Genomic DNA, 72,089 nt, shown 5'->3' with positions numbered 1-72,089 from the left:
AGTCGGACTGGTGACCTGTTAGTCCCGGGGGTCTTGGCAGCGTATCGGTTGGCTCCTCACGCCTCAATGGGATTTTCGCCTTTTTATTGAATGTATGGGAGCCGGAGCCCCCGGTGCACGTCCAACTGGACGTGGGGTCCCTCCAGGAAGGGGTCAGCGGTGTCGGTCCCTTTGAAGGTCGCACTTGACCGGCTGCGCGAGACACGGCAGGCCGCTGCTGAGAATTCCGCCAGCCGGCAGGCGGCTAATGAGCGGCTGCCCAAACACCAGGCAGCGGGCCTCCCGTGGGTAGCGGGCCAGAAAGCATGGCTGCATTGTCCCCAGGTCCCGGTTGGCACATCTGCCAAATTGCACCGCCCTTGGCAGGGTCCCGTTGAGGTCGTGGAAGCCCACGTCCGGATTCGGTTCGGACGCCGGTGGTGGATAGTGCACCCGTCCCGGCTCAAACATTATGTTCCATCTACCCTGGGGGATCCACCCCCAACTCCGGGGCGGCCAGCGGGTGATGCGTCCGTCGTGCCTATCCGGCCGGGTCCTGTTGACGGGGGTGGCGTTCGCCCTGTTTGTGTGCCCCTAGGGCCCTTCCAAGTAGCGCCGGCGAAGACCCCTCGGCCACCGGAGGCTACGGCGGTGGGCCTGTTGCCTGCTGACAGTCCACCTGCACTGGCGGTGGACGCCACACAGGGAAGCGGGCCGGCAGCGCATACCCGCTCGAGGGGAATGCGGCTCCGGTGATGGCCTTGGTGGCCGTTTGTAGGGGCCCCAGCCCCCGGCGCCCGCTCGGCACTGCCGGCCGGAAGAAGCCGTCTGACTTTTCTTCCCGTTCGTTCTGTTGTTGTGACTGTGGTGCCTGGGATGCCGTGCTGCCCTAAGGTTGGGGTTCTTCTAGCAGCCGGTTTTACCTTTGGGCACATGCACTCTTAGTTGTTCGGCCTTCTATGGGGGGGTTGGGCCCCGCTGGCGTGGTGGTTGCAGCCGGGTCGGCTGGTTTTTTTTCACAGGGGGGGGGGTAATGTAGAGTAGTAGAATGGGGAAGTGGCGTCACGTGTGCTGTCCAGTGCGATGACGTGACGTCATGCACTCGGGGCAGCAGAATGACGTCACGGCTACTCAAGGATAAAGGGGGGACCCCTTGACGTGAGCGGGGTCGTGGCTGGAGGGTAGAGTCGGAGAAGGGTGGAACGGGGAGCCAGGGGCAAGAGGGTAGGGATAGGGGAGAGCAGAGTGCCAGGCTAGACGTGGCTGTGGTCCTCGGTCGGCCGTGTTGGCTGATCCCACGGCCGGCGCAGAGGAGACGGCACAGGGCAGCCGGCTGTGTCGGGACCTAGCCCGGGACCCCTAACCCCTGGGAAGTGGTTCACCCCTGTGTGTTGTTAAGGTTTGTAATAAACCTTTGGCGGAAGCACTTAACTTACCTCAGCCTCCGAGTGAGTCATTGGGAACATCTCAACATATATATACTAGCGGGAAGTACCCGGCGTTGCCTGGGCGAAAAATATATTTAAAAACTTATTTTTCGATTTAAAGCTTTCGTGACTGCAATGATTCATCTTCTTTGGTTCTTTCGGTAAAGTCACGTAGAATGATAATAAAATAATAAATTGATAAAATAAAATAACACAATAATATTCTCACGACGTTTCGGCCACAACACAAGCGGCCTTCATCAGGTGAAGGGGGCGAGACTGTCTGGTAGGACAGCGCTGGAGTGAAAGAGCCACGTTCAGATAGGGGGCGAGACTGTCTGGTAGGACAGCGCTGGAGTGAAAGAGCCACGTTCAGATACGGCCTTTGAGGCTTAAAGGCCGTATCTGAACGTGGCTCTTTCACTCCAGCGCTGTCCTACCAGACAGTCTCGCCCCCTTCACCTGATGAAGGCCGCTTGTGTTGTGGCCGAAACGTCGTGAGAATATTATTGTGTTATTTTATTTTATCAATTTATTATTTTATTATCATTCTACGTGACTTTACCGAAAGAACCAAAGAAGGTTAAAAACTTATCTTAAAAACATTACATATACATATACAGATACTAAGCTATTGTGAAAGCCCGGTGGGCCTTTTGTCCATTTCTCCACCAACAAAATTATAAGAGGCTGGCAGAAATCCAAAAAGTTATAGAAAGTGGGGGGTAAATAATTGATCTAAAAATTTTCCAAAAATTGTTGACCACCCCCCCCCCCCCTCAAAAAATATCTTTACCCCTGCGTAGGTATATATACCTACACACCCTACATACAACAGTTAGTAGTATCTATTGACTCTGTAGTTGTATCTACTGACTGTACAGTAGTATCTACTGAGCCAGTAGCTACTGACTGTATAGTAGTATTTACTGACTGTAGTAGCTACTACTGGCTCTACTGTAGTATCTACCAACTTTATAGTCGTAACTACTAACTATATAGTAGTATCTGCTGACTCTATAGTAGTATCCCCTGACTATAGTGGTAACTACTAATTCTATAGCAGTATCTACTGACTCTATAGCAGTAGTTACTGACCGTAGTAGTATCTACTGACTGTAGCAGTATTTACTGACCATAGTGGTAGATACTGTTTGAGTATCTACTAACTCTATATAGCAGTATCTACTATCACTACAGCAGTGCATACCGACTGTGGTGGTACCTGCTATCCCTACAGCAGTGCATACTGATTGTGGTGGTCTCTGCTATCACTACAGCAGTGCATACCGACTGTGGTGGTACCTGTGATCACTACAACAGTGCATACCGACTGTGGTGTGACCTGCTTTCACTACAGCAGTGCATACTGTGGTGGTACCTGCTATAATTTCAGCAGTGCATACCGACTGTGGTGGTACCTGCATCACTACAGTAGTATATTCTGACTCGATAGCAGTATTTATTAGTATCTACCAACCCTATAGTAGTAAGTGCACACATTGGGATGGGGGGGGGGGGGAGAAGAGGACATGACACTTAGAAGAATTTACCTCAGCATTGTGTATTTTTTGCATTTTTAACGTGAAAGAAAATGTTTCTGCCCTCCCAACGAACGCATGTGCGTTACTCGGGGGAACCCCCGGTCAGCGTTGTGGCGCATGCGCAAATGCGTGCTTTGGCGTGCGCTCAGCGGCATAAGGAAATAAATAAAAATAAATAAATAGTACTTATCGTGTGGTACCTGGCTACTAAATGGTTAATTAAACTACTTTAAAGATGCAAAATCAGAATAGCACTGGCTGACCACCGGGCTTATCGTGTGGTACCTGGATACTTTTATTAAACGTAAACCCCACGGTTTGCGAGCCAAATCTTTCGCAAATTTCGTCCACACACAGACAGACAAAGAATGCCTTTTATAGGTAAGATAGAGTATTCCCACGTTATTTACGAACTTGCTATCCGCGATTTTTGCTATCTGCAAATTGCATCGGGAACTCTACACGATGGTATGGAGAGAGAATGCGATGACAAAGTGATGAGATGGCAAGTGTTGAGAAAGCAAGCGATGAGAGATGAAGCGATGAGAGATGAAGCGATGAGAGATAAAGCGATGAGATATAGTGATAAGATAAGGAAATATGTTATTACAATAATTGTCACATTTAATAGCATATGTATTACATTTTTAAGGTCATTCTTTAAAACTGTATTCTTGGTTCTTTCGGTACAGTCACATAGATAGAAATCAAAAATAATAATAACATTAAAATTAATGATTTGAATAATACAAATAAAAAATAATAAAAGCAAAAAAACCCACAATAAAAATAGTAAAATACAACAAAAAAATTGAAAATAATAAAAGCAAAAAAACCCAATTGCTGCAATCCTCAAAAGCGCTAAGACACCTATTAGCAACATAGCAAGGATGAGCGCCTTGAGCTTTCTCAACTAAAAAGAGATGAAAGTCATCCTCTCAGGCGACAAGAGCAATGCCACTTTCATCATGGACAAAACCACATACAATAACTATATTCAGGACCTACTTAATGATGGTAGCTATACCAAAATTAACAGAAATCCTAAGAATCGCCTGGTTACAAAAACCAACATCATCACTGATTCGACATCTTTAATAAAACCAACCAAGCAGCTTTCCTTAAAACCCTCTGCTGCCAGACCACCTAGATTTTATGGATTACCAAAAATCCATAAAGGTACACCACTCCGTCCTATCGTCTCCACCATTAGCTCACCCACCTACAAACTGGCCCAATTTCTGTCTGAGACCTTGCAACCATTCACTGGTAAGACCTCCTCAGCTGTACTTAACTCAGCTCACTTGACATCTTCAATGAAGGACATCTCACTATCTCCAGGTGATTTGCTTGTCAGTTTCGATGTGGCCTCTTTGTTTACTAAAATTCCTGTGCCTGACACCATTGCAATCATTGAAGATTTGGTTCAACAAGGACTGAATGCTGATGTACTGGCCCTGGTTAGCCACTGGCTCACCAACACCTGGAATGGAACTTTCTACAAATAAGTTGAAGGTACCCCAATGGGTTCTCCCTTATCTCCAGTTGTACCCAATGTTTTCATGGAGAAATTTGAGACAGATGCCATCCAGGCATCCACCCTACATCCTTCCTTGTGGAAGAGGTACGTAGACATCATCTGGCCACATGGCCTACCAGCTCTGGACCAATTCTTCAACCACATCAATTCCATACACACAGCCATTAAATTCACCATGGAGGTGGAAAAGGATGGCAAGTTACCATTCTTGAATGTTTAGATCAAAAAGAGACCTCATGGCTCAATGGGACACTGTATACAGGAAAGCCACCCATACGGATGCCTAACTAAAACCTGATTCCCACCACCATCCAACCCAGAAGAATTCCCGCATCAAAACTCTATACCATAGGGCTCGTTGTATTTCTGACCATCACCACCTAGCCAGTGAATTGGAGCACGGACACAAAGCCCTCAAGAAGAATGGATATTCAGAGTACACAATCCGTAAAGCTATCACCTCAACCGTTGGGAAAGAACCATTTGAGGACCCAATCAAAACCATCACCTTGCCATACATAGCAGGGGTCACCAAAAATATTTCCAAAATCATGAACAAACACAAGATCCAGGTACGATTCAACACAGTACAGAAAATTCTTGATTTGATCCCATCTGTGAAGGATGTGATCCCTGACATGCAAAACCCCAGTGTCTACAAACTAAGCTGTGTCTGTGGCAGCAGTTACATTGGGGAAATTAAGCGACATGTCTCAGACTGGGTTCGTGAACATAAGGCAGATCTGAAACATGGTAGGACCAATACCTCAGCCGTGGCTGATCATTATTTTAACGTGGTGGGCACACACGAAATTGATTTTACCAAGACGAAGGTACTCTGCAAACCCACTGGCTTCACAAAGATTTGTTCATGAGGCCATCTAGATATATAAACACAGACATCATTTCAACCGAGAATATGGGTACAAACTGAGCAATCATTGGAAGGATGTTATTCACCAGTTTAGGTCATAACTGGCTGTGATGTTCCCTTCCTACCTACCTATGTTAGCAGTTATTTTCGACTGAGTTACATTCACTAACACAGCCACCGTTAGCTATGTTAGTAAATGGCGGCTTGCTATCCTTTTCCACCTTCATGTGGTGATGGCTCTTTCCGAGCTCTCTCCGAGCTTACATTTACAAGCACATTTCTTACATTGACATGCTAATCTCTCACAATACAATGGCCACCCCCACAGCTTCGTTTCTGAGTTACATTCACTAACACAGCCACCGTGAGCTGTGTGAGTAAATGGCGGCTTGCCATCTTTTCCACCTCCATGTGGCGATGGCTCTTTCCTAGCTCTCTCCTAGCTTACCTTTAAAAGCATCGCTAAACCTTTATAAACAGCTCGTTGATTGGGGTAGACCTACTGAAGGTTACGGAGACCTCTCCTACATTAACATTAGCTGCCCCGCTCATCTGTAAACCTTTGTAGAGGTGTTAACTACGCGCTGTTGCGTAACCTGCATTGCCACCAGGGCAGTGCAGCATTACCCCTGCGTACAACGGTTGGGGTCAGTCAGGTGAAACGGATCGTAGCCAGGGTTTGGTACGAACCAATCAGACGGTTCCATGTGGGAATGTGTGATTGGTTCTACCTGGCCACGAAGGAGTATAAGACAGGTGACCCAACGGACCTCGGGGAGTTCTCTCTCTACACGAAGACAGAAGACTGGGCTGGAGCCTAGCCAGGACCCTGGCCCAGCCTTACAGCCCTTCTAAGTGCTAAGGTTCGGCATACCCAGTGGTCAGGACCCACCGGGCCAGCGGTGGGTCAGATAGCCTCCCCTAGGTCCTAGCCGGAGGACTAGGATAGCGGTAGACGTGTGAGTTCCGCCAAGTCCGGAGGCTGTACCTCCTTAGGTATCAAGGAGGTTAGCGGTAGACGTGTGAGTCCCGCCAAGTCCGGAGGCTGTACCTCCCTCGGGTATCGGGTGAGGGGACCGAATATCCCTGTGTGTGTTAAGCATTGTATAAGGAAATAATACAATAAACAGAGTGTGCCTCCTAAGAAGTCTGCTCGTCCTTACAACACTACACCTTTATAAACAGCCTGCCTCAGCAGCTTTCCCCCTCTTTTTTCACTTGAAGACAATTGCTTGTGTTGCGATCGAAACATCATGATATTGTTATTATTATTTTTTCTATCTATGTGGCTTTACCGAAAGACGCAAAGAATATGAATTCCTGGAGTCACGAATGCTTTAAGTCAAGAAAAAAATAGTAAAATAAAATAAAAACAAATAAATTGATAATAATAAAGCAATAAACCCACAACGTTTCGATCGCAACACAAGCGGTCTTCATCAGCCGGAAAGAAAGAGGGGGCAAGCCTCCAAATGCAACTGCTTCTAAGGGTTCCAAAGTGAGTGGGCGGTGGAAAAATCTGCGCAAGCAAAACGAGCTGTGCAAGCAACACACTAATGCAGGAGCAATACAAAGGGGGAGTCAGGAGGAGGTGAGCTTGTGCAGCACAAACAGCATGGGTGGGGCAGTCAGTCAGCTTGTATATGTTTAGTTTACTGTCCATTCCCCCCCACCTCCAATTACCATGGTTGGCTACATACGGCGCGAAAGAAGTTCAACATGTGTACGTACGCAAGTCGTCTGTGGCAGATATTAATGATTAATTTGGCCTAAAAAATCCTTTTCAGGCGGGGACAGCGGCAAGCGCTGCCCTGATCTTGCTCAACAGCGCTTCGTGCAACCCCAGGCTGTGCAGTTGCTTCAGCAGGCCTCTTCAGAAACTGATAAACCCGTTGGAGAGTATGCCCAACGAAAAGTTGACAATAACGAAGGTGGTCATGAACGTGAAGGCGAAGTAAATCAGAGGCCTGAGGACGCGGTTGGCCGCGTACAGTTTACCGTTGCCCGGCTGACCCAGGAACAGGGAGAACCTGCTGCTCCAGGCACGTGGTGAACGTGCGTAGTTCCATAGCGAGCTGCCAAACAGCAGCCTGGCGAGCTGGCCGAAGCCGCAGAAGATGACGAGCACGATGACGGCGAAGCCTTGGATGTGGTTCCACGCCTCCGAGAAGGCGCCGACGAGCACCTTGAATTGCCTGAGGGACTTCATGTGGCCTAGCACCTTGATGGTGCTGACAAACACGAGGGTCGCCAGCAGTTCCGAGACCTGCCGGTCCCACGTGACTAGTTCCTGAAAGTTGACAAACTTGTCTATAAAAGAAGAGGGAAGGGGTCCATTGAGATTTTGAACTCTGAACAATGTCTATTGAGATTGAGTAATCGTGCCGGCAATCTGTAAATTATAGCACTTACAATAATGGGGAATATATAACTCCAGCTCCACTTTCGATGAACAAATCAACTGATCATTAAACGTACCGGTCCAGAGAGACCCGCCCGTGGCAGTTTGTGAAGAACTTACGTGGATCCGTTCTGAACTTCTCAAGCGTGCGCGTGGCCACGCTCATCTTGATGAAGTAAGTGACCACGGAGGCTGCACCCAGCGCGATGCTCAGCAGCTCCGCGATGTTCCAAAAGCTTTTGAAGTACGCCACGCCAAGTTCAGACAAGCGCAGGGCCTCCGTGGCAGCAATGATCACCAGCAGGATGGCAAAGACGATGTAAACTACGCCGGTCAGGGTTTCCAATTTGCCCAAAAAGCTCTCTATCCTAAACACGTGGATGTATGCATGCCCATGCGCACCACCTGCAAAACAGTGAACAACATACGTCAATTTAACACGTCGGCTTTCGCGACCAATATTACCCATAAGAGGTTACTGGGTTAGCTCACGTAGAAATAAATTGTAATTTATATGCATACATTAACACCCCCCAACCCCCCAGCCTTTCGCACCTGATTGGCTCACAAGTGACAACATCACATTTATCCCTCTATTTAAGACCAAACCAAGAGGATTTATCCACAACTCTGGCTGTCGCCTGATTCTGGTTGTAATTACCAGTGAAACGTTGTCCTCGAATTGTAAATGTTGTGGATTTACTCTCCAACACAACCGGTGTGCTGTACTAGTCACGTGACAAACCTTACTAATTGGCTGTGAGTGGTGGCAGGTTTAACGACACATTTACATTTACACAATCTAACCCAAAAACCTCTCATGGATAACATATGTGAAGTAAATACACATTCTTGTGCTGTCATAATAATAATGTTCTGAAGAATGCAGATACTGCCGTGGTGGTGTTAATGGTCAACCCACTGGACTTGCGATGCAGAGGTCACCGGTTCTATTTCACCGCACGGCAGATGAAACAATGGTGCAAGTTTCTTAAAGGGTGCCGCGGTGGCAAGATGTTAACTATCTTGCCGAGTATGCAGGAGGCTATGGGTTAGATCCTGATCCTGATGCCTTTCTGTATATTTGGAATTAGATTTTTCAATGGGTTCTCCGGTTTTTCCCTCCACATTTAGAATCAACATGCGCTTTGAGTATTTGGCTGCTGCTATACATTTACACACGATACGCCACTTTGTTGAGCTATCATTTATGGCCAGGCTGCTTCTGAAAAAGAGTTACGTAGCGAACCTAAAAAATCCGGGACAGTCATCTCTGCTTGACGTCCTATTGACTAATGCCCCTCACAATTTCACACTTACTGGTATTCTGGGTAATAACCTTAGTGATCACTTCTTCATATTTGGGGTGAGATAATCAGCCAGACCAAACCCCCCCCCCTAAATTGGTTGATAAGCACTCCATGAGACACTTCACCATACAGGCATTTACTAATTCTAGATTTGAAGCTTTCGTGACTGCAAGGATCCATACTCTTTGGTTCTATTCAGTAAAGTCACGTAGGTAAAAATAAAACAACAAAAAATCACGACGTTTCGGCCACAACACAAGTGGCCTTAATCAGATGAAGGGACCAGACTGTCCAGAGGACAGCGTTGGAGTGAAAACAACCAAGCCCAGGTCGCGTCCTTTAAACTGTGTGGGAGGAAACAAAAGCGCCTTGACAAAGCAGACGTTGCGAGAGCTGAAATAGCCACTATTCTTAAGAATGCTAAGAAACCCATTAGCAACATCAGCAAAAATGAACGCTATGAACTCGCGAATTTAAAAAACAGAAATGATATAGTCATCCTCTCAGCCGACAAAGGCAACGCTACTGTAATTATGGATAAAGATTCATACAACAACAAAATCCAGAACCTGCTCAACGATGGAAGTTACTCAAAAATTAAAAATGACCCTACTAATAGCCTAACGATAAAAACCAACAAGATCATCACAAGTTCGACCTCCCTAATCGAACCAACTAAACGTCCCTCCCTAAAACCTTCTGCTGCAAGACCCCCTAGATTCTATGGTCTTCCCAAGATTCATAAAGAAGGCACCCCACTACAACCCATCGTATCCACGATCAACTCCCCTACCTACAGGCTAGCCCATTTTCTGTCAGATACCTTGCTGCCTTTCACTGGCAAGACCACCTCAGCAGTACTTAACTCAGCCCAATTGGTCTCTATGGTCAAAGACGTTGTACTGTCCCCTGACGATATCCTTTGTCAGCTTCGATGTGGTATCTCTGTTCACCAAGGTCCCAGTACCTGATACCATTGAAATAATTGAAAATTTGGTCCAACATGGACTTGACCCCGATACACCTGCGCTGGTTAGGCACTGCCTCACGAATACCTACTTTACTTGGAATGGCACCTTCTACAAGCAAAATGAGGGTACCCCCATGGGTTCCCCCTTGTCACCAGTGATAGTCAATGTTTTCATAGAGAAATATGAATCAGACGCCATCCAGACTTCCACCCTCAGACCTTCCCTGTGGAAGAGATATGTAGACGACACTCTCGTTATTTGGCCACATGGCCTCCCAGCTTTGAACCTTTTCCTAGACCACATCAATTCCAGACACCCCACCATCAAATTCACCATGGAAGTGGAGAAAGATGGCAAGCTGCCATTCGTGGATGTTCTGTTTGAGAGAAGGACTGATGGCTCATTGGGACATTCTGTCTACAGGAAACCCACCCACACAGATTCCTACTTGAAACCTGATTCCCACCACCACCCGACTCAAAATAATTCTATCATCACAACGTTATACCACAGGGCTCATTGCATTTTGGACCAACACCACCTGACCAGTGAATTAAAACATGTACATCTGGCCCTCAAGAGGAACGGATACTCTGACTGTACCATCCGCCAAGCTGTTTCTCCCTCCATACAGAAACCACCACTTGATACTCCGATCAAAACCATCACACTACCATATATAGCAGGCGTTACTAAAAAGATCTCCAAAATTCTAAACAAACACAAGATCCTGGTCCGGTTCAATACAGTACACAAAATCCGTGACCTGATCCCATCCATGAAGGATGTCATTCCTGACTTACAGTACCTGGGGTTTACAAATTCAGCTGCATTTGTGGTGACTGCTATATAGGGGAGACGAAACGACATGTCTCTGACCGAATTCGCGAGCACAAATCAGATTTGAAACACGGCAGAACAAATTCTTCTGCCGTAGCTGATCACTGTTATAACGCTGTGGGTGATCACGATATAGTTTTCTCCGATACCAAGGTTCTCTGCAAACCCACGGGTTTTTATCAGAGATTTGTCCACGAGGCAATTCAGATTTACAAACACAGACACACTTTCAACCGAGAGGATGGTTTCAAATTAAGCAATCATTGGAAAGATGTTCTAAATCAAACCAAACATTAAACTAATTTTCAATGGTACAGTATATTTTTTCAAGTAGTGGTATCCCAAACTTTCACAGCTGTTTATAATCCCTTCAAACCAACATTATGTAAACTCCCCCCCCCCCCCCCCCGCGCCTGGTCCATCATGTACCTCCTATGTACATCATGCTCATTTTTATGCTAATTCCTTTGTCAAGGCACTTTTGTTTCCTCCCACACAGCTTAAAGGACACGACCTGGGCTTGGCTGTTTTCACTCCAACGCTGTCCTCTGGACAGTCCGGTCCCTTCACCTGATGAAGGCCACTTGTGTTGTGGCCAAAACGCCGTGATATTTTGATGTTTTATTTTTACCTACGTGACTTCACCGAATAGAACCAAAGAGTAGGCATTTACTAATGATGTGCTTCACTCGGATACTGACAAGGTCTGTGATATCCCCAACCTGACTACGGCTTGGGAGACCTTCAGGTACACGTTTCTACAAATTCTTAACAAACATGCTCCGTTGGTTAGATTTAAAATTAAAGGCAACTGCCCACCATGGTTTGATCCTTTGATTACTAAGCTCATGAAAACTCGGGACAAGGCTTGGGCATGTGCTCAGAAAAGTAATTTGGTCAATGACTGGCTAGAATACAGGATTTTAAGGAATAGATGCGTCAAAAAAATATGGCATGCAAAAAATGCTTACTTTTCCTCCACTCTCCTGGAATCACATGGCAATGCCAGGATCTTCTGGAAAACAATCAAATGTATCGAAAAGGCATCTAACACAGATAATCTGCCCGTTGCGCTTAACCGAAATGGGGACTATTTTTCAGAGCCCCAAAAAAGTCGACAATTTTAACCTTCATTTTTCTGAAGCTGGTCACCTTTTTGATGTATTGGGAGTCACCCCTGCTCATGCAATTTCCTACACCCCTGTCAAAACATTAAACAAATTTAGTTTCAAGCCTATCCACGAAAGTAATGTTCTGAAACAACTGTCCTACCTCAAAGGGTCCTCCTCTACTGGAGCGGACAGTATTTCCATCTTTGCTCTGCTATTGTTGGTCACCTAACATACAAACCAATAGCCTATATTTTCAACCTGTCCATCAAAGAAGCATCAGTACCTCTAGAATGGAAACATTCCTATGTTCGTCCACTTCACAAAGGGGGCCCGTTGATCAAAAATTTTGAAAAATTATTGAACTACCAAATTAGCAGTTTCCTTCCCGACATTAATCTATTACTACGAAACCAATCTGGGTTCCGAAAAAATCTACAGCACCACATCTGCTGCATTAGATTCTCTGAATCACATTTACAGTAGCCTTGATAATAAGCAGTACTGCGCCAGTCTTTTTATTGACTTGTCCAAAGCCTTTGATAGTCGACCACAACACCCTGCTTAGTAAACTAAGTTGCCTCCGTTTCTCCAAACACGCAATAGAATGATAAAAAAATTAACCTCTCTTCTCGTACCCAAACTGTATTCAAAGATGGTTGGAGGTCAAATAGTGTTAAGATAACAAAAGGGGTTCCATAGGGTTCCATAGGGTTCCACCCTCGGCCCCCTCTTGTTCTCTCTTTATGTCAATGACTTGGGCACTAACCTGGATCATTCCAGGGTAAATCTGTTTGCAGATGACACGATACTGATTACTGCTGGCCGCTCTCCGTATGATGTGATTGCTAAGCTCCAAGGTGATTTCAACAAACTACATCAGCTAGTTGCTCTTAAACTAGTCCTGAATACCTCCAAAACCAAGGTGCTATGCTTCTCACCAGGACTAAAGCAGGAAGTAATTTTTCCCCAATTATATTCCTTAAATAATTATCAAATACAGCAAGTCAAGATCTATAAGTAGCTTGGGGTCATCTTTGATTTAAAACTGAATTTTCAAGATCACATTGATTATATTGGTAAAAAGACAAAATTAAAAAAATGTTTTTTTGCATCGACACAAGCACTGCTTCCCCTCTATGTTCTGCTTGGAATTGATCAAAGCTACCATACTGCCTCTACTTGATTACTGTGACATCGTATATAAATCAGCCCCTAGTACTATACTGAAGCTTCACTCAATTTATCACTCGGCCTTAAGATTTGCATTGAAGTGCCCATATAGGACCCACCACTATGATCTCTACATTGGGTCAAACTCAACATCTCTTAATGATCGACAGCTTGTGCATCTTATTTATTCACGATGTACTTACAACAAAAGCAGCAGACTACCTGCTGGATCTCCTCACTGTTTCGAAGAACAAATGTGACCTGTGGTCTTCGCTCATTTACCAGCTTCAGATTCCTTATTGCCATACAAATACTGGAGGGCCTTTTCTATTGATGCCCCCAGGGTCTGGAATGCTATCACCAATAAACTGCAACTTGGATCACTACCTGTGAGATCTTCACTCAAAACTGCGCTAGGGGAGTTGTACACCACTAGCTGCCACTGCTATTCAGAATGGCCTGAAATCAAATGTATCGTTCCAGATGACCGCTGCAAAGTATGATCTTGAGTTTTTATAATAGTGTGCTGATCTTTAAAGGTGTATTGAAACATTTTGATACTGCTGCTACTCCAGCTGTTATGGAGTGACTCATGCAGCTAACTATGGCTGCAAAGTTTGGTCATACATGTTATTTAGATCGTTTATTGTTAAATTTGAATCACAGTTCCTATGATCACTGTTAAATTTTTTATAGCTTTATTTTGGTGATTTCGAAAACATTTTGGTTTAACCATATTTGTTTGTTGTAGTACAGTTAGACTGATGACTTTCATATAAATTGTCTTATGGTTGTTATTGTTTGACTTGCATCCCACTGAGATTTTTGCACACAGCATTGATATACGGTGTTTTTCTGGAAGACTTTTCTGTTTTTTCCTGGATTTTTCTGTTGCGCGTAGTCACTTTAAGATGATTCAAGAGCCGAATGGCTCACCGGGCTAAACCTAATAAATGAACTGAACTGATGTGGAAATGTATCGCAGCCAAATACTTCAAACGCACGGTGATTATAAATGTGAAGGGAATGACTGGACGCCACCGACGTTAGCTGTGACCTGGAATCGAACGCCGCAGTGGCGGGATGTTAACTCCCTCGCCTGGTATGCAGGTCGCGGGTTCGATCCAGGTACGACCCACTGAGCTATGCAGCTCTTTGTCAGAAAGCGACCCGGCTATCACAAATTATAGCTCAATGAAGTGGTTTATGATTGCGTGGCAATTTATAGCAGACAAATGATTCTCAATGTGGAGGGAAAAACCGGTGGACCTGGAGAAAAATACACGTGATCACAGGGAGAGAGACATACACAAACTCCAAATATACAGCAGGCGTCAGGGTCGGGATCCAACCCACGACCTCCGGCATTCCAAATTAGGTAGTTAATATCGGTGGATAGAGATATTAACTACCTCACCTGGTATGCAGGCGTTAGGGTCGGAAAAGAATCCATGACCTCCTGTATACCCAGGCGAGGTAGTTAACATATCCTAACCACCGTGATGATGATGAAATGAGACATGCAGACTCCAAATATACAGCAGGCATCGTCAGCATCGGGATCGAACTCACGACCTCCTGCATACCCAGGTGAGGTAGTTAACATCTCCTTGGCACCGTGGCGCCCCTGTTCAAGCTCCCCCCACATGCATGTCCGTGTACTCTCTGATAAGTTCAACTGTTACCTCAACCTACGGGGTTTGTTGGGTGAGGCCGCTTGCGGTACACTTCGCTCTGCTGGCGGCGGTACCTCTCGGCCTCCTTCGAGTTCATGTCGAGGCTATCGGGGGAGTAGTCGGCGTCGAGTAGTCGGCGTCGAGGGAGACGGCGGCCACGGAGGTGCGGTCGCTCGCCGTACCCATGAGGTCCCCGACGACGCCGACCAGGGCTTGCGGCCGGAGATGGGGAGAGGGGGGCTTCGGGGGAGGGGATGGGGAGAGTGGGGGGTGAGGGGTGTAGGGGCAATAGCTGCTCAGAAGATGAATGTGGAAAACTAGGAATCAAGTTAATAAATACAATAATTATGCACACAGGAGAGATGCTCTCATCCGCCACCATATCATCCAATGACTCCTGTCATCTTCAGGGGCTGTAGGGTTTGTCAGAAACTAGCAACTATTTTTTTTGTTTCCAATTTTAATTTTATTTTACCAGGTAAGGCCCCACTGAGCTTCGTGGCTCTTTCAGAAGTGAGCTGGCCACAAATAGCAGCTCAACAAAGTGGCTTATCACTTGCATTGCCAAATACTCTAAGCGCATGATTTTGATTCTAAATGTAGAGGGAAAAAACGCAGAACCTGGAGAAAAATCCACACCACCACGGGGAGAGAGAGACACGCAAACTCCAAACATACAACAGGCATCAGGTTCAGGATCAAACCCACGGCCTCCTGCATACCAGGTGAGTGAGTTAACATCTCGCCACCGTGGCACCCACTGTGGCACCCAATTAGCACGGTTGGCTACGCATGGTACAAAAGAAGTTCAATGTACATACATACTGCCCATAGACTAACACGACTCATCGACTCAGCACTGCCCATAGACTCAACACTGCACCTCCGATTAGTACAGTTGGTTACGTACGGTGCGAAAGAAGTTAAACGTACATACTACGTGGAGAGTATTCCTTGGATTTGAACTGCGTGTGACGGTCAAGTCCTCATGCACTCACAGCACAATGCACAGCACGGCCCACAGGTGGCGTTCACCTCCTAAGTTTAGGCTGATCTGGTAATCATGGCGGAGAATACAGTACAGCATATGATCGCGACAGCATTGGTGGTAGCATCTCTATGGCAGGCGTTCACATCCAGCAGTGGACTGACCATGGCTGCTGCTGATGAAGCGGCGTTAGCCTCAAATGAGCACCTGGTACGGTGTGTAAACATCGTCACTAGGGAGACAAAGGTGGCCAAGCATGTGCGGAGGAGGCTCGTGAAGGATGCTACTGAACAGTTGGAGGCAGTTGCCCTCCAACAAAAGCAGGGGGCAGAGGAGCGGCGCTCACAACAACAAGCGGAGCGTCGGACGGCTAAAGCAATGCAGGTTGGCACAGGTGGTGCATCTACTAGTCATTTCAGTCATTCAACCCATGGCACCTGGGTCTGATCCGTGACCTCCTGAAAAGCGAAGCATCGACACTTCATGTGGCCTCAAAGTACAACAAGGGTGGTACAAACGCCCTGTTGATGTCACCGCCACTTCGTGGCAAATGGTGGTTGTTGTGTGTGCATGCCAACGAAATCACTTGTGTCAGCGCTGGCTCCGCTTGCCTGTTTGACTGCGCGATGTCGAAGGATTCCACGAGAGGTCACAGACAGCCGGAGAGGTCACAGACAGCCGGAGGGGTCACAAACAGCCAGAGGGGTCACAGGCAGCCAGAAGAGGTCACAGCCAGTGGGGTCACAGCCGGAGAGGTCACAGACAGCCGGAAGAGGTCGCAGACAGCCGGGAGAGGTCACAGACAGCCGGGAGAGGTCACAGACAGCCGGGAGAGGTCACATACAGCCGGAGAGGTCACAGACAGCCGGAGAGGTCACAGACAGCCATTGGCCATTGGGTCACAACTACGTGCTGGGTGTCCCTGGCAACAAAACGACCGGCGCCAGGTGGAACGCCTTTCAGAGCTAAAGACATTTCCCAGACTTGGGAGCGATTCCCGGTTTGTCCTCGCTAAACTGCCTTGCGCCACGTACATTCAGGATCAATCCTTTATCACTGGTTCACGATACTTTATACCTTGATATGCCCTGCAGAGAGTGTTTGTCCCATGTCAAGTAAACTGAGAATGTAACCTGAATAGATGGAGTACGCCAAATTATGGGAGGATCCGAATTTAATGATGAAACTAATTATATTTGGTGGTGCTGTTGCATTGGCAGTGGTGTACAAATCACAAAAAAACAACACGTTCGTCAATAAGTGTGACCTTAACAGGAAACGTAACAAATAAGTGACATTTTGGGCAATGGCCTGTCTTCATGACATGAACACTACGAAGAAGGGGCAGTGCCCATCAACTAACTCACAGGCAGCTGCTTCGATCCAAACCCAAGACCTCAGCGTTGCCATTTCAGTGCTCTGACCTCTGACCCACTTTGCGCACAAGGCACAGCGCATTATGACTTTGGGAGGGGTCAGTAGAAGGGATGACTGGTTGACTTAGTCATGTGATGCTTCCCAGGATCATCCACTGTGCGAGGGAGTAAAGGCCCGACACTGGTAGGGGTCACCGGAACGAGTTTGTCTGAGCACGCCAGTGATCCAGCTGCACAGCACAGCCACGAAAAAAATACACAGAGCCAACTTTAAGGTGTGTTATTAAATGACGGCTTGCCACTGCGTCGTCCGGGCCCAAGCCGAGCTTGGCCCCTGCCAAGCTTACATTTACATGCAAATTTCCGAGCCCTAGCCGAGCTTGGCCCTCCCCGAGCTTACAAATTTCTGTCTCCGACTCGCTCTCTACTACTCGCTAACATTAGCTGCCCCGCCCATCTCTAAACCTTTATAAACTGCCTGCCGCAGCAGATTTCCCTCTTTTTCACCTCAAGACGATTGCTTGTGTTGCGATCGAAACGTCGTGATTTTGATTTATGTTATTTTCTATCTACGTAGCTTTACCGAAAGACCCAAAGAATATGATTTTTATTTGTTTAGCTAATGCTGTCACACGCGAATTCTACACAGAGCACCAGATAAACAAAAATAATTAAATGTATGTCGATTTCGATTTAAAGCTTTCGTGACTGCAATGATTCATCTTCTTTGGTTCTTTCGGTAAAGTCACGTAGAATGAGAATAAAATTGATATTATTGTGTTATTTTATTTTATCAATTTATTATTTTATTCTCATTCTACGTGACTTTACCGAAAGAACCAAAGAAGATGTATGTCGATGTTATATTGTGAGTGGACGTGAGCCCACGTAGCCACAGAGCCATGTGACAGCGTCCCTCCTCCTCCAGCACGTGCAGAGCAACAACCAGTCCGCTCGGCATGCCCTGACGGACTTCACAGCCGGAGACGATGTGCGCCAAGATTTACTGCTCCCCACATTCACACAGTGGGCTGTCATGTCGACCCCAATGAAATATTGAAACAAATATTTATCCAGAAAAACATAAAATTAGGTTTTCAAGAAAATTTCATTCAGGCCCTACTGCCAATGATTGGCAAATTACTGTTGTAATAATTTGGTGGACACATCTGGAGACTTTATATTTTAAATAAAAAAGCCAAATAATCATTATTTTATCCAAGTCAAACGGCTCAATTCATGAAGTTGTGTTGGGCATCATTCCACAACTTATGGGTGGAATTAAAGTCAATTTCACATCGTGGTCAGAATAAAAAAGCATGTTTTTGCACCGACTTACACATTGTGCCAATTCTCCTGTAACAATTGTGGAATGAACGTAAGTGGATGGGGTTTGGGGTGTAGCCAATGACGGTGAAACGATTACCCAATTATTCCAAAACGTTCTGCTCTTGTGCGTAGCTGCGTCAATAACAACTTGGGTCAGTGGCTTGCGCAGGGAGCACTGAGAGGCCTTGGTGAGGCATTCAGAACAAATCCACGTGCGTGTTCAGTGCCTCCATCATTTGTACGTCAACATTTAGACATTTGGTGCTCTCAACATTTTCACAAAGTGTCAGAATGGATGCTCACGCACACGAGGATTACAGCGTTCAGGAAGACAAGAGAAGAATATGACGAAGTTGATGACAATGATTTAATTGATGATCATGGTAAACGGATGCTGCTTCTGCTCATGTTACTGTTAATACTGATACTGCTACACTATAATCGACGATAACAGTAACAGCAGTAACAGCATCCGAAAATCGAAATGGATGATCATCATAATAAACGTAATTATCTGGGTTATAAGCACAAAAAAATATATTCGTGCTCAATGAGCAATGAAACAGTGCTCATCTCCTGTTTACAGCCCAGAGCCAGTGGTGTAAATTCTACATTCCATGGTGGGGTGTCTCTCCACAGGAAAACAGCCATTACCTACCCAAGCAAGTGGTACGCTTTTCTCAGTAGGAGGCTATGTTGCTATTTTCCAACTGATTTCTTCCATTTGGGTAATTTTTTTTAAGTCAGCACACGCGGCCTACTACTCTTATTTGAATATAATCACCGGATTTTTTTACGTCCACTGTGATGCAGACGGCACGTTGAATCTCATATTATTATCATATTAACCGGGGCAGCCGCTGGCCTCGAACCGCGAGGTTCTGCAGCAATTGGTAAACGTGCCTCCGCTCAGGCCTGTCACTGCCTCAAATCTGCTTAATAATAATTATTTCATGAAGCGCTTGTCATTTCGAAATATCTCAAAGCAGTTAAAAAGTACACACGAGCGCAGATACAATCCAATTGAAATACAGTACAAGCCGATGACAAAAATTACTATACTGGCAATGTAGAAAAAATCAAGAACTATAAGACAATATCATTTTTGAGTACCGTATATACAAAAACCAGGGGGGTAGTTGTCCACGGTAGAGGTGTGCTGATTGCAGTGGAATAATACTGTGTGAAAGCTACCTGTAAGCGAACTCCTTGACGCACAATTGGCTTTCTCACTGGCTCCTTGCTGGGCGAACCAGCATGCAGGTGGAGACTCAAATTTAGGCCTGGGGGTTGACAAAGCCTATCAACCAACCAAGGAGGATAGGCTTTGTCAATCCCCAGGCCTAAATTTGAACCCAAGAACTCAAAGTCATGAGCCGAGTGATTTACAATTGCATTATCCGGCCACAGTACAGGTGAGTGTAAATCTGTGTAGAGGCTGAATATTCAGACGACGCCGTGAGGCAAGGAAAATCTTCAATGCTTAATTCCCAAAGCCAGGCAGACAACGCACGACCACTTCCACCACAGCTCTAACTTCCAACAACAACAACCGCTGTTTTCTTGTGCCAGGCTAGGTACACTTTGAGGCCAAGTGAAATGTAGAAGGCTCGCTGCTGGAAGGGGGTCACGGGACAGACCCAGGTGCCATGAGTTGACTAACAAAGAATATTGGCAGGTCGACCACCTGTTTTAATTTTTCCAGGTAAGGGCTACTGAGCTATATAGCTCTTTTTCAGAAGCAACCTGGCCGCAAATGACAGCCTAACGAAGTATATTATTACGTGGAAATGGATTTAGGCCAGATACTCTAAATTCTTGTTTCTAAATGTGGAGGACAAACCAGAGGACCCGGGATGAAAAAGATCCACACGACCACGGGGAGAGTAACATGCAAACTACAAACATACTTCTAGATTTAAAGCTTTCGTGACTGCAAGGATCCATACTCTTTGGTTCTATTCGGTAAAGTCACGTAGGTAAAAAAATAAAACAACAAAAATCACGACGTTTCGGCCACAACACTGGCGTCAGGGTCGGGATGGAACCCACGACTCTGCTTCACCTCTGCTTCATGGCTCTGTTCTATTGCGAAAGCCAATGTCAAGGACTGCTGGCCACGACAAGAGGTCTTCAGGGGAGAATTCCGATCGTTTTGCTGTTGTTTGTTGTTGTAACTTTCTGATCCACTCCAACTGGACAATTGTTAAAAATAGCTTGATAGCTCATCGTATTCCTCCACTATAAATAAAGATTCCGATTCTGAGCTTCGTACAGAAGGCTGGGGTAAGTGTAGCAAGTGCGCGCCTACCGAGGCCGAGGTGGCACACGTGCAGTTCGCGTGGTCCGCACCACGCCCGGCCGTCTTTGTCTCCCCAGTGTTGATGCTTACACACTGCACTGGGTACTCAGGTGAGGCGGAGTCGACCTTGGGGGAGGCCCAGGACAGGTTCAGATATTCGCCGTCACTGCTATTGGCCGTGAGCGTTACTGAACTTGGCTGGCCGAACACAACGTAGCTGGAGGAGCAAGTTGCCACGGGGTCCTACAGCAAAGTAGAATAAGCGGCCTCCTCACCCGAGGCCCCCACAGCCGCCCCCCTCGCTCACCCTTCCACAGCCCGGCCCCACTCACCCCCAGCGGGGCCCTCTCACAGCCCCTCCACCCAACACACACGCGGGGGTCTACGACTGGCCCGTGCCTTTGTACACTATGTTCAACTTCTTTCACACCGTACATGGTGGACACTGTGCGCGTGTGCTGCAAGCTGTGAGTGGTGGAGGTACCTCACTCCGCCTCATCATCTGAGGCGTCTCAGCCCCCGTGGGTCGCGGTCACCCACAAGCACTGTCACGACTTCTCGGCCTGGGGGACCACGTGGGCGCCACAAAACCACGTGGGCTCCAGGAGTGTTACGTCATCGACCAGAGAATACAGGAAGCTCAATACGAAGTGGGCGTCGCTAGAGTGACGTCACTTCATTAGCAAACGGTTGTCACTACAGACGCTTCTTCGTGGGAGGAGGACGCACTCTCTGTGCGCTGGAGCATCGCATTCGTGGTCACACTTTGTCACCATCGCAAATAAACAACGTTAACACGTATTCTTAGTTTTTTCGGTAAAGTTTTACCGAAAAAACTAAGAATATGAATTACTGCAGTCACGAAAGCTTTAAATCAAAATTTAACGTTAACACGGTCAATTTACTTGGAAAACCTCGTTGACAAACATCAGTGAGGTTGAACACGTCATTAACATAGTTACCAACGTTTTTGGCAAACGTGCGCATCCCCGACGTCTCTTTCTACCGTCAAGGCGATATCTTCCGTGAGTACATCCACACGTGCGCTGTAACAGGATAACATTAATCTGAGACAAAATTAATGATAAATTATGTTAATCCTTAGGGAAGCCAATCGGCATCAATGGGAAGGCTAACAGCCAAAACATTTAGATGCACAAATCGTCTTTATATATAAAAGGGAAATTTGTGAATGTGTGTCTGTTCTAAATGTTTAGCATACTTCCAAACATGCAACAAACTTGAAATTTGGCATGTGGGTAGCTTCCAGACTGTACAAAATGGAAAAAGTAATAAAATTTACGTTTGTATTTTGGGGGGGGAGGGGGCGCAATAATGGATATAATTTGCACGGCAAGTGAGCGGTGACGTCATATCTGTGATGTCACCCGCATGCGACAGCGTCACGCAGTGTGCCTGCTGACGTCACGCATTGTGCCTGCTGACGTCACGCATTGTGCCTGCTGACGTCACGCATCCCCTCCCCCACCCTCCGCATAGGCCGTGTATTAATCCAAGACAAGAATCCAAGTCCCGGGTGAAGCCGGGTAGTTAAAGCTAGTTGATCTATAAAGCGAGTGACAGGAATAACTTGGCCGATTAAAACAGATGCTTCAGCTTGATCAAATAGATGTCAGAGTCAATCACTGCTCGAATATGTCGACACTAATAAAAAATATTCTTGGTTCTTTCGGTAAAGTCACGTAGAAGGGAAACAATAAAATAATAAAAATATAAAACAATAAAATTCTCACGACGTTTCGACTGCATCACAAGCAATCATCATCAGGTGTGAAAACCACAGCAAGAAAATTTGAAAAACACTGGCGGTTTTTTTTTAACGTTAGCATCACGGAGAGCGAATTGACAGTTTGTTCAGATGGACGAGTCCATCTATGTTCGGAAAAGAGGGGGGAGATGAAAATAATGGATGCGGTCTGAAAGCCACCGTAAGCGTGAACAATCAATTAAGACCCGAAATGGTTTATCAAATCCTTCCAATGATTGCTAAGCCAGAATCCATCTTCTCGGTTGAAATTGTCTGTGTTTGTATATGTGGATAGCCTCATGAACGAATCTTTCATGGTAGCCAGATGGCTTGCAAAGAACCTCTGTCTTGGAGAAGTCAATGTCATGTGCGCCTACTGAATTATAACAGTGATCTGCCACGGCCGAGGTGTTGATCCTACCGTGTTTTAGGTCTGCTTTGTGTTCACGAATGCGGTCCGAGACATGTCGTTTGGTTTCTCCAATGTAATTACTACCACAGAGGCAACTTAGTTTGTAGACGCCAGGGTACTATATGTCCGGAATCACATATTTTACAGACGGAACCAGATCACGGATTTTATGTAATGTGTTGAATCAGACCTGGATCTTGTGTTTATTCAAGATTTTGGAAATATTTTTTGTGATCCCCGCAATGTAGGGTAAAGTGATGGTTTTGAAAGGCTCCTCAAGAGGGTCCTTCTTCATGGTTGGAGCGATAGCTTTGCGGATTGTGTAGTCGGAGTAACCATTATCCTTAAGAGCTTAGTTTACTGGCTATGTGTTCCTGGTCGGATATGCATTGGGCTCTATGGTGCAGAGTCTTGATGAGGGAATTCTTCTGGTGGTGGGAATACGGTTTTAGGTAAGCCTCCGTATGGGTAGCTTTCCTGTAGACAGAGCGGCTCATTGAACCATCAGGTCTCTTTTTTATTAGGACATCCATAAAAAGAGACCTGATGGTTCAATGAGCCACTCTGTCTACAGTGGAGCAGAGAGCAGTCTAACAAAAACATCTGATCGCAAATCAAATAACAACACCAATAGCAGTATATTTGCAGAGTGAATTATGCTGCCAATCCGTTCTTAGAAATATTCTCCTCAAATATCCTGTTTAATGTACCTCGTGTTGACACAGATGAACAGCCAGGCAGGTGCCTGGTCTGTGTTAATAATGCTCTGGCTGCATACAAACACTTCAGTAATTGCTTTGACGCGAATGACACAGGAAATATGATAAGGGTATGAACACGACTAATGACTATAATAGTTGAGGACGTGCTATACTCCAGGGGTTATATTACCGTATTTTCTGCTGCACGGGCACGCGTTTGCATGTGTACGTGTGTACAATTGCTGATTCGTAGCGAGAACTATCTGACTCTAAATCTGTCTCTGGGCCAAGTGCCACAATTGCCCAGTTTTAAAAGAAATGCTGGAGAGATGAAGGCGGCCCATGGCGGGTTGGATTGCTTGTCGCACTCTCGTTTATCCTTAACATACGCCGTCTAATTTTACTCTCATTTATTTACGCCACAATTGCGCTTTCGACGCTGTGGCATGAGATGCAGACGCTTCCACTGGGCGTCATAATAATCATTTAAATGTATAAAGTGCCCTTAAGCCATCATTCTCAGAACTCTCGCAGCTGGACTGTGCACCTCCCCCCGTGTCACAGAATCACATCTTGACGTTGCCTCAGCGGACGTCTTAATCCACACTAAGCACCATAGCGTTATACATGTCCCCCCACCCCCCCTGAAAAGTGTTCACATAGTCACATCAATCGAATATATTTGTTTAAAATTGCAGAGCTGCAATAGGTGGCATTGTGATTTCGTGCAGTCATTGGGGACTGGGCTGAGATCATAAACTCAATACACTTGAGACCTCTGAACAGGGACTCCTCTACTTACGAATAGCTTACTTACAATCTTTCAGAGATACGAACAAACCTCTCTGTATGTCCAGTTGCCTGTTTGGACTGAGAGTCGTAAGTTCAACCGCCGCGCAATAGATGGCGGTGGTGGCATCTACATCTGCAGAACGTGAATAACCAGTGGAATCTGCATCTCCAGGAGATTAAATAACTTTTAAAGCCATCCCCCGTGTTTGGCATCGACAGGAGTAAAGTTGGACTTACCAACAGACCTCTGGAACCTAACTCATTCGTAAGTAGAGGAGTACCTGTGTAGTGGAGTAGATAATGCGCATAGGAATTGGCCATATACAGTACATACAGACAGACAAGGAGAACGGGTCACACGAGGTCGAACAGGTGGTCGAGTCGCGAGTGGCGTAAACAAACCCAAGTAATTAAGGGAGTCGTGGCATGAGGGCTGTGATTGGTCGAGAGGCTGTTAGCGTTAAGTGGTGGCGTCTGAATGTCTGATGAAGGGGACAGGTGCGGGCTGGCGGGAAACGGCCAGCGAGCCACGTGGCAATTAATTAAGGCTAATGCGAGAGGGGATAAAACGCGAGGTGGTTTGAACGGAGGGGAGTTGCTGTTGGAGAGTTGCTGCTGGGGAGTTGCTGCTGGGGAGTTGCTGCTGGGGAGTTGTTGCTGGGGAGTTGTTGCTGGGCAGTTGTTGGCGAGAGGTGAAGAGATACGAAGAAGACAGCTGGAAATGTTAGGGAAGAATAGATAGAGAGCCGGACCCCAAAGACAGTAAATAGCGATAGGGAGAGTCAGCGTTAGCGGAGATAGAGTCACTGTGTGTGAATAGATGGAAGTCACTGCGTGTGAAGAGATAGCGGCGATACTGTGTGTGAGGAGATAGAAGACGAACCACTGTGTGTGGAAGGGAAGTCACTGCGTGTGAAGAGATAGCGGCGATACTGTGTGTGAGGAGATAGAAGACGAACCACTGTGTGTGGAAGAGATAGAAGACGAACCACTGTGTGTGGAAGGGAAACCACTGTGTGTGAAGAGATAGGCGAAGAAACACTGTATGTGGAAGGGGATGCACGGACGATGCTGAAGTAAATCGGAGTGTCCGAGTTGGCGGAGCACGGAGAGAATTACTGTGTGTACGGAACGATGGAATAAAAGTGACGGCAGAAAAAGAGACGGTTGTCGTCCGAGCGAATTCACGGCACTACACCTGTATAATCATGGGTGGTTGAAAACAGGGATTGGATCAATGCGTGATGTCAGAGGTGCTGGCTCGGCGGTCTGACCCCATCCCCCTAACGTCGAGACTTTTAATGTCAGTTGTGGATTGTGAGCTTATGTCAACTTAATGGGTTCAATTACATGGAGTGCCACTTTGTGGCAATGGTGGGCATCTTCGGGACTGTGGAGTGTCCACCGCTGGCTCAGGGCCTGCAAAGGAGCGATGGTTTATTGATCACTTGAGCAGGGAGACGCTCTGACTTTTGTGGGGACGAGGAGTACTTAAATAAACGATCGACTATTTTTTTTTACCAGGTAAGGCCCACTGAGCTAAATATAACTCTTCTTCAGAAGCGACCTGGCAATCACAAATGATAGTTCAACGAAGTGTCTTATCATCACGTGGACATTTATAGCAGCAAAATAATCTTCGTCTTTCCTTCGTATGGCTGATGTAGATGCAGAGTAACAACTACAATTTCACATTCCGGTGGTCAAGCAAGATAACCGCGTCTCCTTCGTATTTGTGCATCGGGCATTGCGTCGTTATGTTGTATCATCTGTTCTGGATGACCACAGTTGCACACTGTGGAGGGAAAAACCGGAGGACCTGGAGAAAAATCCACACGACCATGGGGAGAATATGAAAACGCCAAATATACAGCAGTCAGAGTCGGGATCGAAATCAAGGCCATCCTGTATATCAGGCGAGGTAACTAACATCTCATCACCACTTGATATGAGGTACTTGTATCTCAATGAGGGTAAAGTTGTATAAACTGTGAACTGGTAACCGATTTCAGAATGGAATACCTGTCCCTGAATTTCGGAACTGGTGGAATTTAATGATAATGAATACAACTGATGGAAACCTACGCCACCGTTTTTCAACTGCCACAAAACAGGAGATGGAATCGAACTGGCGACCTCTGGATAGCAAGTCCAATGTGGTGCCGACCGTCACATCGCTGTGGCAACTCCCATCGGGGAGCTGTGCAGCACAGCCGCAAAAACCCACGCTGGAGCAAAACGACGTTCGTCGTGAAGAGATCACATATTTTTTCTTAGGTTTGTTGAATTCTCGTCTCTCTTCTTCTTGTTGTATTTACCTCCGTGATTTGTTTTTTACACCTGATGAAGATCGCTTGTGTTGCGGTCGAAACGTCGTGATTGATTTATTTTAATATAATTTTACGGTATTTCTACATACGTGACTTTACCGAAAAAACCAATGAGTAATTTACGCAGTCACGAAAGCCTTCATTCTTTATTAGATCACTTTGGTGTTGGTCAACATGTCATGTATGTCGTGTGTACGTTCAACTTATTTTGCACTGTATATAGCCAATCACGCTCATCATAGATGCTGGGGGTGGGGGGGGGAAGGACAACAATCGAGATTATTTGAAAAGTAGATAGCTCCTGTGGTTTCCTAATATCGGAAGGCGGTCGTTCAAGATGGCCACAGAAGCCCATCTGAAAGCGCTGTGCAATGCGGTGATCACCGTCTTTGTTCGATTGTTAGCAGTGCCAGATTAAGCTAGTCGGGGCCTGTAGCATTCTTACCTATGGAGTGGATTCAACTGAGTCGCAGACTTACTCTTTGGATGCAACACATTTATTTACACCAACACATAACAACAAAGGGTTACTGCCCTTTCACCAGATAACCTATGGTGGTGGACCACCAGGCAAACTATGTTAATCACACTGGGAGTTAGCTACAACGAACGGGACCCTGGGCTTGGGTCCTCACCCATGGGTTGGTGACTTCTTCTTAGACGACGTAGAACGTAGATCATAGATCTTCAGATGACAGTAGGGACTCGGTTTATATGCTCCTGGGTCGTGGCTGGCCCCGCTCTTGGCCATGACCACCTTCCAAAAACCTCTGGTCGTTCCCATTTTTCCCGTCGGATCTTACCCTGGCACGTGACCACCTCCTAGCCCCCACCTCGGGCCCCTGTATAGATCTTACTCGTCACGTGCCTTCCGGGGTCAGCCAGACTGCCATGGCCCAGGATAACTTAATCCCCTGGCTGACACTCTTACACTCTCTCCGGTAGGATTCAGCACCACACGCTACGTGTGGTGCCACTGCACTATCCCAGTGTTCACTGAGCCCCTACTAGGGCTGGTACTTCACCCACCTACAGACTATCCGCGATGACAATGCATCGCACGCCGTGCCTTGCTAGAGCCGGCATTATTCAGACCAATCACGATGTTGCTACATACGTGATGTCCGCGATGTGAGTACATCGCATGCAGTGCCCCTCTAGGGCCGGCACCACACAGTGACATCTGAGATATCACTACACCTATATAAGTCATTTTTTTTTCTCTGTCTGCGTGTCTGTCTGTTTGTCTGCGCGGGTACCTTGAGACGTTTTATCTGACAAACTGTAGGGTTTACGTATAGATAAAAAGTGCACGGATGGCACGCCATATGCTGTGGACGAAAAAGCGCTATTCGTATTTCACATCTGTCAACTTTAAACAATTTATTCCTTCATAAGCACAGGGTGGCACCAGAGCATGCATCTGCGCATGCGCGAGAAAGCCAGCGCACACAACCTTATCCTTCAGTCGGCACCCACACACCCTGTCCTGTAGCGGCATCATTGAACGTTGTGTGTAACTGCCGCTACTTATGGCCTGTAGGAACGGCCTTGAGCCAACAGGGGGCAGAAGGAAGGCCGATGGAGATGAGTGAGGCCATTAGGCCAAGGTAAACCCCAGTGTAGCTTGGGACCAGGGGTACAGACCCCAGACCCCCAAGAGGGGGGTTAGCCCCGCAACTGCAGACCCCGGAGAATGGGGGAGAAGCACCGCCGGCCGTGCAGCACGCCGTCCGACCGCCCAGCGGCTCGCCGCCATCGGGGAGTGCGCTCCGGGCGGTGCACTCTCGCCTCGCTGAGCTCCTGCATGCTGCGGCGCCCCTGCTTGATGAGATACATCGCGGGGAGCCGGCGGCGGAGGACAGGGACGTGGAGCCGCGTGGGGCTACAGCTCCCACCACTGCTCCCAGGACCGTCTCCGACATTTCTACCGCCGACATTTTCGAATTTCCCACCTGAACTTCCCGCCAATCAGGGGCCGCTATGTCATCATCGCCGTCCCGCCGATCAGGAGCCGCCGTATCATCGCTGCGACCGAGTAAAGGAGCCCCCATCTTGTGAGGGGAAAGCGACGCACTTCCCGCCATGTGTGGGGAGGGAAAGCGCCTGGCTGCACGCGTCCCGTCGCTACAGTAACGCCTCAGTATCATAGTTTAGTTTCATTTATTTGGTATAGCCCTGTGAGCCATTCGGATCTTGAATCGGGTGGAACCGCAACAAACAAAAAAACAAAAATATGAACAAGAAAATATCTTAAAGTGACTTTGTGTGACTGTGCAAACAGAAAATCCAGGAAAAAACATAAAAAGATTTCTGAAATAGCACCGTACACCAACGCTGTGTGCAAAAATCCCATTGGGATGCAAGTCAAACAACAACAACAAGAAAACTTAGATTAAGGCCATCAGTCTAACTCCATACTACAATAAACAAAAACATGGCCAAACCAAAAAACTTTTAGAAATCACCAAAATAAAGCTATAAATGCAATGTAACAGTGATCATAGGAACTGTGACCGATTTTTTAACAATAAACTACATAAATAACATGTAACACCAAACCCTAGAGCCACAGCTGGCTGCATGAGTCACTCCACAAACAGGAGCATCAGTCGGAGTATCACATATTTCAATGCTCCTTTAAGATCAGCACACTAAATAAAAATACAGATAATACTTTGCAGCGGTCACCCAGAGCGAAACATTTTATTTTATTTTAGGCCACTGAATAGCAGTGGCAGCTAGGGGTGTACAACTCCTCTAGAGCAGTTTTGAGTGAAGATCTCATAGGTAGTGATTCAAGTTGCAGTTTATTGGAAATAGCATTCCAGACCCTTGGGGCATCAATAGCAAAGGCCATCCTCCGGTTTTTGTACGGTAATAGGGAATGTGAAGCTGGTAGATGACCGAAGACTTGAGGTCAAATTTGTTCTTTGAAACAGAGAGGAGATCCAGCAGGTAGTCTGCGGATTTTTTTGTAAGTACATCGTGAATAAATAAGATCTGATGTACAAGCCGTCGAACATTAAGAGATGTTAAGTTTGACCCAATGTAGAGATCACAGTGGTGAGTTCTATATGGGCAGTTCAATGCCTGCCCATCCTGACAGGATTTTCTGCCGCCGGGGGTGACTGGGCTGTTTTCCAATGGCGCTTCTCCACCAACGCTGCGATGGCAGGCTTGTCCGAAGGAGAGGTGCTCTAAGCGCTCCCAGCAACCCTCGATGACGATGCTCTTGCGTCTTTCATCGCCATCCCGCCGCTGAACGCGCCACCTTACAGCTGGCGATGCAACAGATGGCCACCATTTATGGACCACCATCAAGCACTCGCCATCGCTTCGCCGAGCGGAGGTGCGGTGACTCTGAAACACCCCTCGCCTTCCGCAGTGCACTGCTGGCGTTGGCTAAGTCCGCTTACCCAAGGATGGACGACAAGAGCATCGACGCGCTGGTGATGGAGAAGATGCTGGCATTGGGACAGGAGCTTCGCGTGGTTGTTCACACGATCGACGATGCAGACCTGTGCTCCATGCAAGTGGCGCGGAGCGTCCAAACCCACATGCTCCTCCAGCAAGAGACAGGCGCGATGGCGTGTGCTGCAGTCGGTGAGGTACGTAGCACTCCTGAGGATCCAGCTCCTGCACAAGTATTCTCGTCCGCTGCTGACAGGGGATGGAGGAGGAACAACTGGCCACGTCGGGATGGCGATCACACTCGGAAGAGGACATCGCCATGCCGGGAGTGGGGCTTCGTGTCCTGCTTCAACTGTGGCCTGCAGGGCCACGTCGCTTCAGGCTGTCGGGCACCTCGACAGCACTTTTCCGGGCCTCCATCCTCATCCGACCGACCTCCCTCCTCTTCACATCGACCTGAGGCGTGTCATGACACCTCACATACCCGGCCCCTGGTTACACCTCATATATCTCACCGTGTTGGGTCAGAGTCGGGTCGTGCGTCGGTTCGTGGGGCGACGGAATGTGTTCAGGGGGATTGGCCACTCCGACCCGGTCAGTGGTCGGAGTTGGTCCACAGGGTGGTCGCCGCGACCGCGGGGTTGTCCGTCGTTATGGGCTCCATAGAAGGCGTTGAGTTCCGTATGCTTGTCGACACGGGTGTGTCAGCCACCATTATTTCAGAGCTTATTTTCAACATCTTGCCTGATAAATGTCGCTCTCTGCGCCCTTTCGAATTTCCGTGTTTTGCCACCAATGGGGGTTCGTTGAGGATCATCGGCCAAATTACCGCACAAATCAGTATTGCCGATATAAACTATCAGGGCCGATTCTGGTCTCGTCATCCCTGGCTGTTCCGTGTTTGTTGGGCACGGATTTATTGGGCAAATGCTACTTAAATTTCTCATTGATCGCAGATGCATCGAGTTGCCGTCAGATTTCCGACTGGCGTTCCTGCCGTCTTCCACCCATTTGTGCATGGCAAATGCCACGGTGCAGGCGCTTACGGCCAAAACTGTTTGAATCCCCCCGGGCACGCAAATGCTTGTTCCCCTGCGCCTGCGTAAGCCACTTGACCCGGCTACTACGGCCAGAGGAATTCTGTTGGCCCCTTCTAACACAGCTGTACGGGGGTTGGAACTCATAGGTGTGCAGACCCTAGTGTCCGCCGAGAGGGAAACATTCATTCAGGTTCTAAATGCCGGGTTGACGACATATTTTGTACCGCAGGGCACGGTTCTTGCCCATGCATCGTCCGCACTTCGTGACGCAAGTGTCGTGGGTAACGTGCATGCTGGGTCACGTCCGACGCCGTGTTCGGAACCAGATGTCTGCTGGATAGACTCCTAATGCTCGGAATCGGCTGAGTTATCCGAGCCTCAGCGCCGCAAATTGAGGGCTCTTTTGCTTTACTTTTCCGACGTCTTCAGCAAGGGCAAATTCGATATTGGCCGCACCACCTTGCTAAGCCATCGCATTGACACAGGGGACGCCGCTCCCATCCGCCAAAACCCTTACAGGCTCAATCCTGCGAAAAAGGAACACATTCGGCTGGCGGTTGATGACATGTTGGCCGCTGACATCTCGCCATCCACTACGGAAGCTTACGCCTCTGCGTCGATTTTCATAAATTAAACAAAATTACAGTTGCAGACGCATACCCGCTACCCCGGATGGACAATTCCTTAGACGCCCTGACCGGCGCTTGGTACTTTTCCACACTTGACCTCCTGTCCGGGTTCTGGCAATTGTCTTTAGATGACGTGTCCCGACCCAAAACGGCTTTCCCGCAGGCCGCAAGGTCTCTTTGAGTTCAATAGGCTCCCAATGGGACTCCACTCCGCACCAGCAACATTCCAACGATTGAAGGAATTCATCCTGGCGGGACTACAGTGGGATTCTTCCCTAATTTACCTAGATGACGTCATCATCTTTAGCCACACCTTCGACGAACATCTCGAACGGTTGCGTGCTCTCTTTACGAAAATGCGTGCTGCAAATCTAAATTTCAAACCGCAGAAATGTCACCTGCTTCAAAAATCGGTACATTATCTCGGGCATATCGTCAATGAGTCTGGCATTGCGATGGACCCTGAGAAAACTAAGTGCGTCAGGACATGGCCTACCCCTACGTCGGTGGCTTGGCTGCGACGCTTTATCGGTTTTGCATCATTCTACCGCCGCTTTGTTGCGAGATTTGCCACCGTTGCAAAATCACCTTACGCGTTGACTGCCAAAGGCATACAATTCCATTGGGGGGAGGAGGAGGAGGCTTCATTTCGGGCGCTTCCGGACACTTTGGTTAACGCCCCTCCCCTCCACTACCCCGATTTCTCTGTGCCGTTTATCCTCGACGCTGACACAAGTAACACAGGCATTGGTCAACGGAGTGGAGTGTGTGATCGCGTATGATAGCAGGGTTCTCTCCCCCACTGAATAATGCTATTGTGTTACGCGCCGCGAACTCCTGCCGATTGTGTTTTCGTACGCCTGTACCTATACGGAAGACACTTCACGGTACGATCCGACCATGCTGCGCTGCAATACGTGCTACGGGTCGACCAGCCATCTGGCCAGCTGTTGAGATGGTTAGACATCCTCCAGGATTTCTCATTTACCATTTCGTACAGGAAGGGCACACAGCACTCAAATGTTGATGCCCTGTCATGCTTGCCGCCGTGCGCCGAGTGCGCTTGTCTTTCAGGCTCCGGTTGCTGCAAGCAGCCTTCATATAATTCGGCCCTGCCCCTTGCAGTTTCGGCTGAGGTGGCCCCCCGGAAGGTGACTGACAATCCGGTAGCGTGTGACGCCGTGCTTAATCTTGACCTGGCCGAATGCGGACGTCTCCAAATGGAAGATGCTTCCTTGGTCAGGATGCGCCGCTACGTTGTGCATTCTGACGGGGTAGATGGCCAAGGATGCCTGGCCCCGGTGGTTCTAAGGGACGGCTTGTTGATGTGCGGGATGATGGGGCCGACATGCCATCGTCGTAACGACAGCCCTGCGGTGGAGGGTTGTGTGGGAAGTCCACGAATGTCTCATGCACTTGGGCGTGCATAAGACCCTTGACACGATCCGTCGGGACTTTTTCTGGCCAGGCATGGCCACGGATGTAACTAACCTGCTGAAAGGGTGCATGCAGTGTGCACGGCGGAATCATCCTGTAAAACTCTGCTGTCGCCCCTGCAGTCAATCCAGGTTTCCCGAGTCAATGAGCTCTTCGCTTTAGACATTCTGGGCTTTTTTCCCGCCACCCTGTGGGGTAATGCATTTTTACTGGGTGGGGTTGAATATTTTACTCTGGCCCGTAGCATGGCCTCTCCCCAACCAATCGGCGGCCACCATCGTGGAGTTCTTCTTTAACGGTTACGTCATGGATAAAGGGGCCCCCGAGCGGTTGCTGACAGATCAAGGGAGGAATTTTTCATCCAATTTGCTGAGGGAAGTGTGCAACCTGCTGGGCACTCAGAAAGTCCAGACATCACCGTACCATGCCCAAATGGATGGTATGGTTGAGCGTCTGAACTGGACACTCACAGCTATGCTCAGCCACCAGGTAGACGAATCTCAGCAAGACTGGGACGTGCGCATTCCGGGCATCTTAGCTGTGTACCGTATGGCCCCGCACACGTCCACCGGCTATTCACCATTCTTCCTCATGTTACGCAGGGACCACGACTCCCCTATTGACGTTCAGCTGCATGTAACACCACCGAAAGCCACATCCAAATTTCCGAATCCGTCCGCTTTAATATCTGGTGGGCGCCGATGATGGCAGCCTCGGCCGGTTGGTGCGCCCTGTTTTGTCCGGTTTTGTCTTGTTTTGCTTGATCACCTGTGCTGGTGAGAGAGGCCTGCTGTTCAGCACACCCGTGCTGGTGAGAGGGGCCTGCTGTTCAGCACCCCCGTGCTGGTGAGAGGGGCCTGCTGTTCAGCGCACCCGTGCTGGTGAGAGGGGCCTGCTGTTCAGCACACCCGTGCTTGTGAGAGAGGCCTGCTGTTCAGCACACCCGTGCTGGTGAGAGGGGCCTGCTGTTCAGCACACCCGTGCTGGTGAGAGAGGCCTGCTGTTCAGCACACCCGTGCTGGTGAGAAGATGGCGCCGACGATGGTAGCCTCAGCCAGTCGGTGCGCCCTGTTTTGTCTTGTTTTGTCTGTTAATTCAGTGTTTTGCCAAGATTTTTGGAGTTCTTTAACAAGAGACGAACTTTTAAACATCAGGGAAATAACTCCTGTGGATTTATTTCCCACTTTTCTGCTTCCAGTGGCAGAATTAGTGGGCATTCTAGTCAAAGCCGCGCTAGGCTTTGCTCAAGCAGCGAAACGCCGCCCAAGGGGTAAACGGTCGGGGGCTCTAGTATGGCTACGCAGACGCGGGATCCGAACAGTGCTTCCGAGCTTTTTCCTCTCCAACGTACGTTCACTGTGCAACAAAATGGACGAACTTCAGCTAATGATGGTGAAAAACAGAGACTTTCTTTCATCTTCTGTTTTGTGCTTCAAGGAGACATGGCTGTGTGATTTGATTCCGGACACTGCGCTACAACTGGCAGGATTCTATCTTGTAAGATCGGATCGTGACATAGCACTCTCCGGCAAGACGAAAGGCGGTGGTATTTGTTTTTACATTAACAGTGGCTGGTGTGTAGATGTCATAGTGATTCTGCAACATTGTTCTCCGCTCCTTGAATCATTTTTTATAAACTGTAAACCTTTCTACTCGCCTCGCGAGTTTGCGTCGCTCATTTTGGTCGGAGTTTATATGCTGCCAGGTCCTCAGGTTAAAGAGGCCCAACGCATGCTCGCCGACCAGATTCTGAGTGTGGAGCGAGCAAATCCAGATTCACTGGTTATCGTACTTGGCGACTTTAACAAGGTAATCTCAGCCACAAACTCCCCAAATACATACAATTCATTGAATGCCCTACCAGAGAAGGGAACATTCTGGATCACTGCTACACTGCAGTCAGTAGAGCCTACCACGCCGTCTCCCAAGCAGCACTGGGACACTCTGACCATGCCATGGTCCACTTGATTCCTGCATACAGGCAGAAACTAAAGCTTTGTAAACCTGCTGTGAGGACATCTAAACAGTGGACCAGTGAGGCTGTGGAGGATTTGCAGGCGTGCTTGGACTGTACTGACTGGGATATGTTCACGACTGCTACCAATAGTTTGGATGAACTCGCAGAGGCTGTGACGTCGTACATCAGCTTCTGTGAGGACTGATGTATTCCAACACGTACCAGGGTGAACTTCAACAACAACAAGCCCTGGTTCTCAGCAAAGCTCAGAAGGTTGAGGTTGGAGAAGGAGGAAGCGTTTAGGAGTGGGGATAGAGACAGATTCAAGGAGTCGAAGAACAGTTTTAGCAAGTTCATAGTTCATAGTTCCATTTATTTGGTATAGCCCTGTGAGCCATTCGGCTCTTGAATCGGGTGCAACCGCAACAAACACAAATAAAAAAAACATGAACAAGAAAACATCTTAAAGTGATTATGTGACTGTGCAAACAGAAAATCCAGGAAAAAAACATCAAAATATTCCTGAAATAGCACCGTACACCAAGCTGTGTGCAAAAATCCCAGTGGGATGCAAGTCAAACAACAACAACCACAAGACAACTAAGATTTAGGCCATCAGTCTAACTCCGTACTACAATAAACAAAAACATGGCCAAACCATAAATGCAATGTAACAGTGATCATAGGGACTGTGACCGAATTTTTAACAATAAACTACATAAATAAATTATAACACCAAACCCTAGAGCCATATTTTAGGCCACTGAATAGCAGTGGCAGCTAGGGGTGTACAACTCCTCTAGAGCAGTTTTGAGTGAAGATCTCATAAGTAGTGATTCAAGTTGCAGTTTATTGGCAATAGCATTCCAGACCCTGGGGGTATCAATAGCAAAGGCCCTTCCGGTTTTTGTACGGCAATAGGGAATGTGAAGCTGGTAAATGAGCGAAGACCTGAGGTCAAATTTGTTCTTTGAAACAGAGAGGAGATCCAGTAGGTAGTCTGCGGATTTTTTTGTAAGTACATCGTGAATAAATAAGATCTGGTGCACAAGCCATCGAACATTAAGAGATGTTAAGTTTGACCCAATGTAGAGATCACAGTGGTGAGTCCTATATGGGCAGTTCAATGCAAATCTTAAGGCCGACTGATAGATGGAATCAAGCTTCTTCAGTACAGTACTTAGAGCTTATTTATACACGATGTCGCAGTAGTCAAGTAGAGGCAGTATGGTAGCTTTTATCAATTCCAAACGGAACATTGGGGGGAAGCAGTGCTTGTGTCGATACAGAAAACCAATTTTTATTTTTGTCTTTTTACCAATATAATCAATGTGATCTTCAAAATTCAGTTTGGAATCCAGGATGACCCCAAGATACTTATAGATCTTGACTTGCTCTATTTGATAATTATTCAAGGAATGTAATTGGGGAAAAATAACTTCCTGCTTTAGTCCCGGTGAGAAGCATAGCCCCTTGCTTTTGGAGGTATTCAGGACTAGTCTAAGAGAAACTAGCTGATGTTGTAGTTTGTTGAAATCATCCTGGAGCTTAGCAATCACGTCATCCGGAGAGCGGCCAGCAGTAATCAGTATCGTGTCATCTGCAAAAAGATTTACCCTGGAATGATCCAGGTCAGTGCCCAAGTCATTAACATAAAGAGAGAACAAGAGGGGGCCGAGGATGGAACCCTGTGGAACCCTGTGGAACCCTTTTTGTTATCTTAACACTGTTTGACCTCCAACCATCTGTGAATACAGTTTGGGTGCGAGAAAAGAGGTAATTTTTTAACCATTGTCCTGTGTTTTCGGAAAAACCGAGGCAACTTAGTTTACTAAGCAGTGTGTTGTGGTCTACTGTATCAAAAGCTTTGGACAGGTCAAGAAAAAGACAGGCACAGTACTGCTTATTTTCAAGGCTATTGTAAATTTGATTCAGAGAGTCTAATGCAGCAGATGTGATGCTGTATTTTTTTCGGAACCCAGATTGTTTTAGATGTATGTTGTATATGTGGGTTTTATGAAAATTTGATGAAAATAATGTAAATTAAATAAAATTTGAACTTTGCATAATTTGCCCGAAATTATGTTACTTAGTGTAATTATGCGCATAAATTATGCTGATTCGAGAGATAATTGTATTAATTTATGCAAGTGGGCGTGGTTATGATAATGCAGGTCGTTATGGATGATGTGGTCCAGCCTCGGTGACGAGGATTGGGTTATGAATTGGAATAACGCAATTGATCGTATGCAGTTCTGTAGGTGTTTAGCATGAATGAGAGAGAGTCTATTCGACTCTGCTATTTAATTTCGTATTATCGATAAGGATACGATTACTCTCCATTGAACATTATGAATTATGTGTGTTATGGATTATGTGTGGTGATAGGTCCCCTCAAGGTTCAGATCTCATTCGCAGAACAATTTTACGCAGAATTTCAGGAAGAATCACACACAAACCTTCTGCTTTAATCAATTTTATTTTCTAGCTAAACTTAAATTTTCGGATAATATGAAAACTCAATCTCTGGATTTTAACACAACATTAACACGGTGACCATCACGATTGCGTTTCATTTTGATAACGGCACCTGTGGTTAATTCCCGACGCGTAACACAATCGATCGGTTGTTGAGATAGAGATTAAAACATGCAAACGATTCTATCAAACCCTTAATTCTATTATATGCAAATTCGGATACCTGAATTGTTACACGACACGGCATTCGATCATTGATCATATGCGACCCTTAATGCAATTTCTTGTCACGTTAACAGCAGGACGACTGATTATTATGCAACGCTATTCATTGAAAAGGCACTCAACCAGTATTATTCATAAAGGCACCAATATGCGTTCATAGATTCGTCTGGTTCATTCATGGATACCAGCAAGATTATGCAATAAAAAAACGAACGACTCAAATACTCCCAAGTGATCGTATTCACGATTCTCGATGGCAATGTTTTCCGTTATCAGTTTAACACGTAGGCTTTCGCGACCAATATTATTCATAATAAAGGTTTTTGGGTTAGATCGCGTTTATTTATAAATGTGTCGTAACCCTCCAACCATTCTGGCGAATTGCCCGATGATGCTGGAAGTATTTACCAGCGAAACGTCGTACTCAAACTGTAAATGTGGATTAACTCTTCAACACACCGGTGGGCTGAAGTAGTGAATTACTTGTCTTTTTTCCGTTATCAGCTAATATTTGACGCACTTATCCTGAATCTTCTTGTATGGTTTTAATGTGCGAGGGTTGTTGATTTCCTTGCCTTAAACAAACGCCTAGGGATGCTTTGCTTGTCAAAAATATGTTTGTTCACTGCGGAGCGGTGGGGGGGGTGTGAGGGGAGAGTGTGGGGGAGGGGGGCATACGAACAGGCTCCCACAGTTTCGGTCCACTGCTGGCTGGACGAGTCGGCGCGACGCTCGCCGTCGTCGCGCGATGATGATGATGGGTGTTGAGTGCGGGCCCGCGGCCCTCTCCTGGTGCTGCCCGAACGCTCTCTGCGCTGGTGACGCTGGTGGCACGCCCTGAAGTGGCGCGCAGTGGTGACGCTGCTGGCGCGCGCTGTTCTCCTTGAAGATGCGCGAACGCGCCCGTGCTGGTTCTCTGACAGCAGTTCTCTCCACTGCTGGATGAGCTGCTGCACGCTCTTGCTTGGCGTTGCTGGCCGCGCTCTTTCTCCTTGAAGATGCGTGAACGCGCCCGTGCTGGTTCGCTGACAGCAGTTCTCTCCACTGCTGGACGAATCGAGTCGCACACTCTTTCTGTTCGTTGGCAGCAGCAGGCTTCCTTCACTGCTGGATGAGCTGAGTCGGCACAACGCTTGGCCGCTGGTTCGTTGACTTATTTTGTTTGTTGGCGCTGACCAAGCTCTGCTTTTCCTCTGCTGGATGGCTGGCACTTGATGTAGGAATAAAGTTTTGAGTGTTACTTGTTCCCTTTCTGGACTCACTTTCGTTGATACATCGCGACTCAGCGATCCTCGCTACTCAGCGAGGCTCGTCTTTGGAGCCAGTCGCTCGCTGCGACTGCTCGTCTTGTGGACGTCTTGAATCGCTGATCTGTCTTGACTGAACTTTTTGAAAATGCGGCTGACCGTTATATTCAAAGACATTCTTCTCTCTGTGCAGTGAAGGGGGGGGGGGGCGTGGTCTGTGTGTGTGTGTGCGTGTGTGTGGCATTTATGACATGGTTCTGTTCGGGTCTTCCTCAAACCATAAACCATCAAGGAAACAGACGCTTCGATTCATCTCGAAGGCGTCTGTCTGTCGATGCTGTTCACGTACACGTTTTCGACGCACAAAGAAATGGTTAAGATTTTTAAAGTTTAACATTTCACATCACAGTTGGTATCTTATCATACACAGTTATGATCCTGCTTGTGATTCATAGTATTTGATTTATTTCCAAGTGAAGATGTTCTCTCGAGTATGCATGTTCTTATCACGTGCTGCGGGGAGAGACAAAGGTGGTCGGGGTTTCTAGCTCTCTATACTTTGAGTTGACATCGATCAAATATCATTTCGATTTTATATTCAACTAATTTGATCCACCCCGTTACCTTGGCTCTTAGTTTATTTATTTTCGTCATTCTGTGTGTCTTATCACCATATAGATGTATTGCGATTTTCTTTTAACTTAAAACTCGTTCGCCTGGCTTACGCTGGCGTGGTTGTGGGGTGGGGCCATTATTAAGCCTGCGTCGGATGTGCAGATGGCTTTTGCGATAACGATCTTTTTGCTCTGGCGTGAAATTCCTTCCTCGCGCTCTGCGGGAGATACAAAGGCGGTCGGGAGTACCTCTATCTCTGGCTGCTTTTGAGTAAACTTCCCCTCCCTTCTTGGTGATCCTGGAGGCTGTGTCCATCAAAGCGGTTTGTTTGTGAAATCGTCCCCTGGCCATCTGGTGATTCGCAGATAACGTAACCTCTCTTTGGCCCGGGAGTGTTTTCATTGTTTATATATTTTATGGCCTTTTTACGATTTCCATCTGTGTTTGCGTGTTTTTGGGTTTGTGTGTTTTATGCATTATTTCTCTTTATGATTATTTAAAAAAATATTATATATATCGGCAGATATTATTGTTAATATCAATTTTGGAAAAGGCTCATATTCAACATGTAGTAGATTGTTGGTGGACAGGAAACTGCTAATTTGGTAGTTCAATAATTTTTCAAAAATTTTCATCAATGGGGACAAAATTGAGATAGGTCGGTAGTTATTGGGATCATCTTTAGGGCCCCCTTTGTGAAGTGGACGGACATAGGAATGTTTCCATTCTAGAGGAACTGATGCTTCTTTGATGGACAGGTTGAAAATATGGGCTATAGGTTTGTATATTAGGTGACCAACAGTTAGTAGAGCAAAGACGGGAAAACTATCTGCTCCGGTAGAGGAGGACCCTTTGAGGTAGGACAGTTGTTTCAGAACATTACTTTCGTGGATTGGCTGGAAACTAAATTCGTTTAATGTTTGGACAGGGGTGTAGGAATTAGCAAGGCGGTGAGAGAGGCTAAACGACTGTACTCAGAGAGACTAAAACAACAGTTCTCTGCTAACGACTCTGTTACTGTCTGGAGAGGGCTTAGGCAGATCACCAACTACAAGCCCAGAGCCCCCCACACCACTAACGACTCCCGCCTGGCCAACGACCTGAACGAGTTCTACTGCAGATTTGAAAGATAATTGGACTGTCCTGAACTACCCCTTCCCACCCAAGAGGCCCCATCCCCCACCCCTACTACAGAGACGACTCTCTCCTTTCAAGAGGGAGAACCCCCGCAAAGCAGCTGGGCCAGACTCTGTCTCTCCAGCCACCCTCAGGCATTACGCTGACACCTCCCTGGAGACATGCCATGTACCAGCCTGTCTCAAGTCCTCCATCATCCCTGTGCCCAAAAAGCTAAGGCCAACAGGAATAAATTATTATAGACCGATCACCCTTACCTCTGTGGTAATGAAGTATTTTGAGCGCCTGGTCCTGTCACACCTCAAAGCCATCACAGACCCTCTCCTGGACCCCCTTCAGTTTGCCTACAGAGCCAACAGGTCTGTGGACGACGCAGTTAACATGGCCCTCCACTTCATCCTACAGCATCTGGACTCCCCAGCATCCTACACCAGGATCCTGTTTGTGGACTTAAACACCATTTATCCCTGCCCTGCTTCAGGACAAGCTCTTCCAGCTGAACGTGCCCGACTCCACCTGCAGGTGGATCACAGACTTCCTGTCTGACAGGAAGCAGTGCGTTAAGCTGGGAACACAAGTTTCTGACTCCAGTTCCATCAGCACCGGAACTCCTCAGGGCTGCGTCCTTTCCCCACTGCTGTACACCAACAGCTGCACCTCCAATCATCTGTCAAACTCCTTGAAGTTTGCGGACGACACTACCCTCATTGGGCTGATCTCTGGTGGGGATGAGTCTGACTATAGGTGGGAAGCTGACAACCTGGTGACCTGGTGTAGCCAGAACAACTTAGAGCTAAATGCTCTAAAGACATATACTTGGTTCTTTCGGTAATGTCACGTAAAAGGGAAACAATAAAAATATAAAACAATACAATTCTCACAACGTTTCGACAGCAACACAAGCAATCATCATCAGGTGTGAAAACCACAACAAGTGACTTTACCGAAATAACCAAGAATGATTCCCTGCAGTCACGAAAGTTTTAAATCAAAGCTCTAAAGACAGTTGAGATGGTTGTGGACTTCATGAAGAATACAGGCCCACTCACCCCCAATCACCCTGTGTGACTCCCCAGTCAAAACTGTGGAGTCCTTCCGCTTCCTGGGCACTATTCTCTCCCGGGACCTCAAGTGGGAACTGAACATCAGCTCCCTCACCAAGAGAGCTCAACAGAGGATGTACTTCCTACGGCAGCTGAAGAAAGTCAACCTGCCAAAGACAATGATGGTGCACTTCTATACAGCAATCATTGAATCCATCCTCACCTCCTCCATAACCGTCTGGTACGCTGCTGCCACTGCCAAGGACAAGAGCAGACTGCAGTGTACCATCCACACTGCTGAGAAGGTGATTGCCTGCAATCAACCAACCCTCGAGGACCTGCACACCTCGAGGACCATGAGGCGAGCGAGGAATATTGTGGCCGATTCCTCCCACCCTGGACACTCTTTGTTCCAGCTACTCCCCTCCGACAGAAGGCTGCGGTCCATCAGGGCCAAAACCTCACGCCACAAAAAAACAGTTTCTTCCCATCCGCTGCTGGCCTCTGCAACAAGGCCAAGGGCTTACATTGACTTTAACATTTTATCTACAAAATGACACCTTGCCATATTTACACTGTTACCCTATTTGTTTTTTTTGATTGTATCTTATAGCTACTTTATATTCAATATGTATTAATTTTTTTACATACTTTAGCCCCTTAGTGTTAGTTAGACTTTGTACCTTTAGTTAGACTTGTATACCACTTATTTAAGATTCCTATATGTTGAATGTATGCACCTTCCTGCCAAAGTAAATTCCTTGTCTGTGCGAACTTTCATGGCGAATTAAACCCTTTCTGAGAGGCTTCTAGGGTGAATTCTTATTCGCGTCAGCTGGCCAATGAACGTCTGCAGGGACGGCATATTTTGCTCATTTATATTTTATGTTTCAATATGTATGCACTGTTGGACTTCTTTTACACCGTACGTAGCCAATGGTGCCAATCGGAGGTGCATTTAGAGCACGCTTGGAATCCACTGCTGGATGAGGGCCTCCCTACACTGTCTGTGTAGGCAATGGAGGATTATTTGACCACATTTCACCACGTTGGTCAGTGCAGGTTGGTGGTGGTGGGGAGAGTTTCAATTCCTGGAGTTTGTTGCTCTTCCCTTTACTGCCCACAACGCCTATTGCAACAGCCGCCATTCACCACTAAGTGGCGGTGATTTCACCACGGCGCCTGTGCCAGGCCAGGTGCCCTTTAAGGCCACGTGAAGTGTCGAAGGCCCGCTGACAGGTCACGGGACAGACCCAGCAGATGGCATGGGTTGACTGAAATTACTGGCAAGATGCACCACCTGTCTCCCACGGTGCCACCTTGCTGCGTTTTATCTGCCTGGCGCTTCGCTCGTTGTTGTGAGCATTGTTCCTATGCCCTCCATTGTTGTTGCTGGAGTGCGACTGCCTCTAACTGCCCAGTCGCATCATTTCACGAGCATACTCGATAGAGGTCAATCGTGACACCGCTGGTACCGGTCATCGGCAAGTCCACTCAACTCCATATCCTCAACGCCCATTCCACCTGTATTGTCATGCGGTGGCGGTCGCTCATTCAGGCACGATCCAGGTTCAAAACCTGCTTAGCTCCTCAAATCTGATGAGATGATTTTCATTCCGCGTGATTTCGCACAAGATGCCCGTTATATCACAACGCAGGTGTTACGTTTCATTATTTATTTCTCGCATGTTTTAAAACGATACACGAGGTTAAAAAAATCACGATATAACGGCAAAATGTTAAATTTTTTGCAACAGAAAACCCAGCGTGCTCTGCATGTCCAGATGACACCGCGTCTACTGTGCACAGCTTTGTGGTGATGGCTCAGCAGGTCAAACCAGCAGCTCAGCGAGACTCAAGAACACGGATTTTTTTTATTTACGGCAGCAGATGCACGTCAAGGAAACTGCGTCACCATTTCATCTAGACCATGGACATCATCGGCGCAGTGAAGCTGTCATTGTCTACCGCTGCCAATTTATGCCTGGGAGACTCGCGCTTCAAAACCGTTTGCCAAACGATTAATCGCGGCGCGCATCAACGGCGGCGCTCACTACACACACAAAGTGCTTGCCGCAAATGAACCAGGATACCTTCGGTTATCTCATCCAAGAGCATAAACCACCATCACATGAACTCCGGTCATTCACGTAGCAGTAACAGCAGCAGATTTTGGCTCAGCCATGAAACAAAAACGGTGGTCACCGCATCGCGTGCTTTCAGATTATCTTCTGCTGTCTGGAACGCTCTTCCTTCCGATATTAGGAAGCCACTGGAGCTATGCACTTTTAAATCTATGTTGAAAACTAATTTTCATAGAACTGCTTTTTGTGTTTCGTTTGTTGTCCTTTCCCCGCACCTCCAATTAGCACGGTTGGCTACGTACAGTGCGAAAGAAGTTCAACGTGCATACTGCTGTGTACGTGTTTGCAGTTGTGCCGCACGGCTCTCCGACGTGTTATTGTGGCCGTTCCGCTCGTTGTTCGGCACGATGTCCAACGTTTTATCCCCACGTGCTGGGAGCTTCTTCGGGAATTGATCATATCAGTCCAATCCAGTTCCTGAAAGAAGCTCCCAGCACGTGGGGCGAAACGTCGGACATCCTGCCAAACGAAGTGCTTTACGACCTGAAAACCACATCGGAGTGCTGTCGTCTACTGCTCATCAACCTTAAGCGATGGCCAACGCAACAAGGAAGCGACGCTGATGAAGGGTGCAAGCACAAGTTTGCCAAGGTCTTTTTCAGACTTATTTCCACATCAAATTATATTGTCAAACATCTGTGATAAACTGTTGTATCTTCTGCAGTTGCTTTGAGATATAATGTGAAAATGTAATAAGGTTATTTCATAATAAACTAAATAGGTTGGGTAACATGCGTGTGGGACTGTATTACTTTGACAACTTGCACGTACAAATTCACACGTGGAACGATTTGATTTTTCAAAAAGTGATATTCAGATAATATTTATGGAACAATAATATTAATTAATAAACATGTCGATCCACCGCTGGAGTATGGCCTCCCCCCCACACCGTGTCAGTCATGGAGTTTTATGACCATACTTCCCCGCGCCGGTCAATGTGGGTAGACGAGGGCGAGCTCTCATGGACAGGTACAGGTGTCACCGCTGTGCTTATGTGATCTGGGTACAAACTTGAATACGCCAACTGGATGAACGGTCCGTGGCGTTATATTTGTGGCCGACTCTCTGTCTTGTATTGCATTATATTTCTATGTTTACTAGGTTTGTTTTCTCTTTCATTTGTACCTGATGATGATTGCTTGTGTTGCAATCGAAACGTCGTATTCTATTTAATTTATTATCTTTCTACGTGACTTTACAGAAATAACCAAAGAGTAATTTCTGCAGTAACGAAAGCCCCAAATCAAGTTTGAACCACCTCTACGGAGAGGTTTTAAGTTTGTTTTCTCTCTCTCTCTCTCTTTGTGTGTCTTTCTCTGCTTGTGTGTCTGTCTTTGTGTTTCCATGTCTGTGTCTTGTCTCTCTCTCTAAAATTTCACACTTAACCTCTAATTTAGCAATCTCTGGAAGAACGTAATCAACCAGGCTATGCGTTAATTGTGTGTTGACCGACTCTCTGTGTTGCATCGCATTACATTTCCAAATTTTGCGAAGTTTGTTTGATTAAGTGTGTTTTCTCTCTCTCTGTGTCCTCGTGTTGTAGTATTTCCTGCAGTCACGAAAGCTCCAAATCTGTCATTGACATGCTAATTTCTCTACCCACCCCCTCTCTCTCTGTCCCCCTCTCTCTCTATTTAAGGCCTCGACACAGAGGTGTTGTTTCTCTGTGTGCCTATGTGTGTGTCTCTGTGTGTCTCTGTGTTATCTCTCTCTGCTTATGTGTCTGTCTGTGTCTCTGTGTCTTGTCTCTCTCTCTCAAATTTAGAAATCTTTGGAAGAACGTAATCAACCAGGTAGGGTGTTGACTGTTATGTTAGCCGACTCTCTGTGTTGTATTGCATTATATTTCTCAGTTTACTAGGTTTGTTTTCTCTTTCATTTGCACCTGATGATGATTGCTTGTGTTGCAATTGAAACGTTGTATGCTATTATTTAATTTATTTTCTTTCTATGTGACTTTACCGAAAGAACCAAAGAGTAATTCCTGCAGTCACGAAAGTTCCAAATCAAGTTTGGGACACTAAGTTTGGCATAGCGAAGGTATCTCCTGATATGTATAGAGTATTCCCTCGTTATTCACGAACTTGTTATCTGCGATTTTGGCTATCCACAAATCGCATCTGGAACTCTACACGATGGCATAGAGAGAGAATGCGATGACAAAGTTACGGGTGTGCAAGTGTTGAGAGAGCAAGCGATGAGATATAACATGATGAGAGATAAAGTGATGACAGATAAAGCAATGAGATATAGGGATAAGATAAGTAGATATTATAATTGTCACATATTTAATAGCTTACATATGCATTTTTTAAATAATTCTTTAGAACTGCTTGTTTGTGTTTAGTTTATTGTCCTTCTCCCGCACCTCCAATTAACACGGTCGGCTACGTTCTGCGTGAAAGAAGTTCAACATGCGTACGTACGTAAGTCGTCTGTGGCAGACATTAATTATTTATTTGGCCTAAAAAATCATTTCAAGGCGGGGACAGCCGCAAGCACTGCCCTGATCCTGCTCAACAGCGCTTCGTGCAACCCCAAGCTGTGCGGTTGCTCCCGCAGGACCCTTCGGAAGCTGACGAACCCCTCGGAGAGTATGCCCAGCGAGAAGTTGACGATCACGAAGGTGTTCACAGACGTGAAGGCGAAGTAAATCAGAGGCCCGAGGACGCGGTTGGCCGCGTACAGCTCGCCATAGCCCGGCTGACCCAGGAGCAGGGAGAACAGCTGCTCCAGGCACGTGGTGAACGTGCGGTAGTTCCGCAGCGAGCCGGCGAACAGCAGGCTGGTGAGTTGGCCGAAGCTGCAGAAAACGACGACCACGATGACTGCGAAGCCCTGGATGTGGTCCCGCGCCTCCGAGAAGGCGCCGACGAGCACCTCGAATTGCCTGAGGGACTTCATGTGGCCTAGCACCTTGATGGTGCTGACAAACACGAGGGTCGCCAGCAGTTCCGAGAGCTGCTGGTCCCACGTGACCAGCTCCTGAAAGTTGACAAACTTGTCTATAAAAGAAGAGAGAATGGGCCCATTGAGATGTTGCGCTCTGAACGATGTCCATTGAGATTGAGTAATCGTGCCGGCAATCTGTAGACTCAGAGATTACAGCACTTACAATAATGGGGAATATATAACTCCAGCACCACTTTCGAAGAACAAATCAACAATTGATCGTTAAACGTACCGGTCCAGAGAGACCTGCCCGTGGCAGTTTGTGAAGAACTTACGTGGATCCGTTCTGAACTTCTCAAGCGTGCGCGTGGCCACGCTCATCTTGATGAAGTAAGTGACCACGGAGGCTGCACCCAGCGTGATGCTCAGCAGCTCCGCGATGTTCCAAAAGCTTTTGAAGTACGCCACGCCAAGTTCAGACAAGCGCAGGGCCTCCGTGGCGGCAATGATCACCAGCAGGATGGCAAAGACGATGTAAACTACGCCAGTCAGGGTTTCTAATTTGCCCACAAAGCTCTCTATCCTAAACACGTGGATGTATGCGTGCCCATGCGCATCACCTGAAAAACAGTGAACAACATATGTCAATTTAACACGTCGGCTTTCGCGACCAATATTACCCATAATAGAGGTTACTGGGTTAGGTCACGTAGAAATAAATTGTAATTTATATGCATACATTAACACCCCCCAACCCCCCAGCCTTTCGCACCTGATTGGCTCACAAGTGACAACATCACATTTATCCCTCTATTTAAGACCAAACCAAGAGGATGTCTCCACAACTCTGGCTGTCGCCTGATGATTCTGGTTGTAATTACCAGTGAAACGTTGTACTCGAATTGTAAATGTTGTGGATTTACTCTCCAACACAACCGGTGTGCTGTACTAGTCACGTGACAAACCTTACTAATTGGCTGTGTTGAGTGGTGGCAGGTTTAACGAAACAATTATATTTACACAATCTAACCCAAAAACCTCTCTTGGATAACATATGTGAAGTAAATACATATTCTTGTGCTGTCATTATAATAATGTTCTGAAGAATGGAGATACTGCCGCGGTGTTAATGGTCAACCCACTGGACTTGCGATCCAGAGGTCACCGGTTCTATTTCCCCGCACGGCAGATGAAACAATGGTGCAAGTTTCTTAAAGGGTGCCGCGGTGGCGAGATGTTAACTATCTTGCCGAGTATGCAGGAGGCTATGGGTTAGATCCTGACCCTGATGCCTTTCTGTATATTTGGAATTATATTTTTCAATGGGTTCTCTGGTTTTTCTCTCCACATTTAGAATCAACATGCGATTTGAGTATTGGGCTGTTGCTTAAATTTCCACACGACACGCTACTTTGTTGAGCTATCATATATGGCCAGGTCGCTTCTGAAAAACAGTTACGTACGTAGCTCAGTTGGCCTTACCTGGTAGAAATAAAACTAAAATCTATGTCTCCATGAACCAACAGTATAAATGTATACACCATTGTTAGTGGATTGGGAGTTTGTGTGTGCGTTGGGGTAGAGTGTGAGTACTCCTACTTCTTCCAAGATGTTTAGCCAGCTTGGAAGAGTAGGCCAAAATATGCCCGTAGAGGGGCCCTTCTTCTTACCGCCTTGCGAGAACTCCAGGAGGAGGGTGACGGAGCAGAAGAGGTCTGTGTTCATGTTGTAGCCGGTGAACTCGGTCAGCACGGCCCTTGTGCTGTGGTCCAGCCAGGAAGCTGAGCTCAGGTTGGCCACGATCTCCGTGCCATCCGCGAGGTTCAACCCCAGTTCAGCGATGAACCCTCCTCCCGAATAGAGCGCGAGGTCTCCTGTGAATTGTAAACGTTCTGGGTTTACTCTCCAACACACAACCAACTGGTGTGGCTGGCTAGTAACGAAATTGCACGTTTTTGTTTACGTGACCAACCCTTACTAATTGGCTGTGTCGGATGGTGGCAGGTTTAACGACACGTATATTTAAGCGATCTAACACCAAAAAAACTCCTCCATTAAGGTCTCCTGGGATGCCACACGGGCACCAGTTGAGTGACGCGATGCGAGAAGACTTAAGGGACGGGATTAAAACAGTTGTTGTTTAAAGTAGTAGTGAATGGTCTTGATTGGGAGTGAGCGATTTGATTCAATATGTAAGATTAATACTGTAGTACATATGAAGTATATGGAAAACTATTGTTGATTACTCGCTCTTTAACAAATCATGCGAATACAAACGCAAATATTTTCATGCACATTAAGTTCGTGGGATTCCACAGCAGCTGGCCGCGGAGGTAGGGAAGTTCGTGGGGGGGAAATGGTAAAATTACAGGAGATTGTTAACATGCAATGCTGGGAAAATTACTGCACCATTGTGGAGAATGCGAACAACACAATATTGTATTAACTTTCTCATGACTGCGTAATTCAACCCTTTAGCCAGTACCTATTTTAGGCTGTCGGAAATTGGGATGTTACTATGATTGATTACAATCTTGTTAACATCTAACTTTTTAGTATGTGGCTCTAGCTTTTTTTTTGACAGGAGGTTGAACTTTACATTTGGTTGACATTGAAGTTGCTTAAGAAACTGTCATATTATCTACATGGTCCCAATCAGATGTGGACATTTGATCTATTAATTCTAAGTGTGATTGTAAGATAACTTTGTCTAAATTATCAAGTTCAAATCGGAGCCATCTTATTCTGTCTGAGATTAGAGCTAGGCTGGCCCTAAACAAGATCCGTTTAGAGTTAGGAGAAGTGACAGCAGCAGATGTGAGTGTAAAGGCAATCAGTATTACTTTGGTGTCGCGGCATCTCTTCATAAAGGTGAGAGACTCGATAAGGTGAGCCTTGTTGTCTCGCAGTCTGTTAAAAGATCTAATAGTTGTGTGGAAACTCTCCCCGTAGAGGCGGTTCAATCTTGATTTGAAGCTTTCGTGACTGCACTTTCTACCCCGCCCCCCCCTTCTCTCTCCCCCCCCCCCCCCCTGCAGCCGATCTCTCCATTGCTGCTGCGGTGGTCCACTTTACTCCAGTGACCCGGGTGCTGCTGCGCAGTCCACTTTCTGCCCCGTCTCCTCCCGCCCCCCTTCACTCTCCCCCCCCTACTGCCGAGGCCTGTATAACCTCGTGCCACGGCAGATCTCTCGCCTACTGTAGCAGTTTTTTCTTGCTGTGGTTGTCCCACCTGATGACGATTGCTTGTGTTGCGATCGAAACGTCGTGATTTATTATTTTTCTACCTACGTGACTTTACCGAAATAACCAGTCACGAATGCTTGAGAAAAAAAAATGAACAAACTTGTACGTACGTCCAGTTGCCTATTCGGACCGAGAGTCGTAAGTTCAGCCTTATATGTTTGGAATCAACAGGAGTAAAGTTGGACGTACGAACAAATCGACTTACGAACAGACCTCTGGAACCTAACTCGTTCATAAGTAGAGGAGTCCCCGTATTATCATTGGCATCGTGTCGTAAGATGAAGCATCGATTTGAATCTCGCGCAAATCATTGTTGTGGTATAAGAGAATGGCCCCGCAGAGGAAGTGGATATTGCAGAGCTACCTCTGAGATCCCTTTAAGTGACCTCTGGTTCCACACAGTCGTGGGTGCCACTTACTACCTGCCCTGCCACTTACCACCCGCCCTGCCACTGAGCAATTTTGACGACAGTCAAACCAATATTTTAGACATTCTCAAGAGCTGGAATTTATCCCAATTAAGTGCAGAACCGAATGTAATTAAATTATTATTTAGTTATTGTTGCTGTGTGTGCAAATATTGGTGATCTGTGACTGTGAACTCACTACACTCGAGGACCCGGACTAGTTCAACCCGGCATCTCGGCAGTGCCATTGTGGAGAATGCGAACAACAAAATATCGTATTAACTTTCTCAACAACGAAGCCTCTTACCTACTGTACGTTACGTATTATATTTCACAGTTTTATTTTGTGTTTATATATGTATATGCAGAATATTTATTTCTGCCTGACCCTACTGGATGTGAAGAAACCGGCTTGCTTGTATTGAGGCAAATGCTGCACTCCCTTGAAGGCTGTGAGACCGACTGGTTGGCCTTCAACCATAGCCAAGCAACTCCTGATCACCTCTGTCAGAACCCCACCCCCCCCCCCCCCGATTGTTTTGCACCATCGCACAGTAGTTTTCAATCTTACCGACTGTCGTGAGCCCTTGTAAAGCCTGGGCGGTGCTGTATGACCAATAATTCCGCTGGCCCGATGTGTTCGTGGAATTCGCACTCTGCCACCCTTCCAGAAAGCTGCCGGTCATTTCTTCATCGCCGCCGGGCACTTTGTGCTGTAAGCCCATGACATCGTTGAAGCGCTCTGAGAATAAAATGAAACGCGCGCACGCGCGGGGTTAACTTCCTATTCATCTGGCAGCTATGCAATATCGTGGGGCCTTTTTGGCAGTATCAAAGTATGAAAAATAAGAATTGGTTTTACCCTTTCTGGCACTAAAACAGGTGTTAGGATTTTGTTAATATTCTTGGTTCTTTCGGTAAAGTCACGTAGAAGGGAAACAATAAAATAATACAAATATAATAGGTGTTAGGATGTTCAAACACCAAATAGATACCTTTTACCTGCTGTATTGCCAGAAAGGGTGAATTAAAAATTATTCTTATTTTTCATACTTTGATACTGTCAAAAAGGTGTCCCATGGTATATAGCTGCTCACCCTGAGCTATAAATGCTCTGCATCGTGCATTGTCTTTGTACTGTTCGCCTTTTGGTGTTCTTTGGTCTGACACTGGTGAGATTAGGCCATACAGAAAGCTGTCTCTGGTGTATGCCTATCAGTTTCAAAGACAATGCATATACTATCAAAGCATGTTTGTGTGCATGTTAACCACAAGTACTGTGTGTGGTTAATACAGACTCGAATCCTTGCAAAAGGTATCGAATTGGTGTTTTAACATCTTAACACTTCCTGTGTTATTGCCAGACGTGTGTAATCCTTGCACACTGTAAAGTTTCAGCACGACTGAAGCCGTATAATTCTAAATATTCTGTACTTCTATTACCGCTTTCCGGAAACGTTATTGCAAAATACTGTCATTGTGGGTTTGGTGCCACGGTGGGTCTAAGGCTGGCACCAAGTTCCCAGTGCGGGCACCAAGTCCCAGTGCTGGCAGGGGCTGGGACGGTGGTCACGTGGTGGTGAGTACAGGGAGCACTGTGATTGGCCTAAGCGGTGCGTACAATGAAGCTAATAGCTTTACCTGGTAAGATAAATAAAAAGCTTGAATTGTATATATTTTTTAAAGTGATTTGTTTGCCTTTCCTATAATTTGCACTCCTGTCGTGCTATTCGTACTGTTTGTTGTTGTAACGTGCTAACCTGCCACTACTGGACATCTGTTAAAAAAGAGCCTCATAGCTCATCAGATCCCTCCAGTATTAATACATATTTTGATTTTGATTGCCGAGTTAGCAGAGGGGGGCATGGTAATAGTTCTACCTGTGGAGTTCTTAGTGCCTCGTGTTCCTTAAAAAAAACTGTCAATAACGATGTGTGCTTAAAATGCTCAATATATATCAGGCGGCGGGTAGGGCAATGATACACAGAGAGGTCAGAGCGACAGAGTAGACAATACGAGTTGGTGGCTCCACTGTACACCGTGGGACGTGATGAGAATCACATTTTTTGACTTTCCCCGATGACCCAGTTTTTGTTAAATTGGTGTGCAACAGTAGCTATTAAGTAACAGGAAAACCCGTCGTAAATCAAAAAGTATTAGCAAGATAAATGTCGATAAACATTATAAAATCTTTTCGGCACCATTGCATTTTGCAGTCTCCTACCACTCTTATTATCCACTCCGGCTGGCCTCTCGTTACGTGTGATAAGGACCGTGGCACAACATATCAGCTATTATCTAATTTAAATGTTACGCCACAATGTTCTTATCTAGAAACATGCCTTTTTAGATTATTTAAGTTATTCTGCTGCTATAAATGTCCACCATAATGATACGTCACTTCGTTCAGCTTTCATTTGTGGCTGGGTCGTTTATGAAAACGCTAATAGCTCAGTGGGCTATACCTGGTAAGATAAAAATAGTTGTTTTATTCGAATATATATTTTAAATGATGTATTTAGCGCCCGTCCATAAATGACGTCATGCACCTGGGGGGGGGTCGGACATTTGTGACGATGTGTGACGAGGGGGGGAGGGGGGGGGGTTGAGAAATGTGACGTCACTTAAAAATGCGCATCTTCACATAAATATGAATACAAAATAATTGTTATAACAACACTAAGTTTGATTTTCATTATTAACAATTTGATTCTTTAAATTTTCTAAGGTCACCTTTATTTATTATGTAAAGGAGCATTTTGCTTTCCCATGGGAGAATGGAGAAGCATAAAGTTTGTAAATGTTTTGAATGATTTGTTATTAAACATTTTTATTCTGATTCTACCAGGGCTTTTCATTCTGTGAAATTAATGTGATTGTTATAATTGTACTCTACATTTTGCATCGTTCTACTACAAAGTTTAAAGTATTTTTTTTATAGTTATAATTACTTTTAATACTTTATAATTATGAGATAATTTCAATATGATATTCTAAACATCAGCAGTTTTAGTTAGACGTTGAATATTTTCAAGTAAATTTTATGCTAAATTTCAGCTTTCCAACGCCAGAGTGCAGCGCCACATTAAATACGCACTGCAATGACAATAGTTTAAAGTGTCTTCTGGGTTCCGAAATAACCCAGAAGATGAATCCCTGCAGTCACGAAAGCTTTAAATCGAAATTTAGTTTAAAGTGATTTGAAGCATGTTTTATTTTCAATATAACAATAGTTTTGAGGGGGGGGGGGGGGCAGAGCTTTGTGACGTCATATTTGAGGGGGGCCTGACTTTTTGTGACGCCGTGTGACAAGGGGGGGAGGGGGGGGCAAAAATCGGCCAAAATCGCGTGACGTCATTTATGGACGGCCCCTTACCTCTTCCATTGTGTTTTTGCATTGCTTGTTGTCATAACGTTCTGACCAGCCCGACTGGACATTTGTGAAAAAAGAGTTTTATAGCTCATTGGATTCCTCCAGTATCAATAAATATTTAGATTGAGTGTTGTTGTTAATTGTGCTTATGCACCACTGCCACCACAGCAGCAGCGACAGCAGCGTCACCAAATAATCTGTTGTATTATTCAGCGCCCTGTTCCTAACATGTAAAGCCTTCCTCACTGCTCGTTTTCGTTGCGTTGTCCCCTCCCCGCACCTCTGATTAGCACGGGCGGCGACCACATACGGTGCAGAAAGAAGTTCAACATACGAATACAAACATTAGGATCAGTGGACGTGGGGGGGGGAGCAGGCTGTGTGCGTATATGGTTTAAAATCTTCCTATCAAGCGATCGTTTTTTTTGGCGCTCATGGTTGTATACGGCCCCCCGCCCCCCCCCCCCCCCCCGTGACAAAGTCGCCACTGCCGTTGGCGCCGACAGGAGGAGGTTCCACGCACGCGGCACGGATCTGATCTGGCGCAGCCTGCCAGGTCCCACGCGGATTGTGCTGAAGTCGCGGAGGTAGTAGCGTTCTCTCCAGCTCATCCTCTCCCCGTTGTACCATGCGTGGGGGTAGAAGTTCGGGAGGAAGCCGTTCTGCATCCAATCCCAAAACGAGCTGACGTCCGTCACCTGCCCTCGGGAATGCAGGGTCACAAAGGGTCGCGCGTCACATTGTGAGGTCGTGCTTCATCACACAAGCACACAAAAAGTGCTTGGCCACAAACAAACAAACAAACGGTAATACCACCCCGCTGCTGATCTCATCAAGGAGCATAAACCATCATCACGTGAACTCTGGTTATCATCCTTGCAGGAGCAGCGGCAGCCTTTCACTGGCAATTGAACAAAGATGGTCGCCGTATGACGCGGCGGTTTCGGAAGGAAAGCTTTTACTTCCGATTTTAGGAAGCCACTGGAGCTGTGCACTTTTAAATAAAGATTAAAAACTAATTTCTTTGCGACTGCGTTTTGCGTTTCGTTTGATGTCCTTCCTCCGCACCTGTGATTAGCACGGTTGGCTATGTATGGTGCGAAAGACGTGCAACACACATAGATACCTACATACATGGTGGTCACCCATTCAAGCACTATCCAGGCTCAACCCCCCCCCCCCCCGCTTAGCTTCTGACATCTGATGAGACCTGGGCACCTGTGACAGCATTGCCATTCCCTAGCGATGGCAACAACCCTCGGCGCAGACGCAGCGGACTCCCCGGAGCACTCACGTGGTCGAAGCTGTTGAGGACGAACGCGTTGCGGACAGAATTCTGAACCAGAAAGGCGTAGGGGTCCCTGCCACGGTACGTGATGAACACGAGCAGCGCCGCGTGCATCAGGAAGAGGATGAGCTGCCTCACTCGCTCCCACGCCGCGCGCTCCCGCTCACGTGCCCGGCGCATCGCCAGCAAAGCGGCGCCCCGTGGGGGCCCGGGGAGGTAGTCAGCGCTCGGCAGCTCCGCCGCTTGCGTCGGAAGCTTGCAGTGGTCGTCGGCTTTGGGCCACTCGAACGTGTCCGCTGGTTTGTAAGCAAGGTCGGGCCAAAAACCGTACGAGCGGTCAGTGTATCTGAGAGCAAGACGAAGCGTTGGGTGTCGCTGGTGGCGAGATGTTACGAGACGGTACGGTCACATGCCCAGCGGAACCGCTTCCCCATTTTCCAGCCACAACCCGGAGCATAAGCCACAGTGTACGCAGCAGTGGCTTTTGGCTGGCCATCGAACAAAAACGGTTGCCGCATTGTGCACTTTCGGAGGCGCTTCTGCGGCCCGTCTGGAACGCTCTTCCTTCCGTTATGTTAGGCGTCATGGTGGCAAGGTGTTGACTACCTCGCCCGGTATACAGGAGATTCGTGGGTTCAATCCTAACCCTGACGCCTGCTGTATATTTGCAGTTAGTATGTCTCTCTTTCTCCCCGTGGATTTTTCTCCAAGTCTTCCAGTTTTCCCCTCCACATTTAAAATCATGGGTTTAGAGGATTTGACTGCTGTTAAAAAATGTCCACGTGATATGCCACTTTGTTAAGCTATCATTTGTGGCCAGGTAGCTTCTGGAAAAGTGCTATAAAGCTCAGCGGGCATTACCTGATAAAATAAAAAATATATAGTTTTGTTTATTTAAAAAAAAAACCCTGTCCCAGTATTTTCTCCCCGAAAGCTCTTCCACCTTGCGCTATCAAGCACTTTGAGATACCTCGATATGAAAGGCGGTTTATAAAATAGATGTTTATAATTATTACAGGGACTCCTCTACTTATGAACATTTGACTTACGAACTTTCAGAGCAAACCTACTCTTTGGTTCTTTTGGTAAAGTCACGTAGGTAGAAAAATAATACATCACGACATTTCGATCCCAACACAAGCAATCGTCACCAGGTGGGGGACAACCACAGCAAGGAAAAACTGCTGAAGTAGGCGAGAGATCTGCCATGGCACGAGGTTATACAGGCCTCGGTAGTAGGGGGGGAGAGAGGAGGGGGTGGGGAGAAGGCGGGGCAGAAAGTGGACCCCGCGGCAGCACCCGGGTCACTGGAGTAGAGATCGGAGAGAGATGTACAGAGAGACAGAAAGACACAGAGAGTCGGAAATAACAGCTGACATTTGCAGGTAGGATGCAAACATCACAGTCAGTTAAGACTTCACCTGGTTAATTACGTCCTTCCAATGATTGCTCAGTTTGTATCCATCTTCTCGGTTTAAGTTGTGTCTGTGTTTAAATATCTGGATGGCTTCTCTGATAATAGTCAGTTGGTTTGCAGAGTACCTTCGTCTTGGAAAAGTCAATTTCGCGTGAGCCCACAGCGTTAAAACAATGATCAGCACCGGCAGAGGGATTGGTCCTACCGTGTTTCAGATCTGCCCTGTGTTCGCGAACGCGGTCCGAGACATGTTGTTTCATTTCCCCAATGTAACTGTTGCCGCATCCACAACTCAGTTTGTAGACACCCGGGTATTGCATGTCAGGAATCACATCCTTTACAGATGGGATCAAATCACGGATTTTGTGTACTGTGTTGAAACGAACCTGGATCTTGTTTTTGCTTAAGATTTTGGAAATATTTTTGGTAACCCTTGCTATGTATGGCAAAGTGATGGTTGTCTCCCCATGGTTGGGGATGCAGCTTTGCGGATTGTATGATCAGAATATCCGTTCATCCTGAGGGCTTGGTGTACGTGCTCAAGCTGACTGGCTAGGTGGTGCTGGTCGGAGATGCAACGAGCCCTATGGTGTAGTGTTTTGATGAGGGAATTCTTCTAGGCTGGATGGTGGTGGGAGTCAGGCTTTAGATAGGCAGCCATGTGGGTGGCTTTCCTGTAGACAGAGTGTCCCAACGAGCCATCAAGTCTCTTCTCGATCAAAATATCCAGGAATGGTAGCTTGCCATCCTTTTCCACTTCCATGGTGAATTTGATAGATGGGTGTATGGAATTGATGTGGTTCAGTCCTGGCAGGCCATGTGGCCAGATGACAAACATGTCATCTACGTATTTCTTCCACAAGGAAGGACGTAGGGTGGATGTCTGGATGGCTTCTGTCTCAAATTTCTCCATGAAAACATTAGCTGCCACTGGCGATAAGGGAGAACCCATTGGGGTACCCTCATTTTGTTTATAGAATGTATCATTCCAGGTGAAGTAAGTGTTGGTAAGGCAGTGTAAGGCAAAGTTGGTACATCAGGATTCAGTCCCTGTTGGACCAAGTCTTCAATGATTGCAATGGTATCAGGTACAGGTACCTTGGTGAACAGGGAAACTACATCGAGACTGACCAGTAAATAATCTGGAGACAGTGAGATGTCCTTGATTAGATAAACCAAATGAGCTGAGTTAAGTACAGCTGAGGTGGTCTTGCCCGTGAAAGGAAGCAGGGTCTCAGACAGAAATCGGGCCAGTTTATAGGTGGGTGAGTTAATGGTGGAGACGATAGGATGGAGCGGGGTACCTTATTTGTGGATCTTTGAAAGGCCGTAAAATCTGGGTGGTCTAGCAGCTGAAGGGTTTAGAGAGCGCTGCTTGGTCGAATCGATAAGAGAAGTCGAATTAGTGATGATATTGTTGGTTTTTATAGCTAGGCGATTGGTGGGATCTCTGTTGAGTTTGGTATAGCTGCCATCATTAAAAGGTCCTGAATTGTGTTGTTGTAAGTGGTTTTATCCATGATGACAGTGGCATTGCCCTCGTCGGCTGAGAGGATGACAATCTTATCTCTGTTTTTAATTGAGAGAGTTCAAAACGCTCGTCCTTGCTGATGTTGCTAATGGGTTTCCTAGCGTTTGTAAGGATAGCAGCGATTTCAGATCTAGCAATGTCTGCCGGGATGTGTCCCAAGCCTTTGAGGGCTACGTCGACCTGGGCAATGATATCATCCACTGGTATGTGTTTCGGGGTGACTGCGTAATTCAACCCTTTAGCCAGTACCTATTTGAGGCTGTCGGAAATTGGGATGTTACTATGATTCATTACAATCTTGTTAAAATCTAACTTTTTAGCATGTGGCTCTGGCTTTTTTTTTGACAGGAGGTTGAACTTTAAATTTGGTTGACATTGAAGTTGCTTAAGAAACTGTCATATTATCTACATGGTCCCAATCAGATGTGGACATTTTATCTATTAATTCTAAGTGTGATTGTAAGATAACTTTGTCTAAATTATCAAGTTCAAATCGGAGCCATCTTATTTTGTCTGAGATTAGAGCTAGGCTGGCCCTAAACAAGATCCGTTTAGAGTTAGGAGAAGTGACAGCAGCAGATGTGAGTGTAAAGGCGATCAGTATTACTTTGGTGTCGCGGCATCTCTTCAGAAAGGTGAGAGACTCGATAAGGTGAGCCTTCTTGCCTCGCAGTCTGTTAAAATATCTAATAGTTGTGTGGAAACCCTCCCTGTAGAGGCGGTTCAATCTTGATTTGAAGCTTTCGTGACTGCACTTTCTACCCCACTGCGGGGTCTACTTTCTGCCCCGTCTACTCCCGCCCCCCTGCACTCACCCCCCCTACTGCCGAGGCCTGTATAACCTCGTGCCATGGCAGATTTCTCGCCTACTTCAGCAGTTTTTTCTTGCTGTGGTTGTCCCACCTGATGACGATTGCTTGTGTTGCGATCGAAACGTGATGATTTATTATTTTTCTACCTACGTAGAAAAATAATAACCATAGAGTATGGATTCCTGCAGTCACGAATGCTTGTAATTTCAGCCTTATATGTTTGGAATCGACAGGAGTAAAGTTGGACGTACGAACGAATCGACTTACGAACAGACCTCTGGAACCTAACTCGTTCATAAGTAGAGGAGTCCCCGTATTATCATTGGCATCGTGTCGTAAGATGAAGCATCGATATGAATCTCGCGCAAATCATTGTTGTGGTGTAAGAGAATGGCCCCGCGGAGGAAGTGGATATTGCAGAGCTACCTCTGAGATCCCTTTAAGTGACTTCTGGTTCCACACAGTCGTGGGTGTCACTTACTCCCTGCCCTGCCACTTACCACCCGCCCTGCCACTGAGCAATTTTGACGACAGTCAAAGCAATATTTTAGACATTCTCAAGAGCTGGAATTTATCCCATTTAAGTGCAGAACCGAATGTAATTAAAATATTATTTTGTTATTGTTGCTGTGTGTGCAAACATTGGTGATCTGAGACTGAACTCACTACACTCGAGGACCCGGCCTTGTTCAACCCGGCATCTCGGTAGTGCCAGTTCAGTGCCCTGATTTCTCAGCCACCTAGTTATGAGTTCCGTTATATATAATCAGTTTACCTTTGTCCTTAAACAACTCCAACGTGTCGTCGATGTGCAGCGGTTTTCTCTTTTTCTTCATCAGCAGTGACACAAAAAATGCAATGCATACAACCTTGGGAAGAGAGAACAGTTGTTTTACACAGCTGCTTACGCGACGCTGCCATCGTGTGTTGGTGTCTCCACAGCAGGCCAAATTCTACATCGGTCCCAACGGAATCGTCAACTCATTTCCAGTACATTTTTCAGTCCGCTTTACTTTTCAAAATGTTTTTCCCTCCTACTTCCAGCTAACTAAATCAATATTATAACTCGTAGTTATAGTTCATCATTTAATTTAATTCAACATTTCTCATCAGAGGGGCAGCAAAGGTCAATTTTGCTGGGTTGAGAGAATGCGGAATTAAATAGCACAGATATTGGTTCATATTCACACAACACGGTAAAGGTTGCTCACTTTTTAGATGGCAAAAATTACCCTTAAGAAACACTGCAAGGCACAAAACGTGTGGACACACCGATTTAATTAACCCGGCGGTCAAACTCACTTTCACACGAACATTTTATCTCCTTTTGTAAGGTGGGGAGCTGATCAGAAATGTTTCTGTTGTTCATGTGGATGGTGGTGAGTGAGCCGTTGCAAGGGTTCGGGAGCAGCCTCATGGCCAATATCTTGAACAATCGAAGCGGGCCAGTGATGTTGCTGTGCGGTCCGTGGTTTTAGCCTGAGACTCAAATTGACATTCGTAGACTAACACAGAGATCCATTGACTTACACAGAGACTTCAACAGGCAAGAGCTTCGGGAACCAGCCTGGTGAATAACTGGAATGCTGTTGGTGAATGACCGAAGCAAGCAGTGCCGTTACCACATGATCCACGTTATTTTGGATTGTATGCACGTATGTATGAATTGTTGAACTTATTTCGCACCGCACATAGCCAACCGCGCTAATCGGAGGTGAGGGGGCGACGCGGATTGGTGACCACAGTCGCACTGTGGACCACCCTTAATTGTCGATGGGTGCAGGCGAGAGCCGCATGTGGGTCCATTCCCTTCTCTCACGTCAAATCAAAAACGACCCAACGTCGATCTTACCTTGACGGGTTGGACGATGATGATGGACTGAAAGAATGACATGATAAACACGCGCAGCCACAAGTTGGCTTTGTCTGGACCCCACTCCATGCTGTAGAGGATGGTGAAGAAGCCGGAGGTCACCACGGAGAGGAAGACCAGGGACCAGGCCACGAACTTGTAGAATGCGGTCGCCGTGATGCGGCGGCACAGCGGCGGCTTTCTCTGTGGCCCGGGGTCACCCTCCCCCTTGCCGTGGGTCTCGAAGAAGCGGAGCGTGGCTGGGCTGTAGGTCTGCCGTCGGAAGACGGCGACGATGACGAAGCTTATGGGGAAAACGATGAGGTTGCTCATGAGGCCGATGAGCATCTCCGAGAGGCTGAGGGTGAAGGGCCCAATCTGGACGTTGTCGGAGCCGGTGCTGGGGCCTGTCTCGAACCACATGGCGTTGGTGACCATGGTGAGGAAGAGCAGCGACACGCAGCAGGAGATGCGCTGCACGCGGGAGAATGCGCTGCGTGTGGGGCGCATAAAGACGGAGACCCTGGGCGCAAACACAGCAGCAGCAACGACAACAAACACCACGAGGTGTAATGATTTGTAAGCAAGTCTGATGCTACTGGTGGAGGGACTAACTCATTTATTTACAAATGGTTTTTGTGTTTAGTTTGTTGGCTATGTAGGGTGTGAAAGAAGTTCAGTATACATACATTATGACCCTTTACGAAATGAGCAAGGCATTATGGTTCATTTGTTCATTTGTGGCAAGCACTTTACATGAAATGAGTGCGACCTTAAAATGATTTGGTGGCGCTGCTGTGTTTAGTTTGTTGGCTACGTATGGTGCGAAAGAAATTAAACAAACAGTGCATACATTTAGACTAAAGATAAAGGCATAGTCCTGCAATTGCCTCATCACGCCACTTCTGTCAAAAGGGCCTCCACTCAAGATGACCCTGGAGAAGCCCCTTGGCCTACTCTCCCACGCTGGATAATGGATGGCTTTCAACAACATTCTGACAACTATGTTCAGATAGGCCTTACCTGGTAAATTAAATAAATAAAAAGTTAGTTTAGTTTATCAATTGCGTTCATGGGAAATGTCATAAACCGAGGGAGATACCTGTACCCTAAAGAGGGGAGGGAGAGGAGTGTACAATACTCCACTTGTATGTATGTTGGACTTATTTTGCACCATACGTAGTTAACCGTGCTAATCGAAGGTACCGGCGGAAGGACATAAAACTAAACACAAAAAGCAGTACTTTTAAATCTTTAAAAGCACATAGTTCCCAGTCGCGTCCTCACATCGGAGGACCGGAATCCCTTCAATGAGGCCTAGAATCACTCAGATTTGCCAAGGGCCACAGACACCAAACTGGCCGTTTGTTATGCCCAGGTTGCTCGTGCAGTTGGGGTGGGGTAAGCCAGCCTCACACACGCAGTCATCATGAACGTTGAACCCGCACCATTTCCGCCCGTGTTACCGTAGCCTACCACATGTGGTCGTCGGTGATCTTGCTCTGCACCGTCGACGAGAACACCATCCCCGTGCTGGGAACGAACTGGAAGCCGGCCACCGGCAGCTCCCTGCACAGCTGTCCGTCCTCAAACTCCGCCGCCAACCAGCGGTCGCACGGGAATGCGAACCTTTGAACACAGCGCAACTCAAGTGCCGTTCGTTGCTCGACGGTGGGTCAGACGCAGGCGCGAGGTGAAGGCACGGTCCCTGCAAGTGTCCACTGCTCGCTGCCACTGCTGGCGGAAGGGCCCCCACTAGAGGGAGCGCTAGAGAGGGGCGCTGTGGTGGCGAGGAGACGTTAACTACCTCGCCTGATATACAGGAGGTCGTGGGTTTGATCCCGGCTCTGACGATGCATGCTGTATATTTAGAGTTTGCGTGTCTCTCTCTCATCATCAATATCATCACGGTGGCGAGATGTTAACTACCTCGCCTGATAGAGTGGAGGTCGTGGGTTCGATCTCGACTCTGACACCTGTAAATTTGGAGTGTGTGTGTCTCTCGCTCTCTCATCATCATCACAGTGGCGAGATGTTAACTACCTCGCCTGGTATACAGGAGGTCATAGGTTCTATCCCGACTCTGATGCCTGTAAGTTTGGAGTTTGTATGTCTTCCGGTTTTTCCCTCCATATTTAGAATCAACGTACGTTTAGAATATTTGGCTGCTATAAATGTTCGCGTGATGAAAAGCCACTTCGTTGAGCTATAATTTGTGATGGTCAGGTTGCTTCTGAAAAAAAGCTATATAGCTCAGTGGGCCTTACCTGGTAACATAAAAAATGGTTCAGTTCGTATTTTAAGAAGCCGCTCTAGAGGGTGTGTTTGGCCTACTCTTCAACGCAGGCTGTACCTCTCAGGAGAGTTGGAAGTACTAACACTTTACACCACCACACACGACCTGCCGATCACTAACGTTGGTGAAACAATTTACACTGCTGGATGGACAGAGGCGGATTTAAGAAACTTTCGCCGGGAGATCGAACCGGTGACCTCTGGATTGCAAATCCGGTGCGCTGACCATTATGCAATGAGAGCATCCTTACTATTATTAATTTCTTAATTGTATTTCTATATAATAGGGTACTATAATAATTGCAGCGAAATCTAGGCACGGTGTACATCGATTCAGTGAATAATTAACTAATATGCCACATGAGATGCTTGGCTAAGATCCAAATGAACAAACGGACAATGTGTCCAACATTTAAACTTAATACTTTTTGTAGCATTGGTTTCTAAACAAGCAAACTCCATTCTGTACAAAAAAGATGTACGTATGTACGTTGAAACCCTTTCAAACCGTAAGTAGCCAACCAATCGGAGGTGCGTGGGAAGGACGACAAACTAAACGCAAAAAAGCAGTTATAAAACAATGAGTTTTCAATCTGGATGATTTAAAAGTGCAAGGCTCCAGTGGCTTCCTAATATTGGAAGGAAGAGCATTCCAGACGGCCACAGAAGCGCACCTGAAAGCGCGCAATTCGGTGACCATCTTTGTTCGATGGCCGGCCAAAAGCCGCTTCCAAGCAGCGTAAAGTCATTAATTCAGGGCAGATTACTGTTAGACCGATAGTAGTGCGCACCCAGACACATGCTGACCGAGGCGACGTACGTTTGTTTGGCGTGGATGTCGTGCAGGAGGATGTGCCGTAGGAACCAGGAGCCCTGCCCTCCGGGCCCGCTGTTGTCATGCCAGATCGTGATGTTCCTGGGCTCGCCCCAGTAATAGGGCACGGTCATCTCGAACGTGACCGTGCTGCCGCGGCTGAAGCCCTGCACGAGACCGCATGCACACACGCGCTTACTCGTATGTCCGTATACGCAGGGGGGCCGGATTGAGGTGGCGGCCCTTCACACAAAGATGGTGGTCACCGCATCCTTCCGATATTAGGAAGCCACTGGAGCTATGCACTTTCAAATAATCTCGATTGAAATCTAATTTATTTTTGTGTTTAGTTTGTTGTCCTTCCCTGCGACTCCAATTAGCAAGGTTGGCTTTGTACGGTGCGAAAGAAGTTCAAGATACGGTACACACAAGGCAAATAATAATAATCAGGATATTGAATATCGAGCGAGAGGACTCTTACCTTGAGGTGTCCATTGTGCAGGATGCGGGTCCCCGTGTCGCCCAGGCTGAAGTGCACGGTGAAGTAGACCCTGGACTGGGTGCCGGCTCCTGCCCGCATGCCCGTGACGATGCTCAGCAGGTACACATAGGCGTGCGAGTCGTCGTTGTCCACCAGGGGCCTGATCTTCCACTGTGACGCAACATGGAAAAAGCCCCCACATTTACAGACTATCGCCATTTGGGCAGCTTGTGCTGATTTGCACGGGAGATGTTGGTGGAAAATAGTGGCTGTTTTTTTTCATCATTCCCACTTTCGTGCCAAAATTTTACCACAGAGTGCCCCTCCACCGATGTACAGGGGCACCACGGTAGTGAGATATTAACTTCCTCACCTGGTATGTAGGAGGCTGTAGGTTTGATCCCGACCCTGATGCTTGTTGTATATTTGGAGTTTCTGTGTCTCTCTATCTGGATTTTTCTCCAGGTCCTCCAGTTTTTTCCTCCACATTTAGAATCAACGTCTGTTTAAGGGTATTTGGCTGCTATAACTTGCCACGCGATCATAAGGCACTTCGTTGAGCTATCATTTGTGATGGCCGGGTCACTTTGACAAAAAGCTACATAGCTCAGTGGGTCGTAACTGGATCGAACCCGCGACCTCCTGCATACCAGGCGAGGGAGTTAACATCCCGCCACCACGGCATTAGATTCCATGCCACGGCTAACGTCGGTGTAATGCGCTATCTGAACCGGGGGAACCCTATTGATCAATCTATCGATCAATCAATCATTGTTTCTTCCCCAGTGTCTGCGTACATTGTCTTTGTCGCGGCGGTCGGCCCTGCGGGCGTAGAGCAGCAGCAGGAGGTAGAGCAGCAGGATGGCGATGACCGTGGTGAAAACGGCCGCGTTGCTCCTCAGGTCGAACTTGGCGAACACCGTGGTGAAGTCGATGGTGTTCGGAGGCACGAAGAACTCAGCGGCGAAGGTGGCCCTGGCGAGGGCCCCCGTGGTCAACGTGGCCACGCAGACGGTCTCCTCCGCCGACGAATCTGGGTGCACCTTTGCACGATCGAGGTCGAGTCAGGTTTGCCCTTCCTGCACTTTTTTGCGCACTCCCTAATCCCGTGTTTGTATCGTTTTGTTGCTGTTGTTATTGTTGTTGTTGCAACATTCTGACCCGCCCCCTGACTAGACATCTGCGAAAACGAGATGTGTTGCTCATCGGATTCCTCCAGCATGGATAAATAAATTGATTTATAATTCGAATCTGATATTTAGTATAACCAGGGTGACACCTCAAAAGAGCAGGAGAAGTCTGGTTTGCAAAAGGTGACACCTGGGTCAACAAAATTACAAAAACAAAACAAGATAAAATGTACGTATGTATGTACATTGAACTTCTTTCACACCGTACGTAGCCAGCCGTGCTAATTGGAGGTGTGCGGGGAGGACAACAAACTAAACAGAAAAAGCAGATCCAAAGAAATTTGTTTTCAACATAGATTTAAAGGTGCGTAGCTCTAGTGGCTTCCAAATGTATATGTGTTGACATCGCGGATGTCACTGTGTAATGCCGGCCCTAGAGAGGCACGGTGTGCGATGTATTGACATCGCGGGCACCACTTGGATGTGGGTGCAGTACCGGCCCTAGAGGGGCTCGGTGAGCGCTGACTGGCAGTGCTGAGTGGCACCACGCTCTGCGTGCAGTGCCGACCTCGACAGGATAGGGTGGGAGAGTGCCGGCCATAGTAGTGGCGTTACTAAGGGCCATGGAATTCTGGTTGACCCTAGAGGACACGTGACCGGTAAAGTCTACACAGGGCCCCCAGGTGGTGGCTAGGGGTAGTCACGTGTCAGGGTGGAAATCCTGCTCGAGGATTCTAGAAGGTGGTCATGGCTTAGGGCGGAGCCGGCTATGCCACAGAGGATATAAGCCAGGTCCCAGCGAGGGACCGGCTGCTGTTGTTCATCCTGAAAAATCTACGTTCTACGTCCTATGTCCTACAGAGTCACCAACATGTGGACCGGGACCCAAGCTGTGGTCTGGTCCCTCGTAGCTAGTTAGTTATGGTGTAATTAGTGTAGTTAGCCTGGTGGTCCACCACCATAGGTTGTTATCTGGTTTCAGGGGCAGTTACCCCTTTGTGTTGGTATTAATAAATGTGTTGCCTCCAAAGAGTACGTCTGCGACTCAGTTGAACTCACTACATATGTATGTTGAAATATTTTCACACCGTACGTAGCCAGCCGTGCAAATGGGAGGTGCAGTGTTGAGTCTCTGGGTAGTGTTAGTCTATGGGCACTATGGTACATATGTTGAACTTCTTTCGCACCGTAAGTAGCCAACCGTGTCAATGGGAAGTGCGCAATTGATGAAGCGAATAGAAATCGGAGCAAAAACAACTGCGTCACCTCGCAAGCAATCAAAAATATTGCACAAGCATGAATCGATGTTAAATAATGATTCCCCCGTAGCTCGGGCAGGTAATATTTTTTTAAGTTCATAACAGTACAATTACTATTAACTTACAGAAACGTGAAACGGCTATAGGGTTACTGTTGCGATAATATGTAAACAGAAATATGTTGTGTCAAATGCAATTCCCAGTGAACCCGTTGGGTGTACAGGCTGCGTCAAGAGTAGTCTGGGACTGAACATAACGATTTCAGGACTGGGTTGTAAGCCGATGATGATGATGATATTTATTTACCCAGGAGAATCTCAAAGACTCGTGAGGGAGGGGGGGGGGGTAGCCTGGTGGATTTTACAGGAGGAGATGGGGGGCTATTCCACGCATCTTCCCCAATTGAGTAATCGGCTGTTAATATTATTTTAGTCACCTGTCATTGCCCAGGGCCTCTTGCAGTGACAGAATGAGAATCGGAAGGAGTGTCTTTTCCACTGAGTAAAGTCCGTAGAGCTAGGAAGAACTCTTTTACGAGGGTGGCTCATCCACATTACATCAAAGTATTCCTCGATTACAGATTTAAAGAAAAACGTAATAATACCAATTATGTTGTAAAATTACAATCACACTTAAACTTTCGTGATTTTAACCGAGTCAGCTGAAATGGGGACATAGATGTTGGAGTGGAAATGCCAAGAGACGACACTATGTGGTTCCAAACGTTTTGGGACAGCAGCTACATTAAATGCTTTTGATCCGAATTTTGCACGAAATCTGGGAACTGTTAATTGGCAATAAGACGTGCATTGCCACAGATAGTGGAGAATTGTCTGATGGTTAAAACAACAGGTCGGACAAATAAAGGGCAGATCTACGGACAACAGCCTTGTAAATGAAAATTTCCCTGAAGTGAAATTGTCCTCTTACATCCAACCACATTTGTCCACCCATGGCATAGATGTCACAGTGACGCGTCCTCTGAGCTGCATCCACTGTGGATCATAATGCAGCACTGTGTGTATATAATGTAATGTGGGGAGCGGAAGCGTAGCGATTATTAGGCTGCACTACAAACCTGGCGACCCGGGTTCGAATCCCGCTTACGGCCAACACGAGTGACGGTTATCTGAACCAGTCCTGGTAAATATTGCCACGAGGGAGACAAAAGCGGCCGGGCGTGGTGTTGGCCACAAACCCCCTCATGTGCTGTGCCGGCCTTCATAGGTGCTCACTAACAGCACTTGCCCCAACAGTCTGTTTTAGGCTTTGTCTTTGTAATGTAAATAGTAATTTAAGAAACGCATTGCTGACCCCATCACACCGTGTTCATTAAATTAAATTCAATATTTCCCTTGAAGTGGTTGAACTTAATGTTTTTCTCCTTGCGTTTGTCGGGTGGAGAATTATTCCACGAGACACGGGCCCAGGCACCTTTGGAAAGCGCTGTCGCTACACGTCTCTAGGTCAGGGATTTGTGTCAAACGACAACGACGATGATGAGATCACCACGAGCAGTAGCAGACCCGAGGTGTTGTCGTTTTCCCGATCATGGGCTACGGGTGCGCACAACTCCCGACAAATAACGGTACAGTCAGGCGGATCTTACACTTTACACGCTCTGGAACCGGAAGTCCAATGAAGTCAAATTCGGCCCTTAGTAACTTAAATAATTTCCCCATCGGTGGAGTGGGACGCATCACTCACCTGAGCCACACCGGTCATCCAGACGTTACGTTCGGGGTCCCAGATCTTGCAGGTCAGCCTGTGGAGCGACATGGCCATGGACGCCGTGACGTTATTGGTGAGCGCCCTCTTTGCTCTCCGATTGCTTGCATCGGTCGAGTTACCTGTGGCAACAAGGATGAGCATTGTGTGAAGCATTGGGGGGGAAGGTTTAGAAGTTGAGTGCCAGCTGGAATAATTCACGGCGGATCTGTCGTGACTCCGCGATTTCAGCGTCTGGACAATTGCCGCAGAGCTGCTTCCACCTCCCCAGCTGTTGATCGCCAAGAAGAATCACCGCCGTATAGGCGAGGCCATGTTCGCAAATTCCTCTAAGATGTAGAGCGTGTGCTCGATACTCGCTGTTTGCATCGCATGATCTGAAACCAGGATTGTAACCGAGATCCGCGCTGGACAACATACACACCTCCGACTAGCACGGTTGGCTACGTACGGTCTGAGAGAAGTTCAACGTACGTATGGACGTGGGGGAGAATAGAAGCACAGTATCTGATGTGCGTGTTCAGTGTTGTTACATCATCATGCAAAAAAGCAGTGACGCGTAAAAATATTGTACGTGGTAAATAAACCGTTCTCACAGCCGATTAATTCACACACTTTTCAATGGATGCAGCTCTCTTATGGCACTTGTTGACGCAGAGGTGATGATAATCTTAGCAGCGTTTAAATCGCATAGAAGCGAAACATCAACCCCTGTGTCCCGGAAAAACAGACCTCATTAGGTAAACCGTGGTGAGCCAGAATACCACCCCTGTGTTCCAGAAAACAAACCTCATGAGCTAAACCGCGTAGTACAGCCGGAACACGTGTTCAACAAAGCAGCGTTGGGCAAGGTTATCCCGAACACCCGCTATAGTTTTGCTGTGATCTCCTCTCTACACTTCCCGCATCATGGCCGCGTGGTCAACCGCCCCATGCGCCGGCCAGACTCGAGTTCCCCCACGCTTGTCGATTCCGAGCGATCTGTCCGGCTCCCGGTTCTGAGCGGAGGCGTACCGGTCGCCCTGAGGCCCAGGAAGTAAACGCCGACCTTGACGCTACCGCTCGGCACGAACACGGAGTACTGCCCGTCTTGGGGGAGGGAGAAGCGGAAGTCGTAGTCGGGCGGCCTCGCGGACGGCGTGCCGTTGAACTTGAGGAATACGTCCAATTCGAGCTCGCCCGTCGCTGGCGGCGGCGTGAACTTCATGAAGATCGCCGAGGCGGCCGTGCCGATATCGAACTTGCTGATGGCGAGGCAGTCGGTGGCAACGGTGCAGTTGGGCACGGCCATCGCGATAGGCTGCACGGCGTCCCGGTTTCGTAGGCTCACCACAACGCTCGCGCCCGAGCCATTATGCTCCGCGCTCACGCTCAGCTGCACCACTGGAGAGTTGATTCTGGAACTTGCGTCCCACACGTACGGGTTTTTGTCAAACGAAAGAACCTGTGAGAGATCATGCAGAGAAAAGAGTGCAACTTTTGCCGGCATCTTTTAAAATGCAAAGTGTAAAAAAAAGTAATGATAATTTGCTGATCTTTGTCAATGAAACAGTCAATATGATATATCCAACGGGCATATCATCTATCTTCTATCCTAAGTATACTAGGCTGGCATATCCCCTATCTTAGGGGGAAGGACGACAAACCGAACACAAAAAGGAGTGATAAAGAAATAAAATAAAAATAATATATCACGACGTTTCGATCGCAACACAAGTGGTTGCCCTCAGGCGGAAAAAATATAATCCAGCAGTGGAACTGCTGAACCAGGAAGAAACACAGCGGGAGAGCTGTTACAACAAGACGTTATATACGTGGCGAAGGGCAAGCAGGCAGGGTCTCAGCTGGAAAGGAATTATATCCCCGCACGCAAGCACCTCAGTTGTGTTAATGGAGGGGATTAGGGAGAGAGATTACCATGAAATGAGCTTTCGTCGCCGCATAAGAGTATCGTCCCCGCATATGCGCACAACAGCAGTGTTAATGAGAGATTAGCACTATGCTGATGGGGAGAGATCAGGCAGAGATATTAGGGGGATTAGCAGGTTAATGTCACGACTATGTGTAACACAAGCTGCGGCGCTGCCAACTGCGCTGTGAGAGGCAAGCGTGTCCACGCAAGAGAACCACCGCAATGGTGGTCGCACCAGTGAGAAACACAGGCCATCACACAGCCAGAACCATCGATACATCGTGGCTAAGGGAGCAGAGGTGACCATGTTAGTGAGACCCCAGCCCGTTAATGCAGAGGGACCCAACAGGGCAATGCAACTCAGAGAGTCGGAGATAAACAGCCAAACGGCAGGGAAGAATGGAAGCACCACAGCAAGTTACGACTTTGTTTGGTTGCCAGCAACCACGCCAGGTCGCCTTTGTCTCCACAGTGGCGATGTTTACACAGCGCACTGAATGCAATAACGCTGGCACACACACACATGCACCTGTATGTTCGCCGTCTGAAGTAGGAGTTCATCTGAAACGTTTGTGAAGGACGCGTTCAGATTGGTAAGGCCATTGTCCCACTGTTTGTCCTGCACGCTGCCGAGGGTGTTCAGGCCCATTGTGACGCTGAGGTTGTTTGCCGTGACCACGATCGGCTCTTCCCCAAACACCATGGCGTCCAGCATCATGCCGGTGAAGTCATCCATTGCCTGCTTGCAACTGTCAACCACCTGCATCGTCTGCGGGGATGATGGAAGAAGATGAAGCCAAGTGCCCTCAACTCAATACGCTCAGCGCCAATAACACCATTGTGTGTGGCATTAAAATGAAAAGTATATACAGCCGACGATTTGGACAGTGGCCATTCTTTGCATCACATGAATCATCTATGCAGAAGGGCCATTGCTTGAAACGTTGCCCATTATAAAAAAAAAATTCCTGAGGCCACAGTCCTATTGACGAGTGTGTCGACTATTTTTTCGTCGTCAATTGTGCATGTAAGAGCAGCACCGCCAACGCTACAGCAGCAACATTGTCGAATAACGCGTTTATCTTGATTTAAAGCTTTCGTGACTGCAGTAATTCATATTCCTAGCTCTTTCGGTAAAGTCACGTTGAAGGGAAACATATATTTTATTATTTTATTGTTTCCCTTCAACGTGACTTTACCGAAAGAGCTAAGAAAAACGCGTTTATCTTTACTCTATTTGCTGTGCGATTAGAAGCGACCGGGTAGCTTCCGGGGCACGGTCAATGGCAGAGCAACGAAGCTGATTCAATCCACCGCTGGATTAGGGGGCCTCCTTCCAACGCCTGGGCGGGTCACGGAGATGACCGGACCACGGCCTCGGGGCCCCTCAGTGCGGGGCGGTGAGGGCAGGGAGGCCCCCCACCTCAGAACCCCAAGTTGG

General features: G+C 47.1%; 2 protein-coding genes across 4 annotated transcripts; both read right to left on the bottom strand.

The window, feature by feature from the left end:
* Positions 1-6,451: 6,451 nt before the first annotated feature.
* Positions 6,452-9,131, bottom strand: LOC116955794 (polycystin-2-like). The gene is made up of 2 exons (XM_032977125.2): positions 7,886-9,131; positions 6,452-7,674 (listed from the first exon to the last, which is right to left on the bottom strand). Exons 1-2 carry the CDS (start codon positions 8,232-8,234, stop codon positions 7,238-7,240), a joined length of 786 nt encoding a protein of 261 aa, XP_032833016.1. The 5' UTR covers positions 8,235-9,131; the 3' UTR covers positions 6,452-7,237.
* Positions 9,132-43,725: 34,594 nt separating this feature from the next.
* Positions 43,726-71,690, bottom strand: LOC116955674 (polycystin-1-like protein 2). 3 transcript variants are annotated; one of them, XM_032976915.2, is made up of 15 exons: positions 71,178-71,689; positions 69,751-70,180; positions 68,716-68,858; positions 65,417-65,662; positions 64,620-64,790; positions 64,145-64,305; positions 62,506-62,658; positions 61,030-61,552; positions 59,953-60,046; positions 55,424-55,713; positions 54,653-54,827; positions 51,328-51,498; positions 48,774-48,977; positions 47,439-47,723; positions 43,726-47,216 (listed from the first exon to the last, which is right to left on the bottom strand). In XM_032976915.2, the coding sequence occupies exons 1-15, from the start codon at positions 71,412-71,414 to the stop codon at positions 46,684-46,686; spliced, it is 3,816 nt and encodes a 1,271-aa protein (XP_032832806.2). In that variant the 5' UTR covers positions 71,415-71,689; the 3' UTR covers positions 43,726-46,683. The 3 variants fall into 3 exon arrangements, with proteins under 3 accessions (XP_032832806.2, XP_075909676.1, XP_075909677.1); XM_076053561.1 differs by lacking the exon at positions 65,417-65,662 and having other exon boundaries at positions 71,178-71,690; XM_076053562.1 differs by lacking the exons at positions 69,751-70,180; positions 71,178-71,689 and adding an exon at positions 69,526-69,736.
* Positions 71,691-72,089: the final 399 nt, after the last annotated feature.

Source organism: Petromyzon marinus, chromosome 61 (genome assembly GCF_048934315.1).
Source record: "Petromyzon marinus isolate PM22_M1 ecotype Great Lakes invasive population chromosome 61, UKy_Petmar_22M1.pri1.0, whole genome shotgun sequence".
NCBI classification, from domain to species: Eukaryota; Metazoa; Chordata; class Hyperoartia; order Petromyzontiformes; family Petromyzontidae; genus Petromyzon; species Petromyzon marinus.
Note: the sequence above shows the minus strand (reverse complement) of the source record. Positions and strands in the feature narration are given on the sequence as shown.

Bases quoted from the DNA above. Each gene is read 5' to 3' on its own strand.
- LOC116955794 (XM_032977125.2), bottom strand. From the start codon at position 8,234: ATGGGTAATATTGGTCGCGAAAGCCGACGTGTTAAATTGACGTATGTT. The intron at 7,675-7,885 runs GTAAGTTCTTCA...CTTCTTTTATAG, and splicing joins GAAGTTCAGAACGGATCCAC to ACAAGTTTGTCAACTTTCAG.
- LOC116955674 (XM_032976915.2), bottom strand. From the start codon at position 71,414: ATGCAGGTGGTTGACAGTTGCAAGCAGGCAATGGATGACTTCACCGGC. The intron at 68,859-69,750 runs GTACGCCTCCGC...TTGTTGCCACAG, and splicing joins CCTGGGCCTCAGGGCGACCG to GTAACTCGACCGATGCAAGC. The intron at 64,306-64,619 runs GTAAGAGTCCTC...GGTCTCGTGCAG, and splicing joins TGCACAATGGACACCTCAAG to GGCTTCAGCCGCGGCAGCAC.